We start from the raw sequence: 72,089 nt of genomic DNA, 5'->3' as shown, positions 1-72,089 counted from the left end.
ATCGATGTGGTCTGTGTTTCAATTTTCAGAGGGGAGGGAGTTCCATGTAAGCAGTGCAAGAAGAGTGAAAGAGTGGAAGTGAGAGGAAGCACGGGATGGGCAAGGTGCAACAAGGTTGGTGGAGCAGGCAGAACGAAGGATATAAGAGGTGTTTTAGGGGTTGATAGAAGAGGACAGATGTAGCCGTGCCTTAACGTGTATGCAGGAATTTATACACTAGTAGGGGAAATTGATTTTGGTCCTGTTTTGCATGTTTATCAAACCATCCTGCTTGCGATAGGTCGAAGTAGGGGTGATGCGAGGGAGTTCAAAGAGAGTCTTGGAACCAAAGCTAATAATCTAGTCAAGACGACAGAATGCATACTTTGGAAGTCCAAAGAGAATACTGGCACAGTATTCCAGTTTAGAGAAGACAAGAGTGGTTAGGAGATGTTGAGCAGTTTTGATGGGAAGGAGGTGCCTTATTTTCCTGACAGTTAGGAGATTGAGGCAAACCACCATTTCAGTTTTAGAGATGATGGTGGAGAATGTGTATGAAGGGTGGTAGATGACACCAAGGTTCCCAGCTGATGAGGAGTAGGCAACAGTGTCAGGTGGGAACTGCATTAGCAAGGAGAGAAGAAGAGAGAGAGGATTTGGCAGGAAAGAAAACCAACTCTGTTTTGGAGTTATACATAAGAGAGTGTGAGGCCATCCAGTAATTAATATAGTAACAGAGAGACGATAGGAGGTTTTGGTCGGTGGAGAGTTCAGGAAAGAAGAAAATGATTTGGGTGTTGTCTGCGAAGAGCTGGTATGCGAATCCCAAGAAGGAAATAGAACCCAAAGAAGCAAATAAGTGCCTTGAGAGCTGGAGTGTATTGTGTGATCAGGACGGGACATGAGACAGATCGTTGTGGAACACCAACAGTAAGAGGAGTTGTGAGGTGCTGCAGTTCCAGGAAACAGAGAATTAACAAGGTGCCAGGTTGGATTCGATCTAAGCAAGTGCTTGATCACGAATCCCAAGCTCTGAGAAAGTCTAAGGAGATCAGAATAATCAAAGGCAGCAGATAAGTCGAAGCGGATTAGGATAGAGAAAAGGTTGGAATGTTTAGCAGAGGCAATAAAGTTGGAGACATTCATGAGAGCAGTTTCAGTGCAGTGGCTCGAGCGGAAAGCAGCTTGGAGGGGGTTACGTAGGTTGTGCGTGTAAAGAAAGTTATTACAGCGGTTACATTCAACTCTTTCCAAAAACCTTAGAGTAGTGAGGGAGAAGTAACACAGGTCGAAAGTTGGTCAGCAAGTTTGATCAGCACCTTGCTTTTTTGGAAGAGGGATGACCATGGCTGTTCTGAAAGTAGAGGGAAAATAGACGGAGTCGAAGGGCAGGTTGAAGAGATTGTGAGGTGAGAGACCTCTAGAGGACAATAGGTTTGACAAACTGAGGTGCAAGATGATCTGATGGAGCACAGGAGGGGGTTAGCCTTCATCAGCAGTGCATGGAATGACTGTTTTGGCATCACTGAAATATGAGATGGAGGCAGTGAAAGATGGTAGAGTAGGTGTAGTGAAGAAAGTAGGAACAGGGAGTAAGAGGTGGGTGACGAGAGATACCCTGATTTTGGAAGAAAAGTATTGAACAAAGCCCCTAGCTGAAACAGTAGAGTTAATATTTGTGGGTTTTGGAAGAGTAACTGGTGAGTTCTGGATGCCTTGGATTCAGTGAGGATGGTTGGAGTCTGTGTCAATTAAAGATAGAAATCCCTTTTAGCACTGTCAAGAGAGGACTTGAGAGATTCAAGGGCAGAGATGTATAGTTGCAGCTCCTCATGAGAGTGAGAGTACCTCCATTTGCGCAGGAGCACAGGTGACTTTTGAAGAGCTGTCTACTGGCACCTCTCAGCAGCTGCTATGTGGCCTGGCAACATGGAAGTGACAAACTGAAATGTGTATTCCCAAATATCTAGCATGTCAGTATTTCCCTTTAAGTGTGGTCAATCCTGAGCACAGATTAAATATATACTTGTGTGTCCCATGATTTGTAGCAGATGACAAATCTAAATATAAGTCATGCCTGGTTATGACATGGTCATCTCCGGGACTCTACAACTATATGGCCCAAAACCTAATGCTTTCCTTTCATTATCAGCTTGGATTACTTGTGACCTTCCTGTTCAGGGGTTCCTGTGAATTTCCTTCCTGGGGCTGAGTTCTGTCTAGAACTGGACTTGATCCCAGCAAACATATGTTGTCTACCCTGGGGAAAGGGTTGTCACCTCCCAGAATAACATGAACTTCCCCTAGGGGGAAAGGAGAGATCCAGTGCTTCAAAGGGGAGTCTCTGGCATGCCGTGGGAAGTCACAGCAGGGCTTTAATTAACAGAGACCTTTTGATTTAGGCAGACAGAAGAAGGGGGCAGAGCCAGGAGAGAGCTACAGTCCACAGAGAGGTCCCACAATCTTAGATTTCCCTAGGACTTCCAAACGTACTGCCCCTCCCAATGTCCTGCAGAGAAAACACTCTCGGTATGACATTGCCAAGGGAAGAAGATTCTGAAACAGCCATCAGGATTGGGCCCCTTACAGAAGGGTAGATGGGAAGCAATATGTTGTGGTCGTTTGCCTATATAAAGAATGAGAGGGTGAGACCATTCCCTTAGTTGATTAATCTTTGGACTCGGAAAGAAGAACGATTCACCTGGAACTTGGTTGGGGGCTTAGCCTACTCCAAATACTTCTTCCATAGAGGTGAAGAGAGAGAGCACCAAGGAAGAGGCAAGCTCTTCCTCGTAAGCATCCAAAGAGAGTGTTTAGGGTGACTGCCGGCTGGACTAAAAAACGAATTTAGCTGAAACCACTGGTGTCCAGGTCTGGCTCACTGGAGATTACAGAATCCCGCAAGTGCTCACTAGAAACCTTCTTGGATAGGTCGTGCAGGAGAAAGGATTTCATTTGCCCCTAGAGATGTTGTACTGGATCTCCCAGCATCTCAGAAGCCCAGATGCAGCCCAAAACCTGTCTCCTGCCTCAAGACGCTTTTCAAGCCAGATTTGCGATGCTCAACTCACTTCGAGCCGATACACAAAATAGGGTGCTGCCTTTGGCACTCTAAGCGGTTTGATCTGCTTTTGAATGGTTTTAACACCAACTCGAACCACTGAAGCAAACTGAAACCTTCTTGAGCATGTCTGCTATTACCATTTGGCTTTAAAGGGGAGCAGCAGGCTGATCTTGGCTCCACAGGGGTGTTGAAAGTGAAACAGATGACCAGTGGGGAGGGTTGGCTGCCATTTTACGCATTGTTTCCTTTTCCACATCTCACTCCTTCCTAAGGTCCTTGCTACCCGAGCCACTAGCAAACCAGTTTCCCATTCATGCGTCTGACACTCCTGCCCGATTTGACTCCCTGTGGCAGCCCCTGGCAACCAAAGCGCCCCCTCTCCCTACCCCCTCCCCCACTTCCCTCTCCGTGGTTTTCCTTTATTCATCTCCAACTGCACACCCCGCTGCCCCCTGTTTTGAAACCTGAAAATCATTTCTGGAAATGTCATCATTTCTTCCAGCAAAAATATGAATAATAAATGAAGGGCAATCAGTGTCCTGGGCGGGTGGCGCGGCTCTGCGGCCACAGGAGTAAAGGGAGGCTAGAGCCTCCCGCTGCCACAGGTTAATTACATCTTGTAATTAGTTTGAGAAGTGGATTGCGGAGTCAGGCCCCGAGAGCAAAACAAAGGGTAATAGAATGCTCCACACGGCACGCCGGGCAGCAGCCATTGCAATGCAGGCCCACGCGGGTCCTTTAGGCCACACTGAAACCACGGCCCTCTCAGTCCAGCTCTGATTGCCTGAGGTAATGGGGCAGTGCTGGAAATGCGAAGACAGGTACTTGTGTTCCCAGAGTACCTGCTCACTGAGAAGTGCAGGTTCACCTCCAAGGAAAGTATTGGCTTCCTGCTGTGAAATGCCGGCTCTATCTCTTTCCAATCTAGTCTCCGGAGGTCAGCTCAGGGGCAACTGTGCTTGCCTTGGAAGCAAGACAATACCGAGCAACACAGTCTGCGCTTAGAAACTTCAGGGTATTAAGTGTGTTATAAATAACCAATTACAAAAATAAAGAAGTGCAGGTACTGCGGCCCAGCATAAAGCTATGATAATAAGTATACTTGGGGCACAGGCATTCTGGGCACCCACGGGATCCAATGCCTTTTTACAGCCATTAACAAAAATAACTGTTACTGTTTCCCGTCATGTAAATGTCTGACGAGCAGCATTAACACAAATCCCTATGGATTCCGCCTGGTTAAACAGGTGGATTCCATAGAAATTCCAGCACCTCGCCTTACTTGGCCGTTTTATGCAGGCGCATTTGCAGCCTGGAGCTGCTGGTGGAGGAGGTAGTGGACGTTCTGATCAGCTCCTCTGCTCTGTGGTATAAGTACCTGTAAATAGGGCAGGTCCTGATGTGTTGGCTTTGCAGAGAGCGTGTCTCTGACAGTAAATTAGGACTGGTGCACTTCCTGCCGGCCACATCACAACGACCCCTAATAAGGGGGCTCAGGCCCAAAGACATTGGAGGACCATACAGACCAGGCCTCACTAGACCCAGAGATGGGTCACTGTCCTTGAGCACAGGAGGGAATGAAGTCCCGCTGAATAGTTCACTCCAGGCTGACTGGATATTGACAAATAAAAAAAGGCATGTAAAACCCATTTCAACTGAGGCGACTTGCACAATTGTTGTACCATGATTTTTCTCTCCTGTAACCTGGCAGGTTCAGCACTAGTCTGAAGCCTAGACCGAGGCTTATCAGGGCTTACTGTGAAGATGGCCTGCGAGGCAGGAACACCCACAGGTCTGAAAGAAGAATACAGGCCAGAGGCCTGCCTATCAGGCCCCAGGCTGGTCTCTGTCCTTCAGAGGGCCTGGCACACGAGGCCCCTTGACAGTCTGAAAAGAGAACACGGGCCTGTGGTCTATGAAAGGAGAATATAGGCCTATCCATACACAAGACCATCCTGTTCACCTGCCATAGTTTAGAAAAAGCGAGGTACTCTTCCTCCACGCACTGGGGTAGGGATACTACACAGGCCAGGTGTGCTGCTAAGTCTGTAGAAGATCCGTGGCTGCGCTAATGTCGGGACTGTTGGGGCTCAGGGCCAGCTAGCCATATGGTTATAACCCCTGAGCTTCTATCCAAGGCTATAACCAAAAGATCTCGGGCTATACCCCCCCCCACCAACCCCACTCCCTGGCTCCCGTAGTTTCCCCTCTGACACAGCCAAACAATCCCCTGCAAACACCTTCTCTTCCTTGAGTACCACTGTAGACCTCAGGTCTCCTAACCCTCTTCAGGACCAACTCCCCCAGAGATGTGCCAATCCCCTGTGTGACGTAATGCACGCAAAAGCAGTGAAAACACCATAGCTCTCAACCATTTGTGTCACAAAGGCGGGTGAAAAGACCCGAATTTATTTTTGGCGGGTGAAAGGCCCATTGAAATGAATGGGCGTGCAGGAGGCTTGGCGGGTGAGTCAGCTGTTTACAAGGCGGGTGACACCCGCCAAAAGCGTGTGAGTTGAGAGCTATGAAACACCCTGATATAATGAAAAGGCATCTGAGTATACGACTAAAAAGTTGGTATCTATCTTGGGGTGTCTTGTAATCGGGCAAACTAGCAGAGTCTCTGCCGAGACATTATTTCACAGTAAGTCATTGTAAAGCATTGTGCGTTGGTAGATGCCATTGCATGCAAGAGTATAGTTGTGGCTGATGCGCGACCTGCCATGGAATGTGTTACCATGTCTGTGCCCCAGTCCTGACTACTTTTTAGGGGTTCAAGCATATCTGTAAATCTATTATGAACTCTGCCTCCAGCCCTTCTCCGCTTTTGGGGGCATTGGCGTGTAGGGGTACACCGAATTCGTTTCCCTATACCTTATCATGCCTTTGCCAACGGACCCTATTTGTGTAATGAATTTCCCCATTGCAGGCCATTTTACACACGTGAAAACATTGTTGCACAATCGCAGGAAACGTTTGCAAAGCATTTACATCGACTGACCAGGGCAGAGACAACATTTTGCACGAGGCGTTCGGTGCAACATTTAGAACCTATGACATTTATTTTAATCCAGACGCAGAATGCCCCCGACAAACTTGGACATTGCAGCGGGATGCCAAAGGTGAAACAGTCCGGAACTATATAAGCGTAACCCGCAGCATCATTGCGACCTGTACCACCACAGCCAGTCCAACAAAAGAAAGCGAACTAGCAGTAGAAAAGCGAGGCAGCTTCTTCCGCTCACTGTGGACGCCCGCATGCGTGGTCACCATGGCGACACGTACTCCTATTTGCTTGGCAACATTGCAACGGTCCAATCCAGGCATGGTGGGAAGAGCTGCGCCACAGGACAGCAAGGCGGCTTGCACTCGGAACTAGGATATTAGACATGGCGTTTCTGCCAACTTGAATGCCACTGCTGCCGGGGACAGTTATAAACCGGACACCTAGCCAAGCAAGGGTGCTGCGCACATGGCTTTTGGCAATCCTAAAACTCTGCTGGAAAGCTACACGTGTAATATGTGCTGTTCCCTTTAAATAGTGTTTTTTCCCTTGGCATGGAAGGTCTGTCATGAGATGTACAACACGTGTTCCGTTTTGGAAAGACATTATAACATGCCTTTTTTCTGAATCAGACACTGCTCGAGACGCTCAATGTAATATTGCTATTCTTTGCTTCCAACCAACGTGATCACCTAAACAGTTTGCGCTGAACATTATTAGCACAGTGTGGGGGCGCCAGAGAAACAGCACATGCTGAACTTTTGGTCCCTCTGTGATCAATTGGGTGAACTGGAGAATAAGTCAAGGTGCCTGGGATTTTAGCCTAGTGACAGTTGTGTGTTAGCAGACACTGGCCCTTTAAGAGAGGTTCTTAGGGAAAGGAAGGAACTTGCCGGCTACCCAATGCCCACTGCTCCCGGTGATTCCGCCGTCCTGCCGTCTTGCTGCCTGATGCCCATTGCTCCCAGCGATCCCGCCATTCTGTACCCGTCTCCAAGGAGGTGATCCCTCCTCACCCGTCTCCTGCCTCCCGCTTGGCGATCCCCAACCTGGTAAGCCACAGAGCCCACGTTCCATGGCGGTCGGCTGTCCCTGCTGGAAAGGAGGCTTGCCTGCTCCACCGAAAGGCCTTGCTCCTGTTAACAGGGCCATAATTAACCTGGCCCTCGCTGGAATGTTTTGGTGTGTGTCACTATCATACAGCAAGTGCCTCCTAGGACCCTAGGGTTGCACAATCCTATATCATCGCGTACAACTGCCTCCTGCCACTGAAGGTCATGCATAGGAGCAACAGGCACTTCAAGGCCCAAGCATAAGAGCCTCATTCCTCAGGGAATCTGCCCTTTTTAAACCAACCACACCATGACAGAGGTCCGCGATGGCTTTAGTGGCTTCAGGATTTCAACAACTTTATTAGTGCAACGGGGGAAGACAAAGCCCCTGCCATCTATGACATCTTTATGAACCTTGCAGGGAAGGAGATAAAAAGAATCATAAAAACTATCCCTGCTGTGGAGAGAGCATCCTATGATGCGCTGACCGAGGCCCTGAAGAAGAAACTGGCCATAGAACCCAACAGAGACTACAAAAGGTACTTCTTTAACCATTGTTCATACTTGCCACATGAAACTGTGGATGAACTCATCACCAAGCTCAGACAGAAGCTGATACACTGCGAGTTTGGAAACCTTTCTGATGACAAAGCCATTGGACTCAGTGTGACTGAAGGTTGTGTTTCGTCCACGCGACGGAAACAGTTGCTGAAGATCCCATTCCAGATTGATGAATTAATTGCCTTAACACGGGTACGTTAACGAGTCGACGTACAGGCACAGGCCATAGAAGGGCTGAAGAAGAAAGAAGTGAAGGATGAGACTGTAGCAGCCCTCTCACTACAACCCGCACAGAGGACCCCTGAGGGGACAATACCAGCTGCCACCCACATCATCCAGACCCCAGAGGATGTGTTTTCAATGCAGGTTTGCATTCCCGCATGTGGCAGAGAAGGGCACTTTCACACCGTGTGCAGAGGGGGTAGACCATTCCAACCACGCGACCTCCCTCACATGGCATGTGGAGGCCCCAGGTCACAATGCCGGTAAAAACTCATGGAGACTGCCACAGACATACTCGCAGATGGCACAGCGGGAAATCAGAATGATGGATCCGTTTCCGGAATTTGGTGATGACCTATACGAGGAGGTGCCTTTTCAGTATGAGAGATATGGTGAACTGGAGGCATATCAGCAGGAACAGTTCTAGGGACATCAAATTTACTGATGAGTATCTGAACCTCATGCACAGAGGACCGGAGGCTGAAGAAGCTCCAAAAGTCATGATCAACATGGGGAGAGCCACACATCGCTTCCTCATCAATACAGGCGCCATGGTGAACATCACAAAGGAAAAAGAATTCCTCCACACCGGGAACAAATTCAGCCTGTTGAAGTCTACAGCACCCATATTTCATTTGGGATGCCCGCACACCACTACCGTCTTTGGGCCAATTTCAATGGCAGTTGTCACACAGAGGGTGGTTGCCATCTTCCATCATTCACATGCTCAGAAGCCCCACCAGTGGGCAATGCCTGCTAAGTTACAGGACAGCCACGGAGCTGGGGCTCATAGACGTCCACTACCAAGGAGATGAAGGGGTGCGCTGCAGTGATGTGCTGACTAACGACATCAGGATGGTCTCCCGTATGACCTACACATCCATGTGTAAGGAATACATCTGCAAAGCGTTTCAAAAGCTGTTCCAGGGGCTGGGAAGACGTAAGGGAACTGTCATACAGCTGCACATCAATGAATCAGTGAGGCCAGTGCCACAACACCCCAGGCATGTGGGATTCCACCTACAGCAAGCAGTCTTGCAGGAGCTAAACAAACTGCTACAGAGTGACATTATTGAAAAGACTACAGGGCCCAGGCCATGGATCTTGCCGTTAGTGGTGGTACCCAAAGGGGATGGAAAGTATCGCCTATGTATGGATATGAGGGTTGCCAACACAGTGATCCAGAGAGAACGGCAGAATGGGCCCAAAACAGAGGGCATGATAGTTCAATTGAACAGGGCCACAAGATTCTCCAAGCTCGACCTCAACCAGGGTTCTCAATAGCTGGAACTGCATCGCAATCAACAACGTTTGCCACCCATAAGAGTTTATTCAGGTATAAACGCCTGAATTTTGGCATATCCTCAGCTGCCAAGACTTAACAAGCGGCCATCCAGCAGATATTGCTACCGGTACAGTCCCCTTTTAACTACAGAAACAATATACTGGTCTAGGGTACGACACAAGAGGAGCATGATAAATCGATATTGGAAGTGTGCAAGATGCTCCAGGAGGCAGGGCTCACAATGAACATGGAAAAATGCAACTTCAATTAGCAGAAACTACATTTTAACAGACACATCTTCTCAGATAAGGATATGCAGCCCATCCCTGAGAAGGCTCAGACATTCATCAGCCTGGTGGCACCCACACAGGCTGCGGATGTCAGATCTTTCCTCGGCATGGCGGTGTACTGTGTCAGATACTTGCTTGGCTATGCCACGATCATGGAACCGATGAGGGGCCTGCTAAAAAAGGGCGAGCCATTTCTATGGTCCACAGAGTGCCAACATGCATTTAAGAGGATCAGGTGGGGAGCTGTCCAAGGCTAAGAACCTATCCTCCTTCAACCTGTCATAGAACATAGAGATAATAGTGAACGCTAGCCCAGTTGGCCTGGGAGACATCCTGGTGGAAGAGATGCAGACAGATCCTCCACAGGACACATTGCTAGCAGGGCACTATCACCCACTGAAAGGGCCTACTCCCAGGCTGTGAAGGAGAGCCTGGTGGCGGAGTGGGCCTGCAAGTACTCCACCATTTTATCATCGAGAAGAGGTTCATGCTGGTGACAGACCACCAGGCGCTACTATCCCTTTTTGATAAACCCTGGATGAAAATGCCATCACACATCGAAAGATGGGGCATCATGCTTCCGGAATACCACTACAACAGTGTCCATTGTGCAGGGATGAGGGGGAAAATAATTCGGCTTACTACATCTCATGCCACCCAGACAGAACGCAGCATGGCATTACATAAGGAGATACAGAATTCATCAACAACATCACTGCAATTCTCTTCCCCCCACACTGACCCTAGCTGAATTTGTGGTAGCCTCAAGAGCAGATCCATTGATAGTTATGGCAATAGAACTCATGACAGACCATGAAGAGATTACAAAAGAAGACAACAGATCCATCCCCACGCTAACTGGAAGGCGATAGGGAGACTGGCAAAGGTACATAGAGAACTTGTCGTTTTGAACCAAGGAACACTGCTGAGAGGATGCTGGCTGGTTGCCCCTGAGTCGCTGAAAAGAGATGGTATGTACAGCACACAAGGTCCACAGGGAAATCAAAGCCACAAAAAAAACTGCGCCAGAATTGTGGTTTCCATTCATGGGTGAGATGGTGGAAGACCTGGTGCAAAGCTGCTTCCCATGCCAATGCACAAGGAAAGAAGATCCCCCTCTGCCTCTACAAGGGACTGAAATCCTGAAGCAGGCGTGACGCCGGATTGCAATAGATGTCCTTGGGCTCATGGAGCAAGGGGGCTACCTGTTAGCGTTCATCAACGAGTTCTCATGTTTCCCAAGAAAACCAGTACGATGGCATTTGCTCAAGTGTCACAGGGGTTATTGATGTAGTCCTCAGTGAGTAGAGCCTTCCCCACACAATAAAGATGGACAATGGGCCCCGGTTTATTGGGCACAAGCTCAGCATGCTAGGATTTGTGCTTCAGAAGGTAACACTGTTGTTGCCGCAGGTGAATGGGATGGCCGAAAGGTTCATGGCCTTCCTAAAGAAGACAGTGAAGCAAGCAGGGATAGAGGGGATGCCATTGCAACATGCCCTGTGCAGGATTCTACAGCATTACAGAAATACACCCCATGGAGCCACTGCCAGCTGAACTGATGGTGACGTACCGAATAAAAACAAGAATTCCCATGATAGCGCCGAGAACAGGAACGTGAGAGGAAGAAATAAGAGAACGTGACGCGGGAGTGAAAGGAAAAGCAAGAGAGTGGACAGACTGTAAACGAGTAGCAAAGATGAAGACATTCAGTGAAGGAGATGTTGGTAAAACAAAGGATGCTGGAGAAATCTGATCCAATATAATACAATACCACACCCCTGCTAGTGACAGAGACCAAAGGGACCATGGTAACAGCCCAGAATGAGAAGAAGGAGGTGACCACGAATGCATCATTCACCTCATTAAAGAAGACAGCCTAAGTAACAAGAGTGAGATGACAGAAAGCAGCAAGGAACCACAAGACAGGTGACCTGTGACTGAAGGTGAAAGCGTTCAAAGCTCTGGAGAGCAAGAGGTGAGAGCTGGCGATGGAGAAGAGGGGTACCATGCAAGGCCATACACCACACGACTGCTCAGCGTTTTCCCCTTATAAGCATTTTATATGTGTGTGTCTAATGATTGCTGCACGTATTTGGAGAAACTTCTGCATTGTGGCCATGGCTTGGTCAATTTACCTCCTATGTTTTTTGAATATTCTGTGCTATATTTACAAATCTTGTCTTTATATCGTGGAATGGCCTTACATAGGGATTGGGGCTTTGAGACCGTGACTGAAATGTTCTAGGGAGAAAAGACTGAACATTATTTTTCCAAAAATAACTTTGGGTCTTCTCTCCCCTGAACATTTCTGACTTTGCCCATGCCCCTCCACTTACCTGTGGGTGGCACACCTCCTTGTGTGCCGCCATCTCCAACATCCCTCTGCAACGCTGGTTCCCTTCACTTACGTGTATGAGAACTGGGCGCTGCAGAGTCTGCTTTTCTTTTTTAAAATATTTTATGGAGTCGTGGTTGTGGAGGACACCCCGCGACCCCCGCTCACATTACAGTGAAGAAGGGTGCGGGGGAAAGCCCTGCAGCCCCCATTGCCCTTCTTCACTGTAATGTTTTGTATGGTATATTTGTTCAAATTTATAGGCTATACAAGATTTTCGTACAGCCAAAATTCAGACAAATATGCCATATGTTTTTTTTTTCTCTGTCTTTTTGGGTGATTCCTTACATAGGTGCTGTAGGGGCGTGTCCCCCCGCATTCCCCCTGATACATTGCTTTATACTCACTTGACCTCAAGTTGAGGCTTTCGATACTTCCGTTATTATACAGACACAAAATACTCTGTAGTTCTGTTTTTCTCAATTTCACAAATGCCAGTTCTTGTCAATTATCCCAATCCTCTCTGGCTCCCAACCAACCTTTCAGGAGTGCTCTGTGCACCGCCCTTCTACAACTCTCTGCCTCCTCAGGCACGTCAGCCAATCTTGCACATGTGCCTTCCGCGCACTACCACTGAACAGCTTACTGTCAATTGCAAATTGGGAACACTACATTCTGTACCTCCTTGTGCTGTCCTAGTCCTATTCACAGGTCCTATAGGTGATGTCACCACTTCACTAAATAAGGGAAAGATAGAAATCACTAACAGAGCTCACACCGCTATTGTTCTGTCACACAGACAATCTTTTACGAACCCGACATAGACCCAGAGCTGCCTTCATGCCTCCTAACAGGGGATACCAGTATTTCTCATGCTTAATCTGAACGTAGAGCGTCGCCTTGTAGATGAAACTCCTCCACAAAACTTAACAGAAGAACACCTTCTGCAATTTAAGCTAGCTCCCTTTGCTAAGCCCTTACACGGGGATACCATCATCCATGACCCGAGCTAAAATGCCCAATCCACAGGGATTCCAATATTTTGACAATTTTTGTCATCCGTACCCTTAAATCAATAGTCTAGGTTATTCGCCAGACCTTTTTCCTTTAAGAACGAATGCTCCCTAACCACAAAAACAACACCGACCCCTGCTCCTTTCCCTACTATACGTCACAGTACTCGACACTACTAAATGATACTCAAAAATACTTCAAAGATCCTCAACAATACTCGTCACCACCCAACACCCAAAATTACTTTACCACCCCCCTCAGTTGCCCTGTGGCTGAGTCAATACTTACACTCCATGAGCCACGAACGCTGCTCAGCTACCGGCTCCTCCAAAACTGCCACGTAACCCTTCTGGTCTTCTGGACTCCTCACGGAACAACGGGAAGGATATTCTCCAAACTGGCTCCTGATGGCCTCTGCACAGGGATGTACTTCCCGTTGTTCTCACTTTCCGTGAGGCGCCTCGCAGCCCTCCAGGCGCTGTGTCGTAAGAGTCGGCTTATGCCAACCGGGCATAGTTAACCATACCTCTGCTAGCAACTTGTTGGCTTATGTATACCAGAGGGACTGGGGGGTCATACTACAAGCTCACCGTTCCAGCCCCCAGGGCCCAACAAACACTCCTCTAGTGCACAGACGGAGGACTCAGCCAAGGGCAAGTTAGAACTGTTGTTTATTACACAAACAGACAGGGACCATACAGGACATTGAAACTCTCCCGGGCTCACAGCTCCTAAGCCCATGTCGGGCCATTTTGTTTGATTTCTACATCACAACATGGGGCTCTTCCCCAAAAACCTATGAGAAGACAGGATTGGGTAGTTGGGGTGGTAGTGCCTATGCACAACACCTATAGATGTTACTCAATTGGTCCTCACATGTCAGGTGGCTTGCCTGCCCCTTCCCCAAAACCTATCTATTACATTGTTGCAGGGTTGCAGGATTACCATTGGCCCTTGCCCTCTGCCATCCACCCCTGGATTTTGGTTCCCTGATTGGCTGGAGCTGATCTCCCCAGGCCTGGGACCCAGCTCTGTTCTCAGCGCTCAGTGCACCTTCTCAAGGTGATGAGAACTACTATGTGTTCCCAATGTAACCTTCAGTGCTACCAGTGCTTGCCTATGAGAGTGCCTGCAGTGTTGGAATGTTGTTAAAGAATCCATGTTTCATTTCATGTCTATGTTTCTGAGAACTGTTTGTCTTCCCACCGCGGATGAATGACCACTGTTTGGCTCGGCTGCACCACGTGGTTGAGGACCGCGAAATCAAGCTCACAGTTCTGCTTTTTGTGAGGATTTATTCTGCTTTTCTGCAGATGGCTCCTTGTCTCTTAGCATCAGAATGTGCCCTTTGTCTCTGACCTTGGATGTGAGCCCTGGCCTGTTGTTCTGTGCAGCCTAATTCTTCTTTTCTTTGCCTCTTGTCCTGTTGCTTGTGGCCTCAGGTAACCTCATTATAGTCATACTATGATTTCTGTATATTCATACTGTGTTATTTTCTTATAGCTTAGTAGTATTCGGTTCTTCCAGGCTTCTTATACGATCCTGTAGTTCCATAGAGTTGGTTGCGATAAGCATCTGCAAGCTTGCTCTGCATCTCTTCTTTTGCCTTGCGTTAAGCATTTCTACACTTGGTAAATGAGAACAATAATAAAAGCTTTCAACAGTATATGTATGTATTTGTCATCTATCTACAGAACCTTGTAAGCATGTTCTTCGTGTGTACACCTGGGTGTCCGTGTAACTTCGTGCATGGCTGCGAGTTTGCTTCATGACTAACGTGGCTATGCGGTGGTGTCACTAATGACGTCAGCACAATGGTTTTACATTGTTAGTCAATCTGATCCATCGAGGCATTTGGATCCATGATCAGGGTACTGGCACCTGTATCCATAAACACATTGAATGGATAAAGTCTGAATGGCTGTCTAAGAGAATATCTGTTTGCATACGTAAATGTCACTGGCCCTCCTGGAGGCTTTCCAAACAGTGAGTTGCTTCATGCGTTCTTCCCTCTTCGGGCTGTCATGTTCATGAGGGTGAGCAGGGGCATTCCAGGGGCCCTCTCTTCAGTAGGGCTAGATGTAGACAGTCCCACATGCAATAGATCAGGGCTTCTTATCCCCTGAAGACAGCTTGCTGCTGGCTGTTGGCAAAACCCTCTAAATTTGACTTTGGGGGTAAAACTCCTTCAGTTCAGGGACATCTGGGGCAACTCTGCCACAGATCCTTCAGTCTTGAACATTGTATAAGAGGGCTATAAAATCACTCTTGCCTTCGGAACACAGAAACTCTGATTACTCCCCAGCTGAAGGATCCACAAAGGAGAGCCTGTTTGCAGATGGAGATTTTGGTCTGCAGCAGAAGTTTGTATAGTCCAAAACCAGACCAGGCCCAGGGATGCTACACCAAGGTCTTTTTTGTTGTTAAGCTCTCAATGGGCTTCAGGCTTATTTTGAACCTCAAAGAGAGCCGACTGGAGATTGTTCTGCATCCCTGGATCTCAGATACGCTAATCTGCACATCCCTATACAACTATCCAACCATTGTTTCCTGAAGTTTGCTCCATGGAGTGAGCACTTTCCATTCTCAGTTCTTCCCTCTAGCCTTCTTTCAGTCTCAAAGGTGATAACAAAGACCCCAGAGCCCTTGGTGCAAAGAAGCATGAGGAAGGCTTGATTGTTTGCCCCAAGCTATTCGATAGGCTGATTCAAGGTTCATCCAGGCAAGAAATCATAGCAGTAGTGCCCAAGATTTCCCTCTTGTTGTCTGCATGTGGCTTTCTTCTCAACACCAAGAAGACCCATCCTGTTCCCTTTCAGGGTCTTCTTTTAAATTGAACCCATTTCCTGACCAGTGCAGGCCTTGTGCATCTGTCGGAAATGTAGTCAATTTTGCAATATTCAGAAGGTCTCACAAGTCTGTCTTCTAGAGAAAGCTTCTGCCCAGAGATGGCTGCATAAACAGGATCTGATGTCTGCTGATGTATTTGTCAATCCCTGGGACCAACTTCAACTTTGCACTCTCTTCTGGCATCTTTATTGTCATTGGACACTGAGCTTGTGTTGGGATGCATGTCCAGACCACCGCCCCTCCTAGACGATTTAGAATGCAAAAAAAATATAATAGAATATGGAAATGAGCACAGGATGGTGCAAGGGGGAGTGGGGTGTCATGGGCAGTGATAATTGGCGGGAGTAGGAAATCATGAAGGGGAAAGTTAATTAGTAGCATTGTAATTGCATTATGTAGGACATAGTATATATATTTATATACACGATAATCATGTTGTGTTGTTATAGGAACTTATAAAGCGCAAGGTCACCATCGGGTATCTTGGCGCTAGCGGGAGAGGAAGCCCAGAACAAGCACTCCAATTAAAACAGGTAAGTCTTAACGGCTTTTCTAAAAGCCATATGGTTGGATATTTTTTTCATAGTGGTCGGGAATTCATTCCAAAGTACAGCCGCAGCTACAGAGAAAGTGCGGCCTCCAATCCGTGCCCGACGAAAGGAGGGCACGCATAAACGATCAGCGGAAGCTGAACGTAAACTGTGCGTGGGAGAGTAGCGGGTGAACTTAGCTGATAACATGACCTAACACTGCATGTACAAGTAGGCCTGAATTCTCTTAAGTTGTGTTCTCACAGAAAACACAGAACAACAAGGTCTTATTGCTCATCCATCATTGTTTTGCAGTTCCCAGGTGTGTCAGAGAGCACACATATGCCCCCACATCAGTTAGGCCTCTGAACGTATTAGGTAGGAATGTGTGCAAATGAAGAAGTGAAGGGCTGCAGCCTAGTACCAGGGTTGTATTCCAGAGAGCAAAGAAAGAGTTCTCAGGATGCCAAAACATGAATAAGATTTAAGGCATTAGCACCCCCCAGAATGAAGCTCACTCTATTTGAACTCCCAGATGTGCAGGGAAAGGTGCTCTAAATCCTTCGTAACTTGGGTTTATTAGTGGGATGCTATGCTCACTCTTGGGGAGGGGAACTGATAACAGGGGACAACAGAGAACGACATGATCTATGGTTTGTGCCAAGGAGAGCTAAGAATAATGCCCATACAGTGGGGAGGGCATAATGGGGGCGCCAAAGTGTCTGGGATGAGAAAAGGGCTGCTTTGTCTACAAGGACCAGGCTGACCTTAAAGAGTCCCACTGAGTTCACATTGATAACCAGGGACATGACACGTGGCTAGGATAAAAGGTAGGTTGGTGCCAGATGATGTTAACCAATTGCTTTACAGCATTCCATGATAGACGAGGAGATCACCCATGTGTGGTGAAGATGAGCGAGGAGACAGCAGAACCAATTGGAGAATGGGCATATGTAATCATTAGCATGTATATAGGCAGTAGCCAATGAGGGTGGGGAATTAACACTGTATATCAATTACGTCATGAGTGACGATGTGTGTGTTTATAACTTGAATCTTGTACGGAAGACGTCAGAGGGATCTGTAGCAGCGGACTTGTACAAAATAAAACTATTGTCTTTCTCAAAAGCGGGTGCACTGATTCTTTTGCCATAGCGGGTTGTTTTTTCTTGGTCGAATCGATGGGAGTTGCCCTATGCTTGACAAAATTCGAGAAGTCTGCCCCAGTCTCAGCCCAGATAAGGGCACTTCTCCAATGGCTGGTAGACCTCACCACTCTCCTCAGATAGTTACCTCTCCATGTGCCCCTGCCTAAGGTATCACCACTAACACAAGTACCTGTGGTGATTGACCTCTCTGGGGATCATGACTGTGGACGGATGCGGGTCTCCCCTGGAGTCTCTCCAGTCCTCCAACTGAAGGGAGTTGTAGTTCATCCATCAGGCTCACCTGAGCTTCTCCAATCTGATCAGATCCAGGGCTGTTGGAAGTGTCACGATCAATACTTTGGTAGGTGTCTACATGAATCACCAGAGGTATGGGCTTCCCTTTGTAGCTCAAATATCCCTTTTTGAGTTCTTGGGCGGAGAGGAACATGTTGTCACTAGAAGCCTGACACATTAAGGGGATCAATAATGCACTAGGTAATTCCCTCAGCAAGGGATGACCCCCAGTACTTGGGCATTCTGGGTGATGACGAGTAACTTTGGCCTAATGCAGGCGGATACATTTGCTTCTGCACTAAACCACAAGCTCCATCTATTCTGCTCCAAAGTCTCAGAAGGGAGCTTGGGTGACCAAAACTCTTGCCATTCAAAGTCTATCGAGTTTCCTCTACATGTTTCCTCCCATTCCTTAATCCGGAGGATATTAAAGTGGATAAGGTTTAGGCGAGCATGAGTGTTCTTAATCACACCATACTGGGCTCAAAGAACTGGATTTTCCATCCACCTCATGTTGTCTATGCCCTCCCATGCTTCTGCTCAGATGCCCTCCTCCGGTTCTGTCAGAGGACTCAGCGTTGATTAAAAACTGGCTTTGGGTGCCATGGACTTTGAAAGGGAGGGCCTCAGAAGACAGGGGTTCTCCATTCCCATCTCACTGGCAGTTCGGAGTTCTAGGCTGCCCTCCTTCTTCCTCACCTACGTGAGGCACTTGAGTTTGTATGTGTCCTGGTGTGTCAGAAATTCACTTCCTCCTCATAATTGTGATTCTTCAGATAGTGCCAGGTTTTTGCAGGAGGGGTTTTAGGTGGCCTTTCAATGATCTACACCCATTGGGTCTTAATCCTGATTTGGGGCTAATGGAGCAAATTATGCCACCTGCACATTGCTGTGAAATCTTTCCATCTTCCTTCACATGATCAGGTCCCTTGCTCCTTCTTGGGACCTAGCCTTAGTTCTTTGGACGGTGCAGGGTCCTCCTGTTGAGCCGGTCTTTCTGGCAGACAGGAAACATTAAACCATGAAGACTGTCTTTTTGATAACAATTACCTCGGCCAGAAGGATTTGCGAGTTTGGAGCTCTGCTCTGCTCACCTCCTCACCTGGGAGTCCCTCCTGAAGATGATATCCTATGCTGTATTTCTTCCTTCAAACCAAAGGCGATCGCTACCTTTAACCACTTGCAGGAGATTGGCCTTCCTTTTCTTCCTCTGGATCTTTTGGAGGAAGATAGAGTTATTTTTTCTTCCGTGGGTGTTTGATAAGCTCTTTTCCCCTCTCTTGATAGGATTGGCCACTCACAGTCTCCAAACAGTCTTTTTGAGACTTATGGGGGTGTCAACAAGGGTCACATACCCTTCTGTCTTGCGATTAGAAGGTGGCTAAAGAACACCATTTCTCTGGCATATTCCATTTCTTGCACTTCTCCCCCAGGGAAAGTGGTGGGAGAGCTACCAAAGGGGTTTCCACTACCTGCGTGGAGGCCAGTAGAGCTTCCCTGTTCGATATCTGTAGGGCGGTCACCTGGGCAATCGCTAGCACATTGGTTCCTCACTGCCATCTTTCTTTCCTTGGGAATAGTGATCATGCTTTTGTGACCATGGTCCTACAGTCTGCTTTTCCATGAAAGGCCTATTTTCCTTACTTGTTATTATAGTTGCTCTGGGGTTTGCAATATGTCTGAGTCTGCCTTTATTTTTGGGTTGATCGTTGGCCTTTGGTAAACTTCATGAGTTAGGACTGTGACACAGTAGAGAGGGCATGGTGGCAATGCTCAGATTACTCACCGGTAATCTTCATCACATCTATTTCTGATCTTCCTCATCACAGTTCTGACACCTTCCCTTCCCTCCTTGGGTGAAGATCGCCTGACTCCTTGGGTATATGAACAGGGCGATTGTGGGTAAGGCAAGCCTTAAGTATCCTGGCAAGGGGAGGTAAACATTATAAAGGATTTTATGAGAGGATATTTTCAGAAGAGTGGCTGGGAGGAAGGCAGACAACCTGCATGAGTTGGGACTGGGACAAAATAGAGCACGACCAAGGGTAAGGAAGTTTCCCAGTAAGTAATCAGAGCATCATTGTGGATTTACTGGGGAAATAGACTGCATGCATATGGTAGCACCTGGTGAATGCCAAAATACAGTGCAGGTGTGTGGATTCAAAACCAGCAAAAACGTTTATGACACCGCTTGTAGGAAGCCCACCTGGCATAATATGTTGTGGAACAACTGCTATGCTGTAGCCCTGTGCCATATTACAGCCTGTCCATATGTGTCGCACTTTCCTGCTTCGGTTTCTGAGGGTCACCAGATGCTGCCTGCTTATTTCTCTAATGACAAGTGCCCTCCAGGACTCTGTCTTGTAACTTCCAGTATTGCTGCCCTCATTGGCAGAGTCAGGGATGGGACAGGGGGGTCTGTGTCCACTCTTAGGTCCCCCTGGTGCTTGGGGCACACCCCCAAGCAGCCCGCAGGCCTGGCCCTTAGTCCGGGTTCGCACTGACTGAGGACCAGACCTGATAATAACAAAAACTGTGAGTGGCGCGCCGATGAGAGCAGCGCAGCACTCACAGGCTTTTTCTTTTTTAAATATCATCATAGCTGGTGCTTAGAGTGCCAGCGCCGATGTTTGGGTTTCTGTGGGTTGCTGTTGCTGCACACACGGTGCCGGCAAACTTGCATTTGTCAAGATTGCTGCCAGAACATGCGCGGTGCCCCTGACCACTTGAAGAAAATAATGCCTAAGGTAAGTGTTGAGTGCATGTATGCGTGTATGTATTTATGTGTTTGAATGTTATGCACTGCATTTGTGTGTGTGGGTGCGTGCGCGTGCGCATACATGCGTAGTTGAGTGAGTCTGTGTATGTATGCATGTGTATGTTTGGATCAGCGTGGGTGTGTATGTGTTTGCATCATCATGGAAGGGATTTACAGTGACCAACCATATAAATGGTATGGTATGGTTGGCCCCTGTGAATCCCTTCCAGAGACTGCTGGCATAGATAGGTTGCGTGCCAGCAGCTTTATGCATGTGATTTACTGTGATCATTACTGGCATAGACCCACCACCTACCTATGCCATTAATGGCCACTTTAAATCACATGCATTAAGCTGCTGAAACAACCTAGCTAGGCCAATACTGGTCTAGCATGCATAGGTTGTGGCAGCAGCTACATGTGTCTGATTTAAAGTGACCATTACTGGCATAGGTAGGTTGCCCTATGTATGCCAGTAATGGCCAATTTAAATCACATGCATGAAGTGCTGCAGCCAACAATAAGGCAATATTTCAGCAGATTACTTTAAAAAATGCTCCCCATTTTATTGTTCTTGTCTCCCTCACTATGCTTGGTCACTCGTGCTAATTTGAGGAATTATTTAGGCCCCTCCACCTAAAACTATTAACCAGGCAGGACTGCCCATGAAATACGAAATTTACTGGACATGTTTGTTGTTTCCGCAGGGAAACAATTCTAAATTGTATTGCTTTTCATTCCATTTTTCTTAGAAATTGTGCTTCAAAATGCATACTTTCAGCACATTATTTCAAAGTGTTCAGGGTTGGGGGGCAACAAGCTGGAGGTGAATCCGTAACTTTTTTTCTCCCAAAATCGGCAGATTAACCATGCACTATTTCCACGGGTGGTAAATCTACACAAAATTATAATTTGGCGGTGCACGGAAAACTGTGGTGATTCCGTTAACACCCAAAAACGTGGCGGTAACGGAATTACGGCCACTTTTTTTCCACATCGCCCAACTTGTAATGTGGCCCGCACAGTTTATCTGTGTGGCACAATGCTGCATGCTCACCTTAGACACCCTCACCCCTGAGTTTTAATAACAGCTGGGTTGCAGACAGGAAATTAGATGAGATCAGTGATTCGTAAATTAATCTGTAGTCATTGAAATAAAAGGTCAGTCTCAAGACCCGGCTACATATAACAGAGAAAAGAATAGAATGAAATCTGTACTTCATATCATAATGTATTATCAAGAAGGCATTAATAATTGATGACATAGGCCATGTGTTTGGATCTGTGCCTTTAATAATGAGTTTGAGTTGATCGCTCATTGCCCTGGTCGGTTTAATGTATCTTGCAACAGTGTCACAAAATACTAGTGCAAACGGGCAGGCGCTTGCTTCAACCCAGTATCGGTGCTGCTGACAGAAAATATACGGGGGTTTCATTGCAAACAACCCCTCACTCAAACAACTCTACTCATGAAACAATACTGCCCCAATCAATGAAAGAGGAGAAAACACGACTGTACAATTAGGGACGTCTGCAATCCGTCTTAGAACAAATGAGTGCACTTAGAAAACGAACAAATAAAGTCTGCTGACTTGCTTGCTGAGAGAGCCTGAGTATTCCACGCTGCTTTAAATGCTTGGCAGTGGTGCACCGACCCGACTCTCTGGCTGCGAATCACAGACTAGAGGCTGAAGTGAGGCCTGGAGTGGGGCTCTAGTGACTTCCTCCTGGGCTGAAGGGTTGCGATGATTCTCTCATGAGCCTCAGGCAAGACCCTGAGGTCTTCTTCTCTGGCAGCACTTGTCCAAAGCTGTCCAACGTGGCGGCCCAGCAAATTAAAAGGAAACAAATGCTACTGGCGCTTACTAGGTGATTCCCTGGAGTAAATACATGATTTCAAGACCTAAAATGTTAAGGTAAAAGTGTGGGCCCGCCTACTGGCCTTCCCTCAGGCAAGGCACTCAGCAGCCACTCTAGCTGTCATTTCTGTCTCTGAGCAGGATATTGGTAGGCACCATTCTTATCGCCCACGAGGGGGGCTCCCGGGCCATACCATTCCTGACTGAACAAATATATGTTAGGTTTTGTTTTCCAAAACATAAACTACATATATCGTGCGAACCCCAAAAAAAATATCCATAGGCTGCCACACAGCTGGCTACAAAGTACATGAAGTGAACCATAAATATAGGATTTGACAGGTGGTCTATTATTTTAACCATTTCCAGCGGCTGACAGGAATCATTTTAAGTAACAGTTCACGAAGGGCACGGTATTAAACACCAGAGTTATGAATATGGCTTGTAAACCTGTTCACGTGTGTTCACGTGTATTTTTATGGTAACATACAATGCAAGGGGTGTCCCCACAACATTACCTTTTAAACAATGAGGATAGATGTGTTCACCTTGGCATTCATTTGTGACATCAGCATTAACAAGAAAGAAGGCACATGACGTGGATGTCAATTTGAGGTGCTCTATGGTTGAAATCCATGTAGGCACTAGCTTCCTTTTGATTTGAGCACTAACCGACACAAACGACACAAAAGAAACTTGAACACCTGTGACTTGTATGGAAAATCAAATGTCACCTGTTTTCTGCAGCTTACTAGATGTTTGATAAAGGGACGGTTGTACACCCCAAAATGTGTTGCTATGAAGCATGACCTCATGAGTATATTCAGAAAAGATAAGTAAATAACAAATGTGAAACTTTATTCGGAATATAATAAAGAAACCTGGAATGTATAGAGAAGCTGTCAGAGTCTCTTCTTGGTTAAAGTGAAAGCACTGGGGGGAGTTCCAGAACCCTAAGTGGCAAATTGAAGGGCTTGTGTTCACCAATGCTCTGTGGGTACCCCGAAAAGGCAGTGGCAAAGGCTGTCACACTGCCCTACTTCCTTCACCACCGGATGTAGCAACCAAGCTAAAGTGGAGCACATGTGAGGAGGAGCATGATGTATCCTTCTTTGATTTTGCAGCCGAGGGGCTCAGCCACCTGGAGCCAGGAGGGGATGGTGGGTTCCATTGCACCTATGCAGACCCTCACTTCTACTCTCAGGCACACTGACACCCGGCTCCCTCTTACCGGTGGCTCGCAGGACGCAACAGCCGGTGGAGTTGTTAAGGAAATCAGTCTTGGAGTGGAAGTTCCACCAGGGAATCAGGACCTTGCCTCTCAGCACCCCAACCCCTACCCCACTGGATCTATTACCCACCTTTCCACAAAGTTTCAAACAGATATCCTCGCCAAAGACCAGCAGGTGTTGCAGCAGTTGAGGAGTCACCGGATGTACTATGGATGTCCTCTGTGGAGGGTAAGAGCCTTCCACCATTTAAGGTCAGCCTATAAGAGTTGCAGGGGTACAATATACCCCTTAAGAGCAGAAATCGAGGGAAAACGAGGTCAATGCACTCTTCTACCCCCAGTTCAAGTGACTAGGGTCCAAGCCATGGATGCTGACCAGATGTAGGTAGCCCAAAAGTGAACAAACCTTTTGAGGGATGTAGAAATAGACTTCACAAGCCGAGCGAAGGTAAGTCCTTTTTTAGGCCTATGCAGCGCACCTAAGCTCTCCCTATACTTTCCGTAACTGTCACAGGCATGAGCGTTCTGCTTGGAACTGATGACAGCGCACGTCATAATAAGGGACACAACCCATTCACCAATGTGTTAAACCATTTGTGGCAGAGGCTGCAATCTGCTGACACCATGATTGGGATAATGTTGGAGGAAGCCCATGAGAAGTGCAAGGTGGCTACAGAGGTGACACAGGTGCTGACCCCAGCCCGGCCGAACCATTTTCTGCCTATGAGCAGGCCCAGGACAAGATTCTGACCCAGAAACAGGCCTCCAAGCTGAACCAGGCTTTTTTCATGGCCACTTTGCCCATGTCACTGGCCCAAAGATGACATAGAGAGTCCATCCTTTCTGTGTGCCAGCAGATGGTCAGTGCTAATGTGGAGCCTGCCTGAATACATAACACCATGAGTGGGTTCCAAGAGCAACATGAACAGTCCCACCAGCAGCCTCTAGACAGGCACAGCAGTGCTCGGTCACAGCACAGCTGCTCCCCACCCCTACAGCAGAACCAATGGCAGCTCTGGATTATCGAAGTAAGATGGAGCTTTTCTGTATGACAGGCGGTGTTTTATATGGGAGTGTACAAATGTCACAGATAACACCTTTTGGTGTTCCCAATTATATATTTACAATATGAATGGCACTGGTGGTCGCTTGGTCATCCTCTATTTCACACGGGATGGGCTGGTTCTTCTGCATGCTCAGCAGCTAGGTGGTCAGGAGTTGGTGTTTATCTACATCAGTGGGTGACCACTTGGGCCTGGAGACTCTTGGCGTCATCCTATCCTGCTTGGACGGTCTCTGAACTTCTAGCTCCTTCACCTCCTCCAGCAGCTCTGCAGCAACCAATACATATATTTGCCTAAGGGAAAGAATTGTCCTCCTGCAGTGCAGTGTTGAACATTTTTGTGGCATTTTCCTAATTTATACAGGTTGGTAAGGCAGATGATTTCCACCTGCTGCTAAGTGGTGTCACATGTTGTGGGTTTTTCACAATGATTTCATTTCTGCCCATTCATCAGAATAAGACTGTATTCCCATTGACATATATGTTCTGAGCCCTCCAGATGAGACACTATTGGATGTGAAGAGGGCCCATAAGATTAAGAAAAAATCCTTTATGGGAATTACTGGGCTCAAAGAAGGTGTGTGTTACAACACACATTCTTATCATTTTAAAATGATAATATATATTTACTTTCCTACAAGTAACCCAGTCCACAATCAGAACTATCCTTGAAAAATCATTTTACTCATAATTTCCAGAAGTAGGGTGTAAAATACTGCCACCTCAAAATCTTATTGGGAGCCAAGTGTGTGCTATTTCTGCAAGATTATGTCTTTACCCCAGATTTCTAGTCTTTCCTCATACCCACAGTCATTTTTATGCTTTCTTGGCTACACAGAGACACCCCATTTTTACAGTAAACATGGTATCATCACGTTAGAGACAGAATGGGATTAAGTGGTACATTTCCAGGCAATCTATTTTTGCCTGGAGTTTGCCTCTTTTATGGCCGCTGCGAAGGGGGTGACTGTGTGGCTCCTCGGTGAAATAGTGTTTGGAGTAAATGATGTGCGGTCAACTGTGGTAAAATAGTTGAAGCTGCAATAATAAGGTGACTAATTTATCCTAAAACTAAGCAAAGCCTTCAGAATTATGCCTTTTTCCCATTTTTATTCAAGCCCAGGAAATCCGTGATGAGTGTACTTATTTTGGATGTATTGCTGATATTTGTATTGATTTCAGGCTGATTCGAATTCACCGCCAGGTTAGTGGATTAACTGTTCCAGGTGTTTCTGACATTTGTATATGTAGATGCCAGTGGGAAATACCGCTGCAGCATTCCTGTATACTCCTCAAACAGGGAGGAAAAGAACAGAGAGCAGGATTAGTAGATGGGGTGGACAGAGGGATTAGAGGGTTCAAGTTGGTATGTACCCCATGTATAAAAGAAACAGGATGTGGGTTAGTTTCAGCCCCAAGACAAAAGAAAACTGGATCTAGCTGGCTGGGGCTGAAAAATGCAGAAATACTTTCCTGTGATTTGAAAGCACAATGTTGACTGGCAGACTGAAAGGCCAGCGTCGGAATCTCAACACTGCCAAATACCCTAGCAGTATTCTCAGACAAAGGAAGAATACAATTAAATGTGCCCTGTGTGTGAATGATGAAGCTGAAAATACATTGTAATGAGGCCTACCTTCCATTACAGGCTATTGAGACACTAAAATGCATGTTTCCCAAAGAGAAAGCAGCCATAGAAATGAATACATTTGGCAGTTTGGGTTGAAAGGAACTGTTTACCCCCTGGCCTGAAACATTCCCAGGTATATTATAATGGCGAGTTGGACATTGATGGCCTGATGTGAAATATTAAAGCAGGCATCATATGTAAAGGAATTTCAAGATGCAAAAACACCAGTTTTATGCGCATGAAGACAAGTGTGCTAAAGCTGAACCACATTTTTCTCATGTGGTTCGAAGGCCCGGAGCTGCTCATTCTCCCCCATCAGATGCAAGGGTCAAGCTCTGCCCTTCTCTTTATCTAAGAATCTCTTTGAAGCTCACAGAGCCAAGAAAGGGACAGAGGTTGTCTTAGACTAAAGTTTTTATGAGGTGAACAAATGACCACTATGAAAACATCAGACCCAGCTAATAGAGGTGAACTCTTAAAAATACAGAGAATTAAAATTCGATTCCTGGTGAAGTCCAGGGTCAGACTGACAACTCACATGTTACAGAGACTGCCACATGAGTAAGTGGTGGAGTTATACCCACTGCTCAAGGAATATAAGGACCCAAATGGGCATTAGCCCTGGGAAAAGAATGTAAATGACTTTAGGGCTGGCAGAATAAACAAAGAAGCAGATGGCCCAGGCGGATGTCTAAGTTTGAAGAAAAAAGTGTAAATTGTGAATTTGAAGTTAAAATACGCATGCCATTATTTTTACATAGAATTGTGTGGCGGATCATACTTTGGCCATTATCCCGGGAACCGTAACTCTCGCAGAAATCCTTCAAATATATTTGAAAAGATCAGGGGAAACCTTCATCCAATGATTCAACTCTCATAAACATTCAACTTTGGATACCAAATGTGACAATAGCTCCCAGAAAAATCCACAAAGCGGAGCTTCAGGGAGATGTTAGCTTTTTGAATTAGAAATCTATATAGAAAATCTTGTGTAGATAATTGTTATTTTTTTAATAAATTACAAAAATCTGCCATTCGAACTTGCAACATTGTGCCAAGTCCAGCATGGTTAGACCAATTCAGATACCTATATTGTATGATGCTTATTGGTATATTGAAAAACATTGCCACCTTGTTGTTTTTAAGTTCATAACTGAAATTCAAAGAGAAGAGGCTAGACCTTGTTTAAGGGAAGGAAAATAGATATCTAATCAGTATTAATAGCCAATGAGATTATCCCTCCTAATTTGGATATTTTGGGGGAGTTGTTAAAGATGTATAAAGAGATGCACAATGGAAAAAAAGGGGAGAGCTGACTGAAATCATCTCACTGGGAACTACTAAAAGAAATTGCTGGCTGGAGAACTAACATGATCTGGGAGGTGGAGGAAACCAGGGAAAGACAGAAGCTGGGATCCATTGAAGGAGAGGTAAATCAAGGGGATTGATACTGGAGGCTATCCACGAATGAGGTTTGATTCTGACTAGATCCTGGTCCTTTCCCCATGAGATGATCCAGGAGGTGGTGTCTTTTCCTGAGCACAAAACCCAGAGATATTCTATGTAAGTAACATGTCCAACCAAACACAGTCTTGTGGGGATCTATTTGAGTTAATGCCTTCCCCTTATTTAGTGAGTGGGATACAGAAATAGATCCAGAGAATTTTCTTACCAAGTAATAATTTAATTTATTCCCCTATAGCCAAATGACACAAAATGATTTTGTTTAAATTCAAAATCAACAACATCGATTCCTGTGTGGATAAAAATATAGTCTGTTAAAGTAATTGTGTACTCCTATTTCTTTTTGCCAACCCAACATTCCCTACAGTGGAGGGATGCATAAAAATGAAATGCTCAACTGCTCCCCATTCCCCAGACCCTGTTTTAAAGCAAGGGGGTTTCCATAATAAACTGACTATCTGGCTCTTTGCTGGGGCAAAAAAGTGTCTTGGCAAATTAAATGGAGTGAAGCCCCTGATTAAAAGCACACCCTCTAGAGATAGTGAGAAAGTGACTGGTGGTAGAAGAGCTATTCTTCATTGCATTGTGGTGAAGAAAGAAGGGTTCCATATATGTAAAAAGTGTTTTGTTTTTTAAAGTCTGCAGGTGTGAAATTGCTTTTGCCAATAGAAAAACATTGCATGTTATTTCAATTAAACTTCATGTAAAGTATTGGTAAGCGTATGATCTGGTCAGGTTTCAAGGTGCTACATGTTTTAAAGTAAACCCCATGCAAAGTATATTGTGAAGTTAAATTGTTCCGTCATGTCCAGGGTGCTGCACCATTCTGTACATTAAGAGTATTCTGTGAGTGGCACAGGTATCAGAAGTATTCTATAGACCTGTGTTTTTATGTAACCAGGGTGGAAATAACCAAAGAAGGAAAACTGTGCATGTTGCGGGGTTAAACAGTCTGGGATATGTGTTTTCATAAATCAACTGGTGTTTTCAATGTTTGTGAAAAGTGAATTGTCAGTAAAGAAAAGCACTCGGGCCACTGAGTGAGGTGGTGTGTCTTGTGATTTGTGCAAATATAAATGTTTCTATTTATTAATAAATATATATTATTTCTACACCGGCCTGCTTCTTGGCTTATCTATTGCACAGGAGTTAGGGTTGTTCGAGTGCAGAATAGTCCTCTAACAGATATCTCTAACAAACTTGATATGTTGTTAGAAGAGACTGAACAACAGGGATGGATTATAGCAAAAAGTAAAGCATTTGTAAAAACAACTAATCCAACTACTCAGATATTTTACTAATTGACAAAAATGCATACAGATGCTTTCAAACCAGCTGGGAGACCCATAGTATCAGCAAATAATAACACACTTCAAACTTGGAGTACTTACATTCACATTTTCTCCATCCATTGACACCAAATCGGGTACTTACATCAAAGATATTACACACATTTTGAAGATTTTAGAGACCATTACATCTTGTTCACCATTGATGCGAATAATGTGCACACTTCCATTCCACACAACCTTGATCAGCAAGCAGGGGAGTAGTTGGTCTTTAGGGAGGATGATTTAAGAGCTTCAAAGGTTTTTATCATGGCTTATTAGAATTCATAGCGCAGACTTCCTACTTCGTATATGGAGACCAATTGTATTTACAAGTGTCCGGTACCTCTATGGGGACACTATATGACCCAGCATATGCTAACACTTTCATGCCCAAATTTGAGAAAGATCATATTTTACATCATCGGATTTGGCACAAATACAAAAAGTATTGGGGAAGATAAATAGACAATATTTTTGATATTTGGCAAGGACATTTGAAGGTATACAATTATTTTTCAAATACATTGATGTCATTGAAACACAAATTCAATTGACATCAACAATGCCCAGTCCAGCTGTCTCTTTGTTGGACGTACGTATTGAGGCCCTTTCAAATAAATTAGTGACCAACATCTATCGTAAATCAACTAATCGTGATAATCTATTACACTGACTGAGCTTTCACCCACCAAGCACATTACACAGTTTGCCGTAGAGTCAATTTCTAAGAATCAAAAATATTGTACTAAATGAGGAATGTTTGAAACAAATAGAAGATATGTCCCAAAGATGTTTGCAATGTGTTTACTCCGATGAGGAATTGATGTTCGCCAAAGCTAACGTTGCTGATAAAAAAAGATAGGAAGTATTGAATACAGTTGGAACAAGACAACAACCTCCATTAGTGTATGTTTCATGTTTTTCTACACAAAGTTATGAACGCAAGAAGATCATACGCAAGCATTTGTCTTTATTTTTAAATGACAATACGCTCTGTAACTTTTTTAATCCTATGATATTTGCATACAATGGGAACAGGAATTTGAAGCACATGTTGGAACACACTGCTGTAATAGCACCTGTTGTGATCAATAGGAGAAGAGGCACTTTTCCATGCATGCATTGTATTAATTGTTCAAATGTAATCAAGGGTGACATAATGTACCATGCATCCACAGGAGCAAAGATTAGATAATGCTATTATGCCACATCTGACACCTCCAATATCATCAATAATATATATTGACATTGTGGTAAATATTATGTACGCCAATCATCCAGAAAAGCTCAAATACGTTGGAATGAACAGCACTCCAATCAACATACTCAAAATACAAAATCATCAGTGGTTTGGCACTTTATGTAACACAGACACCCAATCTCTCAAATTAAATTTCATATTCTAGAAGTGGTCAAGCCAGAGGGCCGTGGAGCCAATTTATCACATCTGTTGAAACAATGCAAGGCCTTTTGGATTGGCAAGTTGGACTCAGTATTGCCAAATGGTATGAATGAAGAAAACATTTTTAATTGTTTTATCTAAATTGGGTGTAGAGTTACCATACATACATAATAGGCCAATTGTGGTCATAAGGTACACTCAATACATTACAGCTTAATTATTCATTAATTTACTTATTTAATTGTTGGGTCAGTTATTTTTTGTTGATTATTGTTGAATAGAAATGCTTTCGTACTTGGGATGTTTCTATGGATATCTTTTTTAAAGAGATCTTTTTGTAGCACTATACCACAGCACAATACTATTACAACATCCAAGTATGTTTTTTCTTGATTCTAAACAAGAATAATCCTTTGTTTCTTTTCTTTTTGTTATATTTTTGTTTTATTCTGTTTGTTTTCCGTAATATATTGCCGTCCCAGTGACATTAGGAGCGCAATGATGTCAAGCAAGTAATGGTGGTGTGCGTGCTGTATGACGTCATCACGCATAAACATGCATGTACATGCAACCATTTTTTATTAGTTGCACGCAGTAGAAGTTGTGTTTAGTCTTTGTACTGCAAACAGAATAGGTGGTTCGGCCAAGTGCTAAATTATTATCATTTACCTCATTTAATATTGATGGCAACATCACTAAAGTAGCCAACGTAGTCAAAACTTTAGGAATCTATATTGACTCCACCCTCACCTTAACGAGACAAAGCAGCACCCTGGCTTCATCCACAGCTCATACTTGTAAGCTTATTGCGAACTGCCGCCCATTTCTAACATCTACCAATTGCATTTCTGTAGCTAGAGTATTGGTTCTATTGAAGCTCAATTACTGCAACGCGTTATATCTGGGCACCTCACACCAAAACCTCAACAAAATGCAAGGTATGCAAAATAACGCTATCAGATCAGCCCTCAACATCCCCAGGAAGCAACATATCTCTGCAACCAGACATACTATAAAATGGCTTAACATTAAACAAAGAATAGACCCGAAAACATTTTCTCTAATCAGGCGCCTACTTACCTGTCCAATACCATCTTACGTCATTCATTCACACGACCCACCAGAACAGCTCAATCGCATTGTGTCTCCATTCCTCGTTTTAATCAACAATGTGCAGGTGGGATTAGCTTGCCAGTCCTAGCCACAAAGAAATGGAACGCACTCCCTGTATCTTTAAGAGAGGAGCCATCCTTCTCCGTATTCCCCACTAAGGTTAAATGCTGGCTCCATGAGCAAGACTCTAACCTGTCTGCATAAACAGTTAGTCGAACTGGATGCAATCGTCTCTTGTTGTATATATGTTAGCTCTGCCCTTCTTGCAATTCTGATCGCTGTATATTTGTAAATCTGCTGTATGTAACCTCATCTGCTTTCACTACTGTATATACCGTAAATATTGATCAAGTCAGATTTGTTAATCTAGTTATGTAACTTCTTGTGTAACATGCTCTATATGCCAGATATGTACCTCTTGTCCTTGCAACTTGTATGAATAGCGCCCAGATGTCTCCGGGCTTGGCTGGGCTCTACGAATAAATAAATAAATAAATTGATCGATAAATAAATCGATAAATAAATAAATAAATAAGTACATCTTTCGGGATCAGGTTTTGTGTAAGAAGTATCTTTTATGGAAAAACATGAATAATGCATAAGAGGGTCATTCATTTTTAGAGGCATGCAATGGGCATCTACAACGGGTTAAACGCTTGTTGCTGTGATATGTGTTTGACCTGCAGGTTGCAGGTTCAAAACCTGGCAAGGCCAACTCAGCCTTTCATCTTTCTGATGTCGATAAATGAGAACCAATTTCGATTGAGTAATAATAGTAATGCATGTAAATATGTCTCATGTAGAGTGCTTTAGATTAAAGCGCTATATAAAAAACATTTTTTTTTTGCATGAAATCCAGCATAGGTAGGCAAACGCAGATAAACCATGGTTTTTCATGTTGCTTCAGAGTTTTACATATAGACGTGTAGGGATGTTAGGATTTCTTTTTTGCAGTAGAGCCAAATATTGGTTTCGCCCAGGGTGCTGTCTGGGTAATAGCCCGCCCTGGGCGAGCTTCTCATCTTTCAGTCCAGGATGCGAGGAAGAGACTGGTAAGCTAATACATCACAGAAAGGAGTCCAATATATGTTTCCATTGGATCTAAAATATGGCAGCACGTTCAAACTGTGAGTGATTGACAGATAGGACTCACGTAGAATCAGAAAGCAGGACACTGAAAAGCAAACAGTGCTTTATTAACTCGCTAGCTTTGTGTCATTATTCCTTGTAGACCCTATCGCAGCATTGTGGCATACTGTCTCTCGTGATTAGTATCACAGGCTTGAGGGGAGTGGGAGAGGTCTGGTAATGCAGTTATCTGAAGAGAATGTCTCTATGAAAAGAATGAGGTGGCTAGAAAAGTTTTCAGTTTATGTTTGGAATGGATGAACCTTTTTGTGTTTAAAGCTAATGGGATTCCAAGATTTGACTCTAGCACGCATTTGACTGCAGTTAATGGCGGGCAGGTGGGGTCCTTGGTTTTGCAGGGGCGGGGATGGTGATGCCTGTCTTTGATCAATTTTGGTACTCTATTCTGGAATGTTCTCAGAGTGATGCAGACTATTAAATCCTATTACGTTACATATGAGTGACTAGGGCGAGGTGTCAAGGTCATAGTACGGGGCTGGCTGAATTCTCGCGTATGCATGCGTCGAGGAGGGACGTTTTTAGTTCTTAATAGAGGAGCGAGAAGATAGGCCAACAAGTCAAGGCACCAGCTCTTTGCAGGTCCAGGCAGTGTGGTGTCCTTACGTGGACCTCCTCACGCTCTGCGGTGGCCCTCGTCCCCAAAGAACTGAGGCGGACACAGGAGCTGGGGTGCAACACGTCTAACACTTTATTTCTTCCAACATGAAACTGCCGCTCTGCGCGGTAACCCCTCCCTTTCCCCTTGCGTGGGGCACAGCCCACTCGCACGACCAAACAACAAAGAGAGAGGACTGTTCCTCTCTTCAGCTCTATGGTGACGACACCACACCCTCCCATCACTAAACAGTTAGTTGCGTTCTCAGCCCATTTCTTCAATGAGACGAGTGGGCTTTTTCTTGATTCTCGATGGACGTCGATCCATGCTTGTAGCGGGTGCCCTCCACTCTTCGGGTGTCACGTCATCTCCAGAATCTTCTCTGTCTCCTTCGTAGGGAGCGTCCCAGTGGGAGAACGAGTCATGTGCACTTGGTTCATTTTCATGTTGAGGACCCGGCATCCTTCTGAAGTGTGAAGAGTTTCGCGTTATGGACCGGTGATCCCCTTCGGCCGTAATGAGCGATCCTCTTTTCCTAGTGATGATGAGTGGCTCCTCATTGAACGGAGTCATATTCTTGCGCTGCTGTTGCTGTCGCACTACGACCATGTCCCCCGGCACCAGGTCGCTCTCTTTGGCTCCACGCTTGCGGTCGGCCGCTTCCTTCATGTGTTCCTTCCTGATGGAATCTCTTGTTCTCATCTCTGCATCCTCTTCATATTGTCCGTTGTGATCAGGTGCCTGCGGTAGCCGCGTTCTGATCATGCGCCCGAACATTACCTCTGATGGTGACTTCCCCGTGGTGCTATGTGGGGTGTTCCTATAGTCACGCATTAGTCGATACAGCATTTTCTCCACAGGCTCGCCTGTAAGGCGTGCGATCTGGGTGGTGCGCTTGATGTTGCTCATGAACCTTTCCACAGTGCCATTCGCTTGAGGCCATAGTGGTGTAATCTTGCGATGACGGAAACCCATGTATTCTGCGAATCTTTGAAAATCTTGTCCTGTGAAGGGTGGTCCGTTGTCGGATTTTACGATCTTGGGTATGCCATATGTTGTGAACATTCGATCCAGAGCCGGTATGGTGTGATGCGCAGCGGTGGATGGGATGATCTGTAGGTCGGGATACCGGGAGTATTCGTCTATGGCTACCAGGATGTATTCACCCCCTTCCATAGGCCCAAAATGGTCGATGGCGATCTCTTCCCAAGTTCCTTCTGGTAATGTGGTCATTCTTAATGGTTCCGGGGCCGTATGTGGCTTTGCGATGACGCAGGTTGGACAGTTGCTTAGTAATTCCTCTACCAAGGTATCTAGCTGGGGAAACCATAACTTTTGCCTCAGCATCCTTTTTGTGGACACAATTCCCCGGTGTCCTTCGTGCGCTAGCTCGAGCACTTTCTGGCGTAAGCTTCGTGGTATTACCAGCTTCGTCCCTTTTAGTAATAGTCCTTCCTCTGATTTTGCGAGTTCTTCCTTTACGGCCAGGAAGCACGTGATGTCTTGCTTGATTTCCTCGCTCATGGTTTCTCGGATCTGTTTTGCATGCTTCCACCTTCCTGTTTCAAGGCACCTCAAGATGGTTTGTATACCCTGGTCTGCGTTAGATTCTCTCGTTATTTGTTCTGTGTCGAGTCCTTGCGGGGTGCTGCTGTGGACGACATATTTGATGTATTGGTCCGCTATGGATTGTTCGGGTTCGCTTTCTATTTTAGGGTGTCGGGAGAGAAAGTCTGTGGGATTTTGTTCTTTCCCTGGTCGGTGTATTATGGTGAATCGATAATCCTGCAGCCGGAGTGCCCATCGTGCTATCCTTGGCGGCATTTTGGCTTGTGGGTTGCCATAGATGAATGTAAGTGCCTGGTGGTCTGTCACTACTGTGAAAGGTTTCCCATATAGGAACAGGTGGAAATGCTCGCAGGCCCATACAACCGCCAGTCCTTCCTTTTCTGCCTGAGAATAGGCTTGTTCAGTTTTTGATAGGCTTCGACTGGCGTATGATACTATGTGTTTCCCTCCTCCGTCTTTTCCATCCAACTGCGTGAGAATAGCACCCAGTCCAACGGGACTGGCATCTACAACCAGTTCTGTTGTCTTCTTGGGGTCAAAGTACGCCAAGTATCGGGCATCTGAGATGCGGTCCTTGATGATCTGGAATGCTTCTTGGCATTTGGTTGACCACACAAACTCAGTGTTCAGTTTGGTTAGAGCTCTTAGGGGTTCGCTGATGGAAGCAAAATCACGTATGTATCTTGTACAGTAGCTTGCGAGCCCCAGGAATGATCTGAGGTCCGATGTTGTTGTCGGCGGTTCAGCCTCACGAAGCGCACTCACTTTCTCGGGATCTGGTGTCATGCCCTTTTCCGAAAATATGTGTCCGAAGAATCTGAGTGTCTTCTTGCGAAACTCACACTTTTCCTTATTGAGCGTTAGTTGGGCTTCCTCTAGGGCCATGCAGACTCTCATCAATGTGTCGTCATGTTGTTCTTGGGTCTGGCCGAAGACCAGAATGTCATCGCTGTAGTTTAAGCAGTTGGGCACATGCTTGATGACATTGTGGATCTCCTCCTGGAAAATTTCGGCGGCTGAGGATACTCCGAAACTGAGTCGCTTATAGCGGAATAGACCTAGATGAGTGGCGAAAGTCGTTATGTATCGTGAGGTTTTGCTGAGCTCTAGCTGGTGGTATCCTTTGTTTAGGTCTAATTTCGAGAATGTTGTCGCCCCATTCAAGAGATGTACCATGTCCGTTATCCGGGGGGCTTGGTGTCGTTCTCTTAGGATGGCTTCATTCGGTCTCCTCATGTCTACGCATATCCTTATGTCTGAAGAGTCTCGCTTGGGTACTGGTACTATGGGAGAGACCCACGGGGTGGGGCCTTCCGCGGGCTCAATGATGTCGGCTTCTAATAGCTTAGTTAGTTCGTTTTCAACTTGCTGTTGGATGTTGATGGGGATGCCCCTGTAATGCTGGGCTACTGGAGTGACGTGGGGGTCGATGTGAAGTTCAATTTGCTCCCGTGTCTATGAGGAATTCCGCCGTGGTTTGGTTTACTCTTATTCTTAGCATCGGGCTGTGTTCTTTTGCCTTGTCATTTCCAAGGGCATATAGATACCCCTTCTTCCGCGGTGCTTCTTGTTGCATTTCCGGCCTGCGGGATCTCTCTTCTGAAGATGCGCTTGATATGCTCTCTGACTGTGATTGTTCTATGAGGCACCTCACGTATCTTCTGGGTCGTCTTCTTGTCTTTGGCTGAATGGCTTTGCTCTCCCTCCAATCTCTCCTCTCCTGTCTTCTTTCCGGTTGGTCGTCGTGAGAGCGACGTCGCCCTTGTTCCTGGAAGTGGTGCGTTGACCTGCTGTAGCGGGAGCTTTGGTGTTGTTCTGGTTCCGTCACGGTCTTTCCGTTTCTGTTGGCTCCTCTCACTCTGCTGCGAAAAATCAGGCATACCGACTTGTAGTGATCATCGCCACCACATGCGGAGCACGTCTGTCCCATGGCCGGGCAGGTCCCTTCGTGTGGGTATTCGTGGCCACATCTGTAGCAGAAAGGGTCTTGGTTTGTTCTTGTCATGGCCTCCAGCTTGTGGATGCTTTCTTGTTTGCCGTGCGTGATCCTTATGTCGTCTAGGCCTTCCACTTGCGCTGCAAGGGCAGCGTCCGATCTCGCTAGACGCAGGATCTCTTCTAGACTTCTCGGTTGTTGTAGTAGTCTCTTCCGGAATTCTGCACTTTCGCATCCTACTATGATCTGCGACCTGAGGGCCTCCTCATTCGAGTAGTTGTTGAAGTCACAATGCTTCATTTTTGTCCTCAGTCTCATGACGAATGCGTCTATGGACTCTCCTTTATTTTGCTTGGTAGTGTGGAATACGTGCCGTTCGTAATCTACGTTCGTGTGGGGTGTGAAGTATTCCGTGAGTGACGTCTTTAGTTTGGCGTATGAATCTATGGTGTCTTCCGGCATTTCTTCAAGGATATCTCGCACATTGGAACCAACCGCATGATTTAGAAGGTTTAGTTTTTGTTCATCTTCTAATGAACCAGCTGCCTTCAGGCATACTTCAAAGTCTCTTAGCCATCTTCTCCATCTAGACCCCAAGGTGCTTGTCTCTGTGAGATCAAAGTTTGCTGGCAGTTGGGCCAGAAGGCTGTCTGTCATTTTCCTGTGCGGGGATGTTGGGGCGGAGGATTCCTCCTCTTGTGCTGGTGTTACTGGGACTGTGAGTGATGCCCTGCGGGCTGGGGTCACTGTGGTGGTGGGTGATTCCTCTCCGGAGCCACTCATGGGCTTGACTTGGTATGTCTGGTGTCTGCCAGTGCGGTGGCGTCAGCCTGCCACTATGAGGCGCTGTGTTCGGGGGAATTTACTCTCCTCACGTTGGCTGGGATATGGTGGGGCCTATGAGGCCTTGCCGATGGGCTCACTACCAGCACTGGGGTTATTGCTTACCCTTATCGCAGTGCATGGTGGGCCCGATGTGTCCGGAGGTCCGCTGCCGTTGGCGGGAGGTCGGAGCTCCTCAACCGCCCGGATGCGCAGTGCAGGGAGCCGCCGCTCCACCCGCGGCGCTGGAAGTATGTCTGCCTGTGTTGGCGCCGTTGGCGGGAGGAACTTCTGCTTTCCTCGCCCGGGATGTAGGCACACGGGGAGCTACGATCTCTGCTCCACCCGTGGGATGCGCGCCTGGGGCAGCGCTGGCGTTGGTGTCGTTGGCGGGAGAAGAGGTTTCTCTTTCCTCGGCCCAGAAGATCGACACACGGGGAGCCGCAGTTTTCGCTCCACCCGTGGGATGCGCACTTGTGGCCTCTTTCGACGGCTGGAAAAGTCCCCACTCTGACCCCTGATCTCCGGCAGCCGGGGGGGGGGGGACCGCAGGCGCCGTTCGTTGGCCTGAGGTGACGGGCACGGCGGGGCGCGTGTCCGCCTCGTCGCCAGATGTGGTGTCCTTACGTGGACCTCCTCACGCTCTGCGGTGGCCCTCGTCCCCAAAGAACTGAGGCGGACACAGGAGCTGGGGTGCAACACGTCTAACACTTTATTTCTTCCAACATGAAACTGCCGCTCTGCGCGGTAACCCCTCCCTTTCCCCTTGCGTGGGGCACAGCCCACTCGCACGACCAAACAACAAAGAGAGAGGACTGTTCCTCTCTTCAGCTCTATGGTGACGACACCACAGGCAGGACAGTAATAATCACAGCTGTTCTCCCCGGATGTTCAATGGTTGCCAATATCTGTTATGTTCTGAAATGAAAGAATCCCAAATCTATGTTACCCTCTATTTATCTATCGATCGATTCTTATATCTAGATATTGCTCTACCTACCTACCTCTCTATCAATCGTCTTATCCACTTCCCTATCTGTCTATCACAGCGACTTGCAGACTTGACTATTGGAATGACCGTGAGAAAACCAATGTATTGTTGACATTCACTTCCTCTAAAGCGAGGGAGTTGTAAATTTATAATCTGAAAAGCAGACACCTCGTTCTTGTGTAGGAATGCACTAAATGAATGTCCCGCACCCTCTCCACACACATTCTAGCTTGGAATCGGTGGCCCACGTCTCACCAGGACATATGTGTCATCTAAGTTGTATGTCAATAGTCGACTATTCATCTTGTCGACACCAACTGCTCGCCCCCTATTATTGCCTATGAGCTGTTGCATATTGGTCGACCCCCCATGATCACCCTACGCAACTGCTCTCCTTCTCCTTACTAAAAACCTATCCCTACACCTCCCCTTATGTCCGTTCCTTCTCCCCAAGTCCCCCCTGTTCTCTTTCTTTCTGGGGGGGGCCGTACTCCCCTTTCCTATCTGCCATCGCTCCACCTGTACTCCATCACCCACTACCCCTGTGCTGCACCACCGCCTACCATCGCTGTCCCATTTCACCCGTGTAGTTACCCGCCCCATACCTTCCTGTTACTCACTGCCCTTTATCGCCCCTGAAATCCCATCCCTTTCCCATATTACAAGTATACCCCCCATAGAATTCCCCCACATCTCTCAACACAGCCTCCTCCTGTCTTACATGCATACCCCCAGCATGCATTTGCCCACCTCCCCCCCAACCGCCACCCACCATGCAAGCATACCCCCACATTGCACATTGCATTTCCCTCACCCCAGCCCCCTCCCCACCTTACAAGCACACCAATGCATTCAGCCACCCATTAAGTGGTTGATCTGTTGGACAGGTCAACCTGTTTAAATGGGCCACCAGTCAAGACTGGCAACCACTTAATGACGAACAAGTGCAGCCGCGATCAGTTGGGATCGAGCAATAGACCAGGATCATGATCACCATAGGCATTGTGCATACGAGTGTGGCGCGGTATGTGCTTTGTTGAGGAGCTTGGGGTCACCCTCAGCATGGCTCACAGGGTGGCCCCACATTTTGTGTTACACCACTGGAGCTCATGATCAGTTTCATTTCACCTCTGAGTGTATTGCACCCTAATTAATTTATTAAGTCCCTTTCCAACCGTTCAGCCCCCATGTTCAGGTGCCATAATCCCATTCCTTTACCATAATGATAACCTTAAAATCCTTTTTGTACCTTCAATCGTTCCCTCAAAAATAAGTTGACCCTTGGTGTGCATGAGCAACCAATCAGATTGTTTCAAGGGCAAGCTCCACCCATCAGCATAAGCCCACATTCCAAGCATGCTGTTAGATGATTGCGCCTTCCACCTGTACCCCACTTCCTGAAGTGGAGTGGGGTGCACAAACGTGTACCCAAAGCTTTACAGTCCCAACTGCCTCAAAGGCTGTGTGCAAAGAGTTAAGAACAATGTTGTCACCTTAATTGCTGTTACACAATGTCAATGGCTCTTGCTTTGCGCCATTCTCATGGCTTGCAGTAAATTGAGAGCTAGTGCTGTCCATATCCCTGCTCATTAAGGGTACATTTAATTTATTTGCATTTTTAAAGCGTTCACACAGCCGGGGGCATCAAGGGGCTGTTACAGAATTTATTTTTGTTGTTGTCTTAGTTGCGTATTTATTACACGCCTAAATACCCAGAGGTTTCTAAGCACGGACCCAGGGATCGAACCTGTATTGATTCGTGTCGTCTTGCTTCCAAGGCGAGCACGTTGTCGCTGAGCTATTCTCCCTGGACATTCTTATTTCAGTCATTATTATTTGGTTCACTTCAATTTTAATTCGGGCTATTAGGTGGTGCTTTATCATCAGAACCATTTGCAAGAATACCGATAGGGAGAAATGGCAAATGAGGAGGGACACAAAGGTTGTAGATGCTGTTTGGTTATTTAGCCATCCATTGACTACCCATGGCCATTTTAATCCCTATGGTCATTACAACTCAGTTCCTGCCCATCCCGCCCAAAATCCCTCCTCGTGGGAACTCTTTGAGCTTGCTTTATACAAGCTTTACCATCAAACTCTGCACTCAAAGTGCCTGCCTGTGTTTTCTAAAAGCAGTCTTATGATATGTTATTTATAACATGCTTAATACCCAGAGGTTTGTAAACGTGGACCCAGGGATCGAACCAGTGCTTCCAAGGTGAGCACGTTGCCCCTGAGCTATCCTCCCGAGACAGTCTTCTGCGAGTTAATGACTTCATTGAGGTTTTAAACCCTCCACTGGTGTTATAGAAATGTCTTAACCAGGTCTGCCATCAGCCACTCAATCTATAAGCACTATGCATGTCCTTCAATGAGGGCCTTTTTAAAAACGAGCATTGGCAAAGCCAAGAGTTTTGGCTTGTGTAAAGGTATTAGGAATTTGATAGGCAATGCTTTTTGATGCCCAGGTACTCCCACCATTTTGCACCTGCTGCCATCCATAGCCAGTTAATACTATTACGACAGTGCCTGGCAAGTTCCCATGCCTACAAAAGCCCAAACCTTTGGCATTGCCAATACTTTTCACATGTATTCCTTCTTTAAGCCTTATTCTCCTGTCCATAGACCATATCTTTAACTTAATGCATTTCATCACCAGTGTTCTCTTACAAAAAACCCTAGTGATAACCCCATTTTCTCCCACAAATGTATTCCCTTAATGTTATATTCTCTCTTACCTTCTTTCTTTGAATCTGAAAGGCTTCCCCTGCCCTGATCCTCTTATCATAACCCCTTCCTGTATCCTTACTTGAAACAATTCAGGTGGCTTCTTCTTTTAGAGCACAATCCTGTACCCTCTGTCCAGCGTAACCTTGCCAGAAGCCGGCAGTCATTTGGAATGATGCACCATCCAAAAAAAGCCAGCACGTAAACACTTTGTAAAGGCACGTGGGCAGTCACCTTGACATTAGCAGGACAGATGTAAGAGAGACACTATGCACACGCAATGAGAATGGGTAAGGGCGGAGTAACAACAATGCCTTCCTACAGCGCATACACCATATTGAAGAGTCTTCTGTGAGATACAGTGTGTGGGGCTAAGTGGCCATAAGGACAAATAGACAAATAGTAATGTAGCAATAACACCAGAGCCAGCAGGCCGAATCAGGTGGAAAGGACCCGAGGCCCAAGTTATAACGATGTGCCCCGGTGCCGTTACCACCCGATCGGCCCGCCGACAAGGTTGCTATTGCTATTAGCACCCTTCGTTTTTAATCCAAAACCCCGGGGTGCAGATAGCAATCTATTTGTTTTAAGGAACGCGACGTGTGCTCGCAGCATCCCGTTCATTCAAACAAATACTCAACTAAATCGCCACTATGGAACTAGAAGGCCGGGATCCATATTGAGTCCTTCTTCCATTTCAGTGGCGGCCCTGGATATTGAAGCAGTGGTGGTGCCTCGGAATGTGGGCTTGGATTGTGGGATTCAGCCCGCAATCCGGGCAAGCTGATTGGCTGCAGCGCCTGCCCCGGGTGCTAATTAGAGGCCCCCCGGGTGCTAATTAGAGGCCAGAAGGAAATAAAAGAAATCCAACATTTTCGGAGGAAGGCCAAAGAATTCAAAAGGAAGTTACGGAGAATGTCAAGGGCAATGGGGAAGAAATGGAACAGTGGCTTAATGCCCAGAGACAGTAAGCAACATCCCGAATGCGATGGGTCTGATTCACAAGAAGTAACTAGGAGTAACACTGAGAGAGAGTTTATGCGATTCAAAATTGTTATAGATAGTAATTCTAACGTGCGCCAGGAGTAAGCCAGCAGTAAGGGAAAATGACTGCTAGTAACATCCTTGTGACTCGAATATTCTCTCTTCAGGAGTAAGGAGTGACCCAGACTTACTAGCAGTACGTCTTTGTGGATGGGCCCCGAGAGCCGCTTATCCGATCCTTTTTCAACCTGTCCACACAAGACAGCTTTCATATCAGGCCGGGTTTCAATAGTGTAGAACTAATCTGTCCTTCTGACAATGTTTTAAAATGTGTAGCAAAACACCATAAGTGACTGAAAGTGTTTTTTTCCATTCAGGGCACCAGCATTGCAAAAATATGCTTTTTTGATGTTTCGCACTCGGCTGAGGACAACTAGACCTTCATCATCATCAGCAGCAGCTTTATTGTGGTTTAAAACCATAAAAGCAGCAACATACAAATCAATGATCAATATCAGTACAAACAGTTAGAGAAAAATCATCGAAACAAAAATCAATATTTAAAATCTACTTACTTTCATAAAAAATGTCATTTAACCCTTCCTTGCGGGGTGACGTTAGCACATTATTTCCCAGCACAATTTACGTCTGAGGTCCATATACCACAGTTTCTTTTAAAAAAAACAACAAGTTATCTACGTTTTGTTTGCATAAACCAATTAATCATAATTTGCTACATTAACATCATAAAACTGCCCCAGTTGGGCTATGCTAAAAAATAAAATCTAAACCAAAAAACATCTTAACAGTATTGACCAGTTAACATCTTGTTATGCAGGTCTCCCATTACTCCACAGCACATTCCTCCTTCTGAGCCATGCCCTAGGAATACATTTGGCTATAAAGTGTAACTTGCCAGGATCTTCGCATTTTTTACAGAATGCCAGTGCTTCGGATCCCCTCCTAATACATTTTAGTCTATACATTGGCAATAAGTACAGTGCTCTAGGATCACTACATCTAGGACATAGCAACATAAAGTGGATAACAGTTTCAAGCAGTGCTCCACAGCTCTGGCAAGTTTAGCAATTGGAATGATTCCATCTTCTCGTGAAGGCGGCTACATGCAAAGTTCCTGCTCTTGGGTCAAATAACAGCGAGTGAGCCAAACAGGGGGGAACCACATCTAAATAACGCTCCTTACCTGCAGGTAAAGATGGCCGCTGAAGAGGCTTGCACAGGTTGTCTCCAAATCCTGTCTATAGCGCTCTCTACAGGTTGCCTTGGTCACTTCCCTGCTCTCTGGGCCAATGCAAGCTGGCCACTCCCAGTATCGATCAAGGTCCAATGTTGAGCACCAGCTCTTGATGTGACTCAGCCAAGGAACTGTGCGGCTGCCTTATAGAGCCAGGACACCTGCCAATAATTCTTTGAACACATGCAGGCCGGGTGCTTTCCAGATGCGGGACCATAAACATAAAGGTTTAAGGGCTATTATATGCTCTATCGGGCATACGTCTCATTTTAGATGCAATGTAGCATTCGGAGCACTGGTAGGTTGTGACATTATTGACTTTAAAAATGTATATTCTATTACACCCAGGCTTGCCACATTTTCACAGCCCCAGAGCTCTGCTCCGTGTACTGCTGCAGATACAGCTTTAGACCGATACAGTTCCAGGACCGGTGACCATGCACCTTTGCCATCCATACAATAAAACCTCCTTATACTCCCACTGTGTTTTGTCAGGTTCATGGAAGCTTAACTGTTCTCTGCAAAACACAGGCCCAAGTAATTACACACTGTGACCTGCTACCTCTTCTATTTCTACAAGCACATTCGCGTGCCTTGCCCTTTTGCCTCAAAAGACAAGTACCTTTGCCTTACTTTTGTTAATCTCCAGGCCGAGATTGGAACAAGTCCTCACTAAGACCAATGCAGTGTGTCTTATGCCCATGGGTGATGTTGCCAACAACACTACGTTGTCTGCGAAGAAAAGACCTGGAGAACGAAAGGTACCAACCCTAGGAGGGTCCATACCGCTGGTCACCAATGCCTCTATTAACCTATTTATGTAAATGCAGAAAAGGACTGGAGTGACAACACAGCGCTGTCTAACTCCTCACTGGACATCACATTTCTCAGTGTTCTCCTCACTCGATCCCCATCTGACAGGAACAGTATTCTTGGAGCACAGGCACAGAATAATTATCAATAGGTCCGGAGGAATGTTATAACCTTGTAAAACCTGCCATCATTTACCACCTGGGACAGAGTCGAAGGCTGTTTTCAAATCAGTGAAAACTGCATACAACTTGCATTTCTTTATGTGTGAATATTTTTCCACAAGTAAATGAAGCCTCAAACACGGTTCGATAGTGGCCATTCCCTGTCGGAAGCCCACCTGCAATGGATCGATTATTCCCCATTCTTGGAGGTGACCCAGACTTATTTTGGCATACTTTCCCCACCCCGTCTATTGGGGGCTAAGCCTGTTGGTATCACAGCATTACAAAGTGTAGCCATCACCGGGGCCCACATTCCCGATTATTCATTTTTTAAAAGATCCACGGGTATGCCGTCAGGGCCTTGGGCGTTTCCACACCCCAAAGCTCTAATAGCCTCTGCTGCCTGCTCCATACTCACTGGGACCTCTGAGACTTGCCCAGGCTGTGTCCCATCCTATATACCCAAACTAGTTGTATCACTAGAGGGATCCGAGTCTTTGTACAAATTGGAAAAGTGACCCTCTGAAATTTCCGGGGCTATACTATTAGGCATTAGACAATCTTCATCTAAATGCATACACATTATCAGCCTCCAAAAGTCCTGAGTGTCGTTTGCATTACTGGCCTCCATCAGAGCTTCCCATCTCACTCTGTAAAACAACCTTTTTTGTAAACAACCAAAATTTTGTAAGGATCTTAACATAGTTGCATCAACAACTGTTCGCTTTTTAGGCAGTCCAAGATGTCCTTCTTACAGGACCTGCATTCTGCATCGTACACCCCTGAGCTAACAGAGCAGATTTCTTGTCCTTTCCTCCTGGTTTGGTGAGTACTGGATAAAGGGCTCTTATCAGTTCGTCATAGTGAGCCAACACATCCTGCGGGACCCTAGTCAGATCACAAATAGCCACAATATGTACTATAACACTTGAGTATATACCAGGCAGCCAGTCCTTACCCACCACCTCTGCCCACTAAACAACTCTTCTGCAAGTCCTACTGTTATCAGTAATTATAGAATTGGCATCTAAGGGAGCACTGGTGTGAATGTCGGACGCTAGAGCAATATTACACATATGTGGTCTGTGATCACTCTCGTACTGTTTAAGTACTTCAAATGACTTGATCAGCCCCCAATCTTTTGCAGTTATCAGAAAGTACATAGTCGATTTGGCTTGTGCCGTTGTTACCAAAAAAAGTAGCCTTATGGGGTTGGTCCGTAGTGCAACTATATAAATGATGCAACCACTCAATGCGATCAAAAGCACCTACATTCAGTGTGTGCGTGCGAATGTCTGCGCCAGCCGCGTGCGCTAAAATCCATTTCTGCGCACAGCGTATTCATGGATTTTAGCCTCCCAAACCAGCCGTGGCGCAGTGTGGCGCAGCGACCCTGCAGCAGCGCCAGTTACGCCCCCAAGAATGCCCCTAGCGCAAGGAAAACCCATCAAAATCCCCAATCCAGCGCAAAGGGCTGCGCTAACCCTGGACCAGTTTACAGGGCTGCCAAACAGCAAACGCCAAGCGGGGAACGGGTATTACTGGGGTTCGCGTGAAGTTTCATACACGATAGGCCCTGTGCGAGTGGTATACGTGGATAACTGGGTTTCGTGTGAAGTCTCACACGCAATTTGAGCAGGGTACGTGTATTTCGGGGGTGCACGGGAAGTTTCACACGCGATTGGCCCTGTGCGAGTGGGGTACGTGGATAACTGGGATGCGCGGGAAGTTTCACACGCGATTTGAGCAGGGTACGTGTATTTCGGGGGTGCGCAGGAAGTTTCACATGCGATTGGCCCTGTGCGAGTGGCGTACGTGGATAACTGGGGTGCGCGGGAAGTTTCACACGCGATTTCAGCAGGGTACGTGTATTTCGGGGGTGCACGGGAAGTTTTACACGCGATTGGCCCTGTGCGAGTGGGGTACGTGGATAACTGGGATGCGCGGGAAGTTTCACACGCGATTTGAGCAGGGTACGTGTATTTCGGGGGTGCGCAGGAAGTTTCACATGCGATTGGCCCTGTGCGAGTGGCGTACGTGGATAACTGGGGTGCGCGGGAAGTTTCACACGCGATTTCAGCAGGGTATGTGTATTTCGGGGGTGCGCGGGAAGTTTTACACGCGATTGGCCCTGTGCAAGTGGGGTACGTGGATAACTGGGTTTCGCGTGAAGTCTCACACGCGATTTGAGCAGGGTACGTGTATTTCGGGGGTGCGCGGGAAGTTTCACACGCGATTGGCCCTGTGCGAGTGGGGTACGTGGATAACTGGGTTTCGCGTGAAGTCTCACATGCGATTTGAGCAGGGTATGTGTATTTCGGGGGTGCGCGGGAAGTTTTGCACGCGATTGGCCCTGTGCGAGTGGGGTACGTGGATAACTGGGTTTCACGTGAAGTCTCACACGCGATTTGAGCAGGGTACGTGTATTTCGGGGGTGCGCGGGAAGTTTCACACGCGATTGGCCCTGTGCGAGTGGGGTACGTGGATAACTGGGGTGCGCGGGAAGTTTCACACGCGATTTGAGCAGGGTACGTGTATTTTGGGGGTGCGCGGGAAGTTTCACATGCTATTGGCCCTGTGCGAGTGGGGTACGTGCATAACTGGGGTGCGCGGGAAGTTTTACACGCGATTTGAGCAGGGTACGTGAATTTTGGGGGTGCACGGGAAGTTTTACACGCGATTGGTCCTGTGCAAGTGGGGTACGTGGATAACTGGGTTTCGCGTGAAGTCTCACACGCGATTTGAGCAGGGTACGTGTATTTTTGGGGGTGCGCGGAAAGTTTCACACGCAATTGGCCCTGTGCGAGTGGGGCACGTGGATAACTGGGTTTCATGTGAAGTCTCACATGCGATTTGAGCTGGGTACGTGTATTTCGGGGGTGCGCAGGAAGTTTTGCACGCGATTGGCCCTGTGTGAGTGGGGTATGTGGATAACTGGGTTTTGCGTGAAGTCTCACATGCGATTTGAGCAGGGTACGTGTATTTCGGGGGTGCGCGGGAAGTTTCACATGCGATTGGCCCTGTGCGAGTGGGGTGCGTGGATAACTGGGTTTTGCGTGAAGTCTCACACGCGATTTGAGCAGGGTACGTGTATTTTGGGGGTGCGCGGGAAGTTTCACACGCGATTGGCCCTGTGCGAGTGGGGTACGTGGATAACTGGGTTTCACGTGGAGTCTCACATGCGATTTGAGCAGGGTACGTGTATTTCGGGGGTGCGCGGGAAGTTTCACACGCGATTGGCCTGTGCGAGTGGTGTACGTGGATAACTGGGTTTCACGCAAAGTTTCACACGCGATTTGAGCAGGGTACGTGTATTTTGGGGGTGCGCGGGAAGTTTCACATGCTATTGGCCCTGTGCGAGTGCGGTACGTGCATAACTGGGGTGCGCGGGAAGTTTCACACGCGATTTGAGCAGGGTACGTGTATTTTGGGGGTGCACGGGAAGTTTTACACGCGATTGGTCCTGTGCAAGTGGGGTACGTGGATAACTGGGTTTCGCGTGAAGTCTCACACGCGATTTGAGCAGGGTACGTGTATTTTGGGGGTGCGCGGAAAGTTTCACACGCAATTGGCCCTGTGCGAGTGGGGCACGTGGATAACTGGGTTTCGTGTGAAGTCTCACATGCGATTTGAGCAGGGTACGTGTATTTCGGGGGTGCGCAGGAAGTTTTGCACGCGATTGGCCCTGTGCGAGTGGGGTATGTGGATAACTGGGTTTTGCGTGAAGTCTCACACGCGATTTGAGCAGGGTACGTGTATTTCGGGGGTGCGCGGGAAGTTTCACATGTGATTGGCCCTGTGCGAGTGGGGTACGTGGATAACTGGGTTTTGCGTGAAGTCTCACACGCGATTTGAGCAGGGTACGTGTATTTTGGGGGTGCGCGGGAAGTTTCACACGCGATTGGCCCTGTGCGAGTGGGGTAAGTGGATAACTGGGTTTCACGTGGAGTCTCACATGCGATTTGAGCAGGGTACGTGTATTTCGGGGGTGCGCGGGAAGTTTCACACACGATTGGCCTGTGCGAGTGGTGTACGTGGATAACTGGGTTTCACGCAAAGTCTCACACGCGATTTGAGCAGGGTACGTGTAATTCGGGGGTGCGCGGGAAGTTTCACACGCGATTGGCACTGTGCGAGTGGGGTACGTGGATAACTGGGGTGTGAGGGAAGTCTCACACACGAATTGAGCAGGGTATGTGTATTTCGGGGGTGCGCGGGAAGTTTCACACGCGATTGGCCCTGTGTGAGTGGGGTACGTGGATAACTGGGGTGAGCGGGAAGTCTCACACGCGAATTGAGCAGGGTACGTGTATTTCGGGGGTGCGCTGGAAGTTTCATACATGATTGGCCCTGTGCGAGTGGGGTAGGTGGATAACTGGGGTGCGCAGGAAGTTCCACACGCGATTTTGCTGTCAGAGTGGTGTATGTGAATTACGGGGGTGCGCAGGGAGTACTACATGTGAATTGGCAGTGTGGATCCTCCCAGGTGTTCCCTCTAAACCCTCCATGGCCCCTGCAGGCAGCCCACACCACAGGGGACTACCCTGCACCCCTGGTCATGTCCCGCAGGCAGCCCATCTACCATGCCATGCCCCCCAGCCAAGCCACATGTCAGCTTGCACTACTGATCACCCACTCATGTCCCCCTGTACCCCCACCCCCTAGCAGTGCGGGGCACCTGCCAGCAGGCCCCCACTCATGTGCCCCTGCACCTCCACCCCCCAGCAGTGCGGGGCACCTGCCAGCAGGCGCCCACTCATGTCCCACTCATGTCCCCCTGCTCCCCCCAGCAGTGCGGGGCACCTGCCATCAGGCCCCCACTCATGTCCCCCTGCACCCCTACCCCCCAGCAGTGCAGGGCACCTGCCATCAGGCCCCCACTCATCTCCCCCTGCACCCCCTCGCCCCAGCAGTGCGTGGCACCTGCCATCAGGCCCCCACTCATGTCCCCCTGCACCCCCAACCCCCAGCAGTCAGGGGCACCTGCCAGCAGGCCCCCACTCATGTCCCCCTGCACCCCCACCCCCCAGCAGTGCGGGGCACCTGCCAGCAGGCCCCCACTCATGTCCCCCTGCACCCCCACCCCCAGCAGTGCGGGGCACCTGCCATCAGGCCCCCACTCATGTCCCACTCATGTCCCCCTGCACCCCCACCCCCCAGCAGTGCGGGGCACATGCCATCAGGCCCCCACTCATGTCCCCCTGCACCCCCACCCCCCAGCAGTCAGGGGTACCTGCCAGCAGGCCCCCACTCATGTCCCACTCATGTCCCCCTGCACCCCCACCACCCAGCAGTGCGGGGCACCTGCCAGCAGGGCCCCACTCATGTCCCCCTGCATCCCCACCCCCCAGCAGTGCGGGGCACCTGCCAGCAGGCCCCCACTCATGTCCCCCTGCACCCCCACCCCCAGCAGTGCGGGGCACCTGCCATCAGGCCCCCACTCATGTCCCACTCATGTCCCCCTGCACCCCCACCCCCCAGCAGTGCGGGGCACATGCCATCACGCCCCCACTCATGTCCCCCTGCACCCCCACCCCCCAGCAGTCAGGGGTACCTGCCAGCAGGCCCCCACTCATGTCCCACTCATGTCCCCCTACACCCCCACCACCCAGCAGTGCGGGGCACCTGCCAGCAGGCCTCCACTCATGTCCCACTCATGTCCCCCTGCACCCCCACCCGCCAGCAGTGCGGGGCACCTGCCAGCAGGCCCCACTCATGTCCCACTCATGTCCCCCATACACGAAATAAAGATGCACAATCATTGCCCACTTCTACACCATAAAATACCACATCACGCCACCCCATTCTTGAGACGCAATGATTTCCCAATCCACCCCACACTGACATGCCTATCTCAAGACACAAACCAAAACTCAACTATGTACATCAACACATGTCCATCACACACATACACTGGTTGGCATTGCTTGTGTAAACCCACAATTTCACATGCATCAACCCAATGAGCAAATCCCACACATGGAACTAAAATATGAAAATGTATTATGTACATAAATAAATAAATGAAATGAAAGCATACCAAAATATCAAACATGAAATGAAAAGCATGCGAAAAAGATGAGTGAATGAAAATGATAAGCAATGCAAAAATATTTGAAAGAAAAACAGTCCAAACTCTCCCTCCACCAACGCAAATCCAAAAAAAGGTTGAAAAAAGATATCCATTGTTTCATGTTCATAATGAAAAATAAAAATGCGAAATCAATCCATAGTCCAACTATTTACAATGCATTGTCCTGAAAAAAAAGCCATTACTCCATGTCCATAATGAAGAAAAAAATCCAAATGAATCCATGATGTAACTATATACAATCCATTGTCCAAAATAAAAATCCATTAATCCATGTGCAAAAATCCCAAAAATAAATCAATCCATTGTCCAACGATGTAAAGGGTCCATGAGCCCAACAAAACAAATGAAACCTACCTAAGAAACTACCTAAAAATATAACTATATACAAATGTGTCTGGCATTATCCATTGACCACAAATAAAAGGAAAACGAAAAGGAAACCTAACTCTAAAGGCTATTTACAATGGCAGCGGGCTAGTCCGACGGCTCACTTTTGGATGTCCCGGGCCAGGGCATCATCAAATTCCTGCTCAATGTCCTGGAGGCGGTCTTCTTCCATGGCCCCGAGGGTTCGCAGGGACGATGACATGTTCTCCTCCAACTCCCTGCGAATTGCCTCGAGGCACTCGGCCCGCCTCAGGGCCCTCCGCATGCAGTTCTCTGCCCTGACCATCGTGAGCCGTGCCTCTTCTGCCCGCTGCCGCTCCGCATCTATAGCATGGCCTAACCGCTGCCACACAGAAGACACTTCCAGTCCTGGGTCCTCCTGCCCTCTGGCCGATGCCTGCCCCTCCGATGACGAAGGCCCCGAGCCATCATGGCTCCCACCTTGTTGCTGATGCTGCTGTGCCTCTGCCTGTGCCCTGGCTCTTGCTGCCTGCACATCCTCCTCTGGCTGGGGTGCAGTTGTTGATGTGGCCACCCCTGCTGGACGTCCGACTCCCGACTGTGGCAGGGCTGTGTCCTCCAGCCTGGCCGCAGGATCAGAGGCAGCTCCCTAGGGTACCCAGGTGATACATGGGTGGGAAGATGGCATGGAGTACGACTGGCGCATAGGGGGTTCAGTTGAGGAGGGGGTCAGAACAAGGTCCAGCAAACGGAGGAATCTGGCCCTGGTGAGCTGTCCCAGTAGGTCAACGCGGTCAACGAGCCAATCGAGATGACGTGCAGTCTCCTCATGAAAAGACTGCAGATCACCTCGCATGGCCCGTTGACGCAACGCTACCCCACCCAGGACAGGCTCAACCCGGTCCCGGATAGCCACGTCCGCAGGGAGAGGAAGGCCAGTTGTTGTAAGCGGATCCCTCCCTGAAAACGGGTCTGGACGTAGGCATCCCTGCTGGTGTGGGATGATGCAGTCACAGGATCGGGGACAGGATTACACACAGGCTCCGCCGCGGTGGCCTGTGCTGCCTCCTGTCCCTGCCCCTGCACTACACCACTAGCACCAGTGGAATCCCCACCTCCAGACCCCGTGTCTGTCCCTTGCACGGCCTCCTCCTCCACCAAACCCCCCACCAACCTGGATGACTCCGTGCCATCTTCCTCCATCGGACCCTGTGGGGTCTCAGCTGCCCCTTCTGCTGCCGAGGAGTCCAACTCTGACCTCCGCCTCTTGGACCTTCCCTCAGCAGTTGCGGCCTGGGATGCGGGACCGGACTCCTCACTCCCCGACAAGATGACAACCTGGGAGGGGAGCCGGGCCTTGCGTCTCCAACTGGCGGGACGATCCCTGCTGCTGTGCTCCACAGAACCCTCTCCGCCCTCTTCTTCAGTTGACGCTGCAGACAGGGAGAGATAAAACACAGGCATCAGGGCACTGTACAATGGACTGATACACACATGGCAGTTGCACATGAGTGGCATTGTTTAACTTCAGACACGGCACACATGTCATTTTGACTCACACACATGAACATTTCAACAGCAATATTGCACCAGGCAGCACCATCCATACACATACAACAACATGAACAGCCAAAGGTGAGCCTGACATCACATGAAACACAAGGAGTGCACTAGACATGCACACACGCCACCACACTTACATGCATGTCTACATCTCCACCAACTGTTGCAGTGATGAGATCGCCATACATGTCACATCTGCCATTCATCCTTCTGCATATCAGTGTCAGGTGCATCCATGTTGCATCACAGTTGCACACTTGTCAGATACACATACATGCACATGTACACAGTGCAGATACATGCATTATGAACCACCATCCATGCCACAACCATGCCAATGTACATACACAGAAATTCAAACATGTGTGCTCCCACACCTGCATTTTCCCAGCATGCTTACCAACCCATACACCATCAATGTGTCTCACAACTGAGAGGACTCACATGTGGCAGCCTCACGCCCATGTTCATACACATCCCTACATGGCCCTACATAAACACATGTGCAACCTGCACACTACTGGCGCACCACGACACGCACAGCGTACTATCACCATGCATGTACACTTACCGCTCGACTCCAGACGGGTCTGCCTCTCAAGTATCTGGACGTAGAGCGCTGGGCATATGCGTTCCAGGACCCTCATTTGATGGTTCGACAGCTGGCCCTGGCGCCCCTTGGCATCCGCTGCCTTAGCGAGGCGCCAGGCCTTGTTGAGGGTCCTGGACCTGAAGTCCTCCCAGCGCTTCTTGACATGATGTAAGTCGCGGACTGCCACCCCCTCTGCGTTGATGGCAGTCACGATGTCCATCCAGATCCTGGTCCGTCCTTCATTGTCGGCGCGCAAACTTCCAAAGAGGGCATCATAGTGCCCCAGGACTTGCTCCACCAGGACACCAACTTCGGTGGCAGTGAAGCTGGTGGCCCTCTGCCTCTCTGAGGCAGGAGTGGGTGGGCAACTGGGTCCTGGGGCTGGGCTGGGCTGTGGAGAGATGGAATCCCAGTCGGGAGTCTTCGGTTCCAGCAGGGGTGGTCACAGCAACTACACCCCTGGCTGACGTGCAGGCAGCAAATGGCAGGGCACGTGGGCAGCAGGCAGTCAGGCAGCAGCAGATGGCAGGTGGGAGCGTGCTCGGGGCTCTGGGGGGCAGTAATTTGGCCTTCTGGGCAGGAGCGTGGTCTTCCGTGTGTTTTCGCGTGGCCAGCTTGATACGGAGTGATTTGGCACGTGAAAAAATTGCACGTCAGCGTGTAATTCGAGGAAAGGGCCTTAGCGCGTAAGCGCGTCAGCACACGTACGCGATTTCATTGGACCAAAGGCCCTTAGCGCGTAAGTTACATTACGCGCGTGGGTGTTTCCCTCATAGCACGTGATGACAGAGCACACGTGGAAAAACTGCACGTCCGAGTGTCATCGCGTGTAATTGGAGGAAAGGGCCCGCGTATACGCGTATCTGACGTGTACGTGTGGGCCGGTTTAAAAGCTATGTGTAGGACGCCATTTCCTTGTACGTGTTTTTCGTGGAGAGCGAGTGGGTGAAATCTGCACTTCTTGTCGGTTCACACGCGATTACTTCACATTGTTTCTAGTTTGTACTGCCTGTTACCTCTGACAGCTCTTTTCTGATTTTGGGTTGGGCCTGTTTCCTCAAACAGAGTTCACTTCTCCTTTTGTCCTGTCTCCTCAGACAGCGTACAATTCTTCTTTTGGCGGGGGTGTTGCCAACGCGCACATGCGCGTTTTTTTCACGTTATTTTTCCAGACAGACGGTGAGTTACGCACGTACTTAGCAACTGTGCTTGCCCCGTGTGTCGCGTTCCCCTTCAGAGGTCATTGTAGGCTGCGTGTATTACGCGTATGCTTATTTTTGTGTTTCTGGGGGCCACAGCATAGTGCGGATTCATTTTTTCACGCACGTGGTCCACGAGGGGTTGCGTGCACGTTAATTTTTGATTTTGGGCTGCCTGTGCATTGCGTGACCCGTCATCTTCCCCCAGGGGTCACAGACAGCCTTGTTAGAGCACTAGGGTACTAATTCCATCTAGTACCCTACCCCTTTAACCCCCAATTGCCCAGGACAATAGTTTACTGCAACTCCCATACGCACAACAACATCAGTGCCATGGTTGGAAGGCGACCAAGCGGTAAGGGAGGCAAAGGTGGCCAACCTTCAAAAGGTGGGCATGGTGGGTGCGGTAGGGGACGTGGCCGGGATTTGCGGGTGCCCCTATGCCCCCATGTCGGGAGGAACAATCAGGAACACCCATCCCCCCCCTCATGGTTGAGGGAAACGTGGCTGACACCATCCCAGCTCAGCCCCTGTTGGACCAGCCCATTGTGGCACCTGACCTGGCACAGGATGACTCAGGTCAGCAAGTCTAGGCCACGTGTGGCAGTGCAAGTTGTTGTCACCAAGCCACGTGGATCTGGGGCAGCTATGTCATCTGCTGCCCCAAGTATGCAGGGTGGGGAGGCTGCAGGTGCAGGTGCAGCTTCATCCGCCCCAGCTCTGACTCTCCCAGCCAGGACAGTGTCGGTCCAGGTCCATCAAACTGACGTCCCCCCTGCCACCATTACCCTGCAACCAATGCCTGCACTAAGACCTATGGTCATTGTGCATTCCCACACTCCTACTACCCAGTCCACCGGTGCTTCTGCCCCTACTGACCAGAGCGGCGTAAGCCACTCTGGCTCTGCTCCACCTTTAAAGAAAAGGAAGAAGGGTGCTCTGGCATGACAGGCTGAGACCCCAGACACGGCTACACACTCCGGCACGTCAAGGAAGCCTTGCTTCAATGACGCGGAACTTGATGCACTTGTGTCCTATGTGTCGGCACATAGCCACGAAATGCTGGTGACTGCAGGGTCCAAGACCACAACTGGTCGACGTAAGGCACACTGGCAGATCATCGCCAACCGCATAAGTGCCCTTGGATTTGTGAGGCGCACAGCTGAAGATTGCTACAAGCGGTGGAATAACCTGAAACGCAGAGCAAAGAACAAGCTGACCTCAAATCATGCCGCTACTCTGGTGACTGGCGGTGGGTCTCCACAAGAGGACAACAAACTCACTGAACATGAGTCTGTTGCTGGGGCCTTCGTCACAGAGGAACAGATCCAAGCCGTGGGAGAACTACCTGATTATGATGCATTGTCCAGTGAGTGCCCATGCATGTGTGTGGGATCCATGTGTATGTTGTTTGGAAGACGGGCTCAGATTGAGTGCCAGGTGAGGGGGTGTGTTCCTGAGTGGTATGGGTCACCCATGTGCTTCCTCCCATACATTCACGTGCCTTGGATTTGGGTATGACTGTATCCCTTCTGGCCACAGTTGCCTATTAAGCCCACATTTGTGCACTGTACCTTGAACCGTTGTCTTGCAACTACATGGATCTGATTTAGTAAGTCTTCATTCATGCTGATTGTTTGCACTCTCCCCTTTTTGCAAGACAATTTTATGCCCTATTGCGACATATGTGATATGCTTTGTTCATTGTTTACAGGCCACACTGGGGCACTATTATTACCTGGTTATGTTAATGATTACACCATTCAGGCTGATGGAGTATTGTCCTGCATAAAAATTATTATAAGGGGCTGTTTGCATGTGGAACATGACAGATGTTTCCTCTGATGTCAAAGTGACCAACCATTGATCAGCCCAGAATGACAGTATTTTTGGACACTGGATGTGTTTCTGTGTGTGGCACACGCATATTTTGAAAGACTATTCAGCATTAATCTTTTCATCATGTCGATGTCACATGGATGTGTGACAGTACTCAATCACTGACATATTGCTGTAGTTTTGTACTTTACCATGCCTATGCTACATGACATCTGTGTGCTGCCATGTGTCATGTATGTGTATTGGATATGCCACTCACAGCCTGATGTGTGATGCCAGTACTACCCAACATGCTACAAATGTGTTGCTTTTCCATATTGCTCTCCCCAGTGCCTGCCTTTTTGACTCCACTTCCAACTCTTGGACAGTGCATGCATGGCAGGGTTATAGTCATGTGGGACATGTGTTGATCATGTACTGGATCTGTGGCTTGTCACGGCCTATGTGTGTGCTATGGTGCTCATGCCTGTTTCCATTTGTTGTCTTTCATGTTTTTGCAGTTGATGACGCACTTGATGCTGTTGAGGTTGAGGAGATGGTGCAGACCCAGGAGGAATCTCTGGCACGACCGGGCACCAGTGGGGGACGTGGTGTGGTGGTGGGTGAGAACCCAATGTTACTGCAGACCATACTCTCCAGGGGTGTCTCTGGGTGCACCTCTCCAGACCTCTATTCTGGTGCTGAATCGGATGATGAGACTTATGTGCCGTCGCAGGTAAGTGTTTCTGGCAGGGATACTGTTCTGTCCAACCCACCTGCACCAGGGGTAGAACCCTCTATGGGGATGTCAGTGTTGGTAGGTGCGCCTTTGGCGGTTACGGATGCAGGGTCACACTCCACAGCATCTGATCCTGTTCCTGGGCCAGCAGATCAGAGGGGGAATGCAGTCCTGCAGCCTCAGGCAGTGCCAGCACAGCAAGGTGCAGATCGCCTTGCCCCAAACAGGTGTGGTGCCCGTCGACGCGGTGGCCGTGCGCTACCAGGCAATACAGTATGGGAAAACTCCATGTACAGTATTGCAACCCAACAGGCAGCATCAGTAGAAATGATGGTTCAGGCAATGGAGAGGGTGGCCACTTCCATTCTGCCCCCTGAAAGGCAGATGGAGCAACAACAGCAGGCAACAGACTCCATTTGTCATTCACACAGGGAAGACATTTTGGCGTCCAACAGGGACCGACGAGCGGCACTGGAGACTCTGCGCCAATCGATATCAATAGAGCCCTGAGGGAAGAACAACATACCCTCAGGCTGACTCTGGTTGACCTTGAGGCTTCCACTAATCTTAGGGCAGAACAGCAGCTGGAGCGGCTCACACGTTCGCTCTCATCTGAGATGCAGGCAACACGTGAGGAGATCCGGGCATCACGCGAGGCCATGCGTGCAGAAATGCAGGCAACCCGTGAGGTGATGCATGGGGAGCTCCGCACATTAATCCTCCAGAATCAGACCTTCCAGACCTGCATGCTTGCTGCCATGGAGGACCATACCCGGGCTTTGCTTGGGCTGCTTCCCATAGTGCCACCACCTCCTGATGCAGCAGCAGAGGCTGAGGAGAGCGACAGCAGTTCTCCCACAATGGCATAGCCGTGCAGGCCATGAGCCCAAGGAGGTATTTTTTTTTTCCCAACATCCACGCAGGTGGGTGTTGGTATGCACCCTGTCCTCAAACCTCCAGGGTGGCCTCCCGCACCCCCCACCCCCCCCCCCCCCCCGGGCCCCACTTGGCCATTTTTTTTTTTTTTTTTTTTTTTTACAGTGTGTTGCCTTGTTGCCTTGTGTCGCTCCCGTGGGCATCCACTGTATTCCGGCTGGGCACATGCATGCTTGTCCTGAGTTTGGGTTAGATGCTTGGGTTCGTGAGACACACACCCCTCCTGCTTCCCGTTTCCATGGGCTTGCAAAGGGTGTGCCCAAGTAACAGTGAATCACACAGTGACGTTGGGCTCCCATGAGCTGTGTGGGCAGTCTGTAGTCAATACTGTGTAGACATTCCTAGTGGATATTGTTGTTGTTTTGTACACTGCATGGTGTATTGATATGTGCTTGTGCATCCATGTCTTCCTCCTAATTTGCAGGTTCCTTCCTCATGTCTTCACAAGGCCGTCTACTTTGCAGATGGAGTTCATGTTGTATGCAGTACGCTGAGACATTTGCGTGGCAGTAACAGTGTACAGGTGTAAGGGGTCGATGTGCTGGCGTATTCAGGTTGTAAGACTTGCACTTCTTTGATTTTGTACTGTCATATTTTTCCACTGTTTCATCCTGTGTTTCTGTATTGTGTTGCTGGTAAGTATTTGTTCATGTGTGCTGTTTCTTATTGATTACTGGGAGCATTTTGTCTGTGGCCTGTTTCCATTTCGGACAGTGCACTTTGTGACACTTGTGTCATGTGTTGTGCTTTCATTTGGTTGCTTTCACATTGCATGACATGCCATGGTGTGTTGGGTAGCTGAGATGGGGAGGGGTTGGGTGACATGGCACTATTTTCATGTTGTATTTTGCAAGGGGGTAGTCATTCATGCAGCATGAATGTGTCTTTTTATCACACATCATTGGTTGTAGGAATGCACACAATTTAGCACTTCCAGGTGACCAATCTCAGGCTGGTATGGTAGTGACAGTTGACTGTCCCTTATGTCATCATCATTGATTGTCAACTGGTATGTGCCAGGGCTGTGTGCACTCCGCAGGGGTGTGATTTTAGGAGAAGTAATTAGCCACCAGCTGCGTACGGGCTGCCTCACCACGTGCCCTTTCCCCTCCCATGCGCAGCGGGCGAGCATGTGGTTGGGGATGTGGGGGCACCACCATGTCCACCGGCATGCCCTGGCATGTTGCAACGTTGTGCAGAACACATGCTGCCACTATGATCCTGCACACTACTGGGGGAGTGTATAGTAGCTGCCCACCAGAACGGTCAAGGGAGCGAAAGCGTGACTTGAGCACTCCGAATGTGCGCTCCACTATGCCCCGGGTTGCAATATGGGCTGTGTTGTATCTTACCTCGGGTGGCGTGGTGGGGTTCCGAATTGGCGTCATCATGTGGGTGCTCAGAGGGTAGGCACTGTTCCCTGGGGAGGTGATGATGGGTATCATTAGTAGGGTTGTGACATTACTCAGTATCTGACATGCATGCATGTGCAGAGGCATTTATACTCACCGAGCAGCCATGTATCGCCGTGCCGCCCAGCTTCTAGGTCCCGGTTTAGGGTTGACATTCTGTAAATAAAACTGTCGTGGGTAGACCCTGGATAGTTGGCATATACTGAGGTGATGATTCCCTTTACATCACATACTACCTGGACGTTGATGGAATGCCAGTGCTTGCGGTTTCTGTAGATGTGCTCAGATGCCCGGGGCGGACGTAGAGCCACATGGGTGCAATCAATGGCACCTAGCACTTTGGGGAATTGTGCCACCCCGTAAAAATCCTGGACGGCAGCCTGCCTTTCTGCAGGTGTTCTGGGCAGGTATATGTGCCTGCGGACTGATGGGCGTGCAGTCATGATGGCCAACACCTGGTGTAGGCACTGTGACTGCGTGGCCTGTGACACCCCCCCCCCCCCCACTATAGCAGTTGTCCGCTGAAATGATCCAGTGGCCAAGAAGTGTGGTACATTGAGGACCTTCTGCGGGGGCTGAGTGCTTGGGAGCACAGGGTGGGTGATGTGAGGTCATCCTCCCACTCACTGACCAGGTTGCGTATTATGTGAGGTGGAAACCTGTACCTCCCATACACCTGGTCATCAGGCATCCCAAAAAGGCTGGTTCTGGGTGTAAAAATTCTGGGCCTGACTATCCTCCTCCTCCTCCTGCGGTGTCCCACGACCACTGCTGCTAGCAACGGTATATTCATCCTGGCCTTTGAGCTTGTTTGTTGTTTGCGCACACTTTTATGCTGCGCGGGTCCACGTACGCCTGCTTTCTGCTGGCGTACGTGTTTCTGGATTAGCGCGTCTTTTTTGGCGCACGCGTTAGCCCTGTTCAATTCCATGAATATGTGTTTTGAACGTGTGTGTGGGCGTTCCGCGCATTTGCCTCCTGTACTTCCCCCGTGACGCCCACATTTTCACGCGTTGTTCCCCATTCCGCGTGTCACGCCCCCTGTTCCTCCTACTTTTGTTGTGTGCGCCGCGCTATGTGCGATTTCGCTGTGCCCGAAGCGTGCGCTGTTTGGAGACGTGTGCGCCAGCGTGCGCCACGCAGAATTTTGGCACACATCCTGGGATTTACATGCGCACAGACTTCCATGAATCGCTGTGCGCGGGTTTCGCTGCGATTTTCACACTGGCACTGCGATTCGTACGCTTTCGCACGCTTTCACACGCTTGCGCCGAAAATTTCAGCGCACTTTAATTCCATGAATTGGCCTGTCAATCTCATTATACGCACCACTTCCCGTTTCTATGTGTAACTTATTGAAAGAAAGTCTTTTTGAATCTGGTGGACAACGTGCAGCCCAACAGAATTGCTAGCCTACTACTCCCATCAGCATTATCGAGCTTAGTCAATAGGCCAAAACAGGTGTTGCCCACAATTGCTTTTTGGTAATTGAGTCTTTTGCATTTAATTGCATAATATGCATTCACTTCATCAGCCATTCTATAACATGTCTCGGAATGTGCCCTACTTCAGATGAAATAAGCATACGTTAGTGAGTTGGAGGCTTCCTACTGAAAGGGAAATGGTTGACTAGAATGAAATAAAGATGTTCACCTAACACTTGGAAGCATTTTAGAATATCCCAGTGGTAAAACGCCATAAAACTGCCTAACAGAATTATCATTACCACCACCTGGCCCAGTGGAATTACCGCCGAATTACGAGTGGCAGTGATGCAGTTAATCCCCATTTTTTGAGGGTCCAATTGACTCTATGGGGCATTTTTGGCAGACTTACTGCCAAAGGAATTACTGCCGAAGGAATTACTGCTCTGGTATTTCTAACGATTTTGTCGATTTAGGGTGGAATGTGGGAGGATTTACATCCAGCATGATGCTGAAGGTAAATCCCCCATTCCTGGGCCATACTCATAGAATGGCGAAGCATGAATAGCTGCAGTAATTCCGTTATCGCCAATTTGATCCCGCACCGCCATACTTGTAATGAGCCCAGTATTTCCACAAATATAGTTTTTCCAATTTTGTAATCTTATAATTGCATCGGATGAAGGATCAAATCCGGCATTTATCATGCAAATCTCGGTTTTGTACTGATAAACTCCAAACGTGGATATTGACGAAAGAGTGTCATTTATACAAGTAAACAAAAACTGTTCAACCACAGCAACGGATTGCTTTGAACATTCTACACAAAGACAATGAAAAAGGCATATAGATAATATTGAGTGCCAGTGCTTGTGAGAGTATTGAATCACTTAGCTGTTGGGCGACTGTAAGAGACTACCCTGAATTACCAATAATATCAATTTAAATCCATGACTAGCCGAAAGCCAAAGAGACCAGCTGGTCTATACGCAGGATCAGAAAATTTGACCTAGAACCTTTTGAAAATATTCAACAACATTAATACCCCAATTTGTCACAAAATCTCCTTTAGAAAAGTTGAACAAAACTCCCACAGACTATTCAAAAAGGGGACTTTGCTGGTTCACATGAACAAGGAGAAACTAAAATGCTTTGATTGTAATGGTACATCTCTAGCGTCTTGCAAAGATTCCAAATTCGCAAAGAAAGACTCCCAACAAGAGGCGCCAGCAAGATGGAAAGGCCACTCTCTCAGACTCCCTCCTCCCATATTGTTTGTAAAAGTCATTTTTGAAACCATTGTTTGAAAACACCATCTGACAGTCGAACGCATTAAAAAATATGGTGACGAGGAGAATCAAAAGGGCATTGCTGCTAGAACCTGCAGCTCTAGGGGATGACTGCCTGAGGGCTGAGCTCCTGCTACCTGCCATAATCTCCCTGTAACTACAATGGCTGAAAAAATATCAGGAACCTCACAACCATCTAAGAGGCAGAAAGGACGAGAAACCAATCCTGAAGGAAGAGATGATAAACTGATGGATTTAATGATTAAAATGTCCGCTGACATTGCTGATATGAAAGCCACTCTTATAGCTTCTGAAGAGAGATACAATGAACTGTCTGGAAAATTCAAAAATATGGAAAGTCATCTGACAGTAATGAGTGATGATTCTCAGAGGATGAACACACAGATCCAGGAATTGCAAGCTCAAGTGGAAAAGCTGACCCTCAAGTGCTCTGAACAAGAAAACCTTTCTAGGAGAAATAATATCAGGGTGGCTGGCTTCCCAGAATATATTGAACAGAGTTCACATGCAGCCCTCCTGGAAAGGGCTTGGTTTAAATTATTTGGTCTTGATCCTAAAACCCCCCTGGAGATTGAGAGGGCTCACAGATCATTGGGTCCTAAACCAACACCTGGACAAAGGCCATGATACTTTATTATAAAGTTCCTGAGATTTCCAGTACGAGAATTGGTAATTAGAAAGGCAAGGAAGAAAAGAGACTTGTTTTGGGGTACTCATAAAATCATGATATTTGGGGATTTAAGTCGTGATGTGCTGGAGAAAAGGAGAGCTTTCACAGCAGCCAAGGCAAAAGCAAAGGGGATGCGCTTGAAGTACTACATGATCTACTCTGCAATCTTAAGGGTGGTACTTGATGGGATTGTACACTCTTTTGTGGATCCTAGGAGTGCTGAGGCTTTTCTGTCAGATTTGGATCGTCAACCTATGGAGGAAGCACCTGTTGAGTGCTCGATGTCAACTTCGAAGAAGAAAAGATCATGTAGTTTTTTTTAAACTTCCCCACCCTTTCTTATTTTTTTACTATACTTGTATTATAGTTTTGTTCACATTTGGTAACATATGAGTTTAATCGTTTATTGGTTTTTTGAAATGTACACATGCATTACCGTTGTATTATTGTTGTTTAAATGCTGCACGTGGATGCTATGGAGTTGTGTATCATTCCGGGCTTTAGAGGAAAGCACATTACCAGCGTGTATCTGTGCATGCGTATGTCACGTGTGATGCCTCCGATGCTCCCTCATTGCGTCCGCTCTGCAATACAAGTTGTTTGTGAGGGGTGGGGTTTGATTCGGAACTAACTGTCAGGTATGCACATTCCATTCTCACTCTCGCATTTATTGGCTCCATTTTACCGGCGGTAGACCAGGCCATGCAGAATGACATTCAGGGTTGCAACTGAACTCAATAAACATTACCCCCTCCACCCTTGCTAACGAGCAAATTAGTTGGTGAGGGAAAGTCAAGACTCATGGTCAGTTATTTATTTGGAATGCTCAACACAACAGGTTGCTATCTGGATGTTATTCTAAACTCACTCATGTGGAAATAAATTGCCCACATGGTTCATGACTGGATTGTGTGCTTGAGGAGTTCTGTCTTCATGTACATCCACAAGCCCAGAAGGAGGGAGCCCTGCATATGCCAAACTTTGAGTCAACACATTCAGCTCATTCTTACCTGGTCATTTGCATCCATTTCAACCGGAAAGATCAATTGCCTGAATTACTCCTTTTCTTATCATGGATGAACTACACTCTTTTCAGCTCTGGCAGACGGCTCTGTGTTTTCCTTGTTGTGTAGCAAATGCACTGGCCCCATCCTTGCTTAGACACATTTATTGTGTGTGACTAAGTTCTCTACCTGGTTCCCTGGTTCTGGAGACGGACATGGTGGTGTTTCAAAGGACCAGTATGATCTAGTGGTGGTCCTGTTCGGAGGTGACATGGGGGGGATTGGGGTGAGTCACTTTGACACCTGTCAGGTTTGGAATGTTAGGTTACCGCACACGCCTGGCACCTAAAAAATAGCACAACCAACTGTGGACTATCAGTGCTATGCTCCTGATGGTCAAAACCGATATTAGTCTGATTTTATGGGTTTGTGATGACTGTACTGCCAGCAGATGTGAGTCTGAACAGACACTTTTGATGTGAGAGCTGCTTTAAATTTGTGGCCAACAAGACCAAAGGAACTGGAGCTATAGAGAAGGCGATATTGACAGTGCAAAAAATTCATTCCAATCTATTTACTAGGTTCTAAGGGATAAGTACTGCAAATATGACTGGATTGCTTTTTTGTTATTATTTATGTGGAATGCTAGAGTTCTATTATTGTACCATTGTGTGTTTAATCCATGCCATATTTGCTGTTGAAATTTCGGACTCATGGGTCATTTAACTGATTCATGTCTGGAAACATTTATGGACTTGCTTACCAAGTTCTTCCATATTTAAGGTATGGCTTGATTGTTTGATCTCAATGGGGGTATAAGAGGTATAAGAAATGTACTATTACAAGGCGCTAATCCGATTAGGGAATTGTTTGTATTATAGGGTATTTTGCAATTGGGACGGTTTGGTTGTGGTGTCTGATTTCGTTGTTCTGTTACTGATTGGATACTGTGACTTTGCAGTACATCCGTAGTGGGGAATTGTATGGGTGAATAGTTTTATTGACATAGTTAATTGCTAAACCTTGCGTGCTGTTAATGTATATATAGTGAGGGGGTTGTAGATTTAAATGATGATAGCTTATTGGAGATATTCACTTCTGATTGGTGGGGGGTGGAGTTTGACTATGTTATGTTTCATCATAGGTTCTGGTTTGGGTCACTGTTGGGAGATTAATTTACTCTTGTTCTTGAATGATTGGGTTAAAATCACATTGATATGTTGGGGGTCATATGTTATATTAATTTGTATTCTCTCTCTCTTTAGCTTTTTAGGTTATTAGAATTATTCATATGGGTGATATTGGTTGAGATTTGGGGTTATGAGAATTATTAGATTCAATTATTGAATTTAGTTATATATATTTAGATGTGGCAATGTTGTGGAGAACTGATTGTAATGTTATAAGTTGATTTAGTTCTCTATGATGGGGAGACTATGATATTTAATATGTAATGACTTTACTGGCAGGTACAAACTTGAAGGGATGGGGTTGGAATGCCTTTTGTTCAGGGAATTTTGGAATTGTTGCCTGGAGGACTTTCTCAGGTTTTAATTAGTTATTGTTTGGTCTTGAATTTATTGTTGTGTCTTGTGGATTTGTGTTGTGTGTATTTGTCTTTGTGTTATTTGTATGGATTGATGCCTTACCTAGTTTTTGAATTTTGCAACCACATGTATCTGATGGTTTCTGGTACACTGGGGAAAAGTAGTCTGTCGTGATGGGGATAAATAATTTGAAGGTGGTAACGTGGAATGTAAGAGGTGTGAGATGCCCTAGGAAGAGGAGGAAAGTTATGACACGACTATGGAGGTCCAAGGCTGATGTTGTTTTCTTACAAGAAACACACTTAGTTGATGAAACTAGACAATGGCTGTATACTGCTAAATATGACAAGGATCTATCGAACTGTTATTCTGCAAATTCAACGGGTGTGAGTATTTTATTCAGGAAGGGATTGCAATATAAAGTTGAAAAAGTAGTGATGGGGGAAAAGGTTGCATGATTTTTTCTGATATAATTTATGATGGGAAAATGATCCCTTTGGGTTGTGTTTATGGACCATGTTCACCTAGTGCAGGATTCTTTGATGCTGTTTCGGAACTTTTGAAACAGATGCATGGTGAGGTGGTCATATTGGGGGGGATTTTAATTGCATTCGTGATTGTAAGCTTGATAGAGTCAGCTTGTGTAGATATACTAATACGAGGATATGTAAGGAGTTACATTTTTTCCTTGAGAAATTTGAATTGATTGAAATCTGAGAATTGCATCCATCTGACAAAGAATTTACATTTTCCTCCCCGGTGCATGATTCTTTCTCCATGTTGGATTATTTTTTAGTTACTAAGACATTATTGGACAAGACTCTTGATGTTAACATTAGGGAGAGGGAAATCTCTGATCATGCGCTGGTGGATATTTGTTTACAGATGGATGCAGTGACCTCGTCTTATAGGAAGTGGAGATTAAAAATGGGTATATTAGAAGAGAAAGAAGGAGTGATTGATCTGTTGTCACAAATGACTATTTTTTTTTTACTTAATGTAGGTTCTGCTGGAAGAGGGGTTGTGCGGGATAGTTTTAAGGCTTTAATTAGAAGTGCGATGATTAACTGGACTTCTCGTCTAAAGAAGAAATCTATGAAAGAAGTAACTGAATTGGAATTGAAGTTGTCAGAATTACAGCAGAAATATGCCCAATATGGGAGTAAAAAAGACAGGACTGTGATGAATCACACTCGGGAAAGGCTGGTAAATGCAAATAATTTGATGGCGGAGCAGGGTCTTTTCTTTATGCGACAAAAATATTGGGAAACTGGTGAAAGGAGTGGTAGGTTGTTCGCGAATAAGTTACGGAGTATGCAGAGAGGGTCATTTGTTCAAGGAATATGGGATGAGAATGGACAGTTAAAGTGGAAAAATACTGATATTTGTACAGGATTTAGAAATTATTACGAAAAATGATATACAGAGCAGGAATCAATAGCTAGACAAGATTTGGAAAAGCTTTTTGAAAATATACCTGCTAATATGTTGACATCCACTGATTCCATTATGTTGGAGGCAGATATTGGAGTTGATGAGGTATTACTGGCTATTGAACTTGAATTAGGGAAATCTCAAGGATTAGATGGATTATCCATTGAATTCTATCGGAAATGTGAAATTTTTTTGGCTCTGCTTTTGTGTGATTTGTTTAACTCTTTTTTAAGGGGGGAGGAATTTTCTAGGTCAATGTCTGAGGCTATTATAACTGTGATTCCGAAAGAAGGAAGGGATAGCAAAGAATGTAGACACTATAGGCCAATTTTCTTGTTAAATGTGGATGTTAAACTTTTTACTAACATATTAGCAAATAGGTTAAGCAGTTGCATTGGGAGTATCATTTATGAGTCTCAAGTAGGTTTCATGAAAGGTAGATCGGGGTATGGTAACATAAGAACATTGTTAGATATTATTAGTCTTTATGGTGATAAACGGGTTAATGCTGCCTTGGGCTTCATGGATGCTGAGAAAGCATTTGATAGAGTGAATTGGAACTTTCTAGATTTTACTATGGAGACAATGGGATTTGGGAATAGGTATAGAGGAGTGATGCGTTGTCTCCAGAGTTCTGCATTGGGTTGTGTTTGGGCTAACAATATGATGTCGGAATCGTTTCGACTTGGCAGAGGTACGCGACAGGGATGTCCTTTGTCACCTTTTTTATTTATCATTGCATTGGAACCCTCAGTAGCATTGATACGGAATAAACAGAGTATATGTGGTTTAAGTTTTGGATCAAAGGAGGTGAAAGTACTTTCTTATGCGGATGATATGGTGGTGGTACTCTCTAATCCTGAAAAGAGTAGTTTGGCTCTTAAAAAAGTACTTTAGCGGGTAGGCAGATATTCAGGTTACAAAATCAACTGGAATAAAACAGAGGTATTACCACTTTCAACTGCAGTTAGAAGAGGGGATTTTGTGGCATGGAACTGCAGGTGGTCTGAAATGTATGTGAAATATTTGGGGATTTTTCTGATCAAGGATATGTGGGAAATTGTTCAGTTTAATGTGACTAAGTTGTTGGATACCCTTCGGAGAGATATTCGGAGGTGGTCAAGATTGGATTTAGGGATTTGGGCAAAGATTAATACCATCAAAATGTCACTTTTATCGAAGATTTTGTATGTCATGCAATCGATCCCTTTGCACTTTTCAAAGAAATTGCTTAAAGATCTTGATCGGATTTTTCAAGATTTTATTTGGGGCGAGAAGAAGGCTCCCAAAATTCCAAAACACATTTTGCTACGGGATACTAAAGAAGGGGGTTTTGGATATCCGGATCTGGAGAAGTATTACAGGGGTTTTATTTTGAAAAAAGCAGCTCTATATGCAAATGTGGAGTTGAAGGAGGAACCGGTTTGGTTAACTATGGAAAGGGAGGCTTTGTTACCTTTCCGTATGGGGAATATTTTTTCAATGGTGCGATTGCCTAAAAGGTCTGTTAAGTTGCCGACAATTAGGGTGACTAAGGATTTAATGGCATGGTGGATTCTTAATTTTGATGGAAATGTGTTTATGAATCTTAATTTGTCAAGTTGGTATAATCCTGCTTTACAAATTGATAACAGAATCCTATACTGGCGAAGCTGGTTATCAAAAGGTATATTGTCATTGGGTGATTTATTACGGGATGGCTGTTTGATGTCCTTTCAGGAGCTTCAGGAACTGTTTCATTTGAATACAAGAGAAAGGATTGCATATAAGAAGTTAGTGAATTTAATGAATCAAGTATTTAATATGTTGTCTTTGCCTCCAGAGAAGGAGCCAGCGGGTTGGAACATGTTTAGTTTGTCTATACAAAATGTTTCTAAATATTTAAAACGTGTGCGTGAAGATAGTCAGGTGATGTAGTCTTGGAGTAAATTGAAAGAGAAATGGGAATTAAATCTAGGTTGTGGGATTAATGATGGTGCCTGGGGATATATGTGGAGGGTAGGATACAGCAGCAAGATGGATCTTAAGTTGTGACTTATTCATCAGAAGATTTTGGGGAGATTATATTGGACACCGGTACGAATGTCTGCTTTAGGTTTATTGATCTTTGTTGGGGATGTGGGAAAGAGAGGGGAACGTTGATCCATATGTTGTGGTATTGCCCAAAGGTGTTGACCTTTATGCGAGAAGTATTGGATAGGCTAGATATTACCTTGTCGATCTCATTTCCAAGGAAACCTTTTCAAATTTTGTTATTGGCAAAAAGTGGACGATGTTTAAAGGCTTGCTTGTGTGGGGCTTGGATAGATAACGTCTTAGTGATAGCTGTGAAACAGATTTTGAAGGTGTGGAAATCCAGGAAGAAACCAATAGTTGAAGAATGGATCAATGATGTGCTTGTATTATCTGAATTTGAATTGGTGATGTTTCGGAAACAGGTTAAAGAGGAGAACTATTGGTCTTTATATAAGTCTTTCATTGATTTATACGGTAGTGGAATGCATAATGATGATTGTGATGGGTAAGTTGTTTGGCGGGTTGGTAATGTTAATAGTTTTTTTGTTTTGTTTTGCTTTGTCTTTGTCTCATGCGTTGGTCTGTGTTTCATGTATTCTAAAGGCGTGATCAATTTTGTAAATTTTATCTCTGTTATTTTGATTGATGGATAGTGTTCTGTTAATGCTTACAATTTATATTATCGTATTATTTGTATCTGGTATTATGAGTCGTTTGTATCTGTTATAATCATTAAATAAAGATGTTAAAAAAATGTTTTTAAAAAAAACAATTGCAGTAACGGAAAAAAATATATATGGTGACTGTGTATTGCTAACTGACGTTAACTGCTGTTTTTTCAGGGGTTTCCCAATTGTTTTTATTTTCATTGTGTATATATTTGGCCATATTGTCCAAACTAGCAAGATACTTTTATTTCAGAAGCTACAGCTACGGATTATTTTGGCTGTCAAAAGGAATAAACTCCAAGCAGGTTCCAAGGACTTCATGTCAGGGCAGGGACTGGTACTGGGTCAGACAGGGTAGGTTGCGTCTAGTGCAGGATTGCTTTATAGTGCAATAGAGCCTTTTTACCTGCAAGGTCTTGAGGCAGTGAAGTAAGCAATTTTTCAGGTCTTCAAATGTTAATGAAATTAACAGGGCTCCGGTGTGGGGAGAGGGCTCAATAATATATGCATAGGCGCTGGGTACATAGGGGCAGAGGGCGTAAGTGCACCCGTTCTCCTTACCGTGCTCATCTAAATCACTGTTTGTTGCAGGGTTTCTGTCTCCCCTCCACTTGGCTTGGTGACATGTTACCATGCATCTTGCAAAATTAGCAAGTGCTGCTCACTTCAAAATGGGAAGGGAGCCTCATCAATGGACCACCAGACTCTTGATTGGAGGGGGTGGGAAGGTCAAATCTGTTTTGAAGGTGTGGGGGTAGCAGAGGGAGGCAGGGGATGCTATAACAGCATATTTCAAAGCAACCCATCAAGTTCGGTGACTGTGACTGATTTGTTATATGTTTAGACCGTCCTGTAAATCGTTGGGTTTTTTTCTATTCCTGCTGCAAAATGTGCTGTTAATGTGTTATTTTGACTTGTGCATGGGTACAGCTCCCTCTCATCGCTCTTTGTGGGAATCTTTGCCCCTGTAGCAAAAATCAAAAGCTCTTACCCATGGATCTAAGTACAATAAGTGAACATATCTTTAAGTGAAATATACAAATTCAGTTAAATTGACCTTTCCCCTTAGAAGAAAGTGTGCAAGACAAATGAACATTGGTGTTTCAAAATAAATTCATCAACACAGGAAAATAACTAGAGAGGATCATTTCAAATATCTATGCTAGCAAAGTATAAAAGCTGCCCACCTTTTAACCCCAATCATTTAGAATGAAATATTCCCTGGAAAACAAAATCAAAATTTTAGACGTGTGCTTTGATGACACTTTTATGTGGCATTATGGGTAAGCACCTGCACTGGAAAATGACAACCTGGGGGGCAATACTAGCCGCCGAATACTTGAGCAAGCGAATATTTGTTTTAATGCCACCCTCAAAAAACACCCAACGGGAGTTTGCGTGGGCTGATGCTGTCCAACCTCATGTATCCTCGACCTGTGCCCTGAAAATCAGTAGGGAATCAGAACCAGGGAAAATAATCTCCCAGACTGGAACCTCTCCCAGCACATCCTGGGTAAATATTCAAGACTCACTTGCCCTCTCATTCTTTCTCCTCTCTCTCCCATGTTTGGCTTTCAACAATACTGCTTAATAAAGATGACTAGTAAAGTACTCACACAAATATATATATCGTTATAGAAATATGGCAGGAAAAAAGTGTATAATTGTGGCATTATTCCCTCCTCCATCTTGAATGGAAAACTACACATACCAGAATGCATTTCAGCAGAAGGCTAAAAATGGCCTTTGAATTATGAAAATGTTGTTTTAAGACTCAACAAAATGTACTATGGGAAAAGATTTCCTGTTTGTGTTTTAATGTTTGATAAAGGCATGCTTCATATAATGTGAGGGAAATGTTGCATTCTACCTAAAATAAATAATTTTTGGTTATTTAAATGTGAAAATAAGGCAGATATTAAAAAGGTTTTCTGTGATTTAATTGCCCTGGAGGTGGGCAGAGATTTAGGCAGCTAACGGGTGCTTTGAGTGTGCTTTCAAAATAAATAAATGCGCCTTTGCACTTCTTAACATCTCTTAAAAGAGCCATCACTTGTACACTTTAAATGCTCTGCTTGAAGAAAGAAAGTGATAAGCTGTATTTGCAGGGATGCAGTTTCTAGTGGGCCTTTGTCGCAGCAGGAGGTTAGGAGTCAACACGTTGCCTCACTAGGACAGACAAAAATAGAGAGCCTTAGAAGGAAGCAGTATAGCCCCTTGTGAAAACATTGTTACTTAATATGCTGGAGGCAGGCAGCTGATGCCTGCGGGCACCCTTATGACTGCAGGTCCCTGGGCAGCCGCACAGACCGCCCATGCCTCGGGCCAGCCCTGGTTATAATATTATGTTATATGGCATTTGTATAGCACCTAATTCCATTGGTATGGCCTTAAACTGCTGTGGGGTGAATTCCCTTGGAATACTGAAGTGTATGCAGATTGTATGATATGGATCAACTGGAATCCTTTCCGTGCAGGCCTGGTATGATATGATATGGTAGGTTATTTATAACGCGCTTAATACCCAGAGGTTTCTAAGCGCGGACTCGGGGATCAAACCTATGTTGCTCCGTGTCGTCTTGTTTCCTAGGCGAGCACGCTGCCGCTGAGCTATCCTCCCGAGACCTGTCTTGTTGTCTCCTCAAGTGATTTATCAGTGCCTCCACCTACCTGTCTGGGGGCGAGAGTTCGCCCAGGAGGTCGACTAGGTCAGTCAAGGTGCAGAAGGGAAGATCCAGGTCTTGAGGCCTTTCTGGAAAGCGAGGTGATCCTCTATGCAACAGATGCTAAATGGGATTGAGTTCCAGTTGGTGGGAGCTTGGGTGGAGAAA

This window comes from Ambystoma mexicanum, chromosome 1q (assembly GCF_040938575.1).
Source record: "Ambystoma mexicanum isolate Mex_15411 chromosome 1q, UKY_AmexF1_1, whole genome shotgun sequence".
NCBI classification, from domain to species: domain Eukaryota; kingdom Metazoa; phylum Chordata; class Amphibia; order Caudata; family Ambystomatidae; genus Ambystoma; species Ambystoma mexicanum.
The sequence above is the reverse complement of the archived record's forward strand: the minus strand, read 5'-3'. Positions refer to the sequence as shown.